Source organism: Sinocyclocheilus grahami, unplaced genomic scaffold (genome assembly GCF_001515645.1).
Source record: "Sinocyclocheilus grahami isolate Dianchi unplaced genomic scaffold, SAMN03320097.WGS_v1.1 scaffold192.1, whole genome shotgun sequence".
Lineage (NCBI taxonomy): Eukaryota > Metazoa > Chordata > Actinopteri > Cypriniformes > Cyprinidae > Sinocyclocheilus > Sinocyclocheilus grahami.
In genome coordinates, this window is record NW_015505371.1 from 1,093,842 (window position 1) to 1,165,930 (window position 72,089).

Below are 72,089 nucleotides of genomic sequence, written 5' to 3' on the forward strand. Positions count from 1 at the left end.
CAAATCCATATATAGTGAATGGCAGTTGAGTGCAGTATATCAGCAGAGTGTAAACGAAATTAAGCGAGGATCCGTTTGCTGTGCAGTCCGTGTGTACGGTTCGTATGCAGTGCAGAAGCAGAACGGGCTCATTGTGCTTTCACAGGGTTGAAACCTATGATCCGCGGCTATTTACCACCATTACTTTGATTTGAAATCCGAACGTTACTAAAAAATGTTTTTTTTTAAAGCAGATTGTTTTTACACAGTAGCTCATACAATCTTTCATAGACATACGTTTAAGCGCAATATAGCCTATTCAAATGACTTCTGTATATATGTATCATTAAGATACTCAAGCAAATGACAAAACGTAAACACAGTCTACATTTCTTACGTTAAATGGTAGTAGGCTATCACAAACATTTTAAAATAAAACTTACCATTGACAGAAACAGCCGTCTCGTGCCTTTTCTTTTGCATTACATCCTTATTACAATCCTGCTGGTCATAAATACGTTTTTCTAACTCCATGAGTGCCATCTATGTTGCCGTAGCGTAGCTATTTATTTAAAAGGGTATTTTTTCCTTGCTTTACTCCCATTGCTAAAAAGCTGTTAACTGCAAAAAAAAAAAAAAAAAAAAAGTCTTTAGGCTACTTATTTGCATTAATGGTGTAATTAATACATTTCCATGCTCATTTTACAATCCATGTTCATTTTTACCGTGAGCAATGTGCTGTCACTTCAGCGTGTGCAGCACAACAAAAATAGTCAAAACAAGAATAAAGTAATAAGTTTATATTCGTATGTATTTTTACATGTATTGTATTTATTTTTTAATATCAATGCTGTTTAAACCAATATATCACTATCCCCTGACCATTATAATGTGACAAATTCATTAAAGAATACCTTAATTAATTCTGACATAGCCTAATAATCCACCACGGCCCTTTTTTTTCCCTCTGTAAAATTAGGTGTCGGCAACAGCTATAACAACCTTGATCATTGATAGCTCATTTAAAGGTAATGTCACCACCAATAAATTGGACTAATTTGTACAGTCACGTTAAATGGAGTCGAGAGGGATATATAAATAATAATGGGAAATCCATCCTATTTTGGGTATTTATTTATTTTTTTAAAGTATCGGTTTAGGCACCGGTACCGTTTTAAAAGTATCGATTTGGCACCGGTATCGTAAAAAACCAAACGATACCCAACCCTACAAATCAACTACATCGGCAGAACTGCATGTGATCTGCATGCATCCCTTGCAGGTGGAGGAAGAAAATGTTTCAAGAAGGCAGGGAGGACTTTTATTTGATGTGCATCATGTATTCACATGCGTCTAGGTCAAGGCAGGCTGCATTTCCTGTTCAACTTGGATGAATTCTGCAGCTGAGCCTGCACAAGTGATGCTTTCAAAGGGCCAATTCGAGCTCTCTCAAACAGGAGTCGAACCTCTAATTGGTATGCTTGGCAGGTTTCATTTTAGCAGGCCTCTGTTCTGATTCACCACCGCTGTCCTCTCTCTCTCTCTCTCTCTCTCTCTCTCTCTCTCTCTCGCTCCGCCTCATTCTGCTGTTTGTCTCACTTCCTCTGCAGTAAGCTCTCTAGCTCTAGGGAAGAAAAGCAGCTTGGTGATTGATACAAATTTGGAGCTTTATTAATGACTGCTGGAATAATGGGTGGAATAGTAAAGTAGACGAGAGGCGGCACTCTGGCTTTCTGTGCTCGAATAAGGACACTCCTGTGCTCCTGCCGCCTCTTTATGATGAGCTAGAGAGAGAGAGAGAGAGAGAGAGCGAGAGGGAATAGTTCTGCCCAGACATCCTGACTTCCCACTGGGGAGTGATGATGTGCCCAGCTGGGTAATCTTTACTACAAATCCCAGAATGCTTTGAGCCAGCTGGAGTGGAAACGGTGAATGCCAAAACAGTCAGAGCTACACAGCTGAATATTCTAGCAGCGCTGCAGGGGCTCAAAGCAGCTTGTTGCTGGATCAACATGCCAGATGTAGGAGTGAGAAGCCCTCAAAGGCAAGAAAATTCTTGCTTTGTATTGTTGTGAATGTAATCCTCTCCTTCAACCCTTGGCACAAATGCTTTTACAGTATCCTGTAGTCATAGAGTCAGCAAATACTGTAATACTGTAGTGGAAGTAGATGCAGAGCAGACCTTTTCCCTAGGCTTTTCCCTTTTTTTTAATTGTTAGTGTATATGTTGGAACCAATTATTTTTACATTCCATGTTGTGCCTGTAGTAGCACATAAATCTCACTTTACCTTTAACAAGCAAACTTCAGGGAAATGCTCTGATCAAATGGCAGGTAATTCTCACGCTGTCTTGAAAGATGAGCAGCCTGTTGGCCTCTTCATCACTCCATCACTCTCTTCCTGTTTCTCACCAGTTTTTTCTTGGTTTTTTCTCTCCATCTCCCTTTGTCTCCCTGTCGCTCTCTCTTGTTTCTAACAGTCTGTGCCTGTCTATCTGCCCTTCTCTCTCAGTGGTGTATAGACAGACTGATGATTATTAAAGTATGGTGAAGATGGCCTGACTCAGACACTGTGTTCTGCTGTATCTTCATTTGAATCTCCCACAGGCACATCTCTGCAAGTTTGGCTTTATATTCCACTCTTATATTTTGAGTTACTGGCCTCAAACATTGAAATGGATGTATACCGAGAGCTCATTTAGCAAAATGCTCTCAGAGCTTTTTGAATTATACTTGCTTGAATATAGTTGCCTGTTCATCGTTCAGTAAATCAGCACTGTCACTCTTGTTTAATCTTCCTCAGTTATTTTAATTTAGGTATTTTGAAGAGTTGTTAGTAGATATTGTAATCTGAAGACTCATTAAATGACCATCTTGATTTAGGCCTAATTTCTAATTCTTACAGGCATAATTTTGTCATGAGTACTTCACATTTTCTAGGTTTTCGTACCCCATTTTTAATACATTATGGCTAACTAAGCACTATTTTAACTTGGCTGAATAACTGAGGTCTTAAATTGCGTGCACCAGAATTTTACATAAAATCGTAATTGGTGCATTTTGTGTCGCAGAATTATGCATATGACATCTGTGAGTGTCTTTCCAGTCCTAAGCAACTTAAGTGTGCATCTACAGTCTAGCTGTTGTTTAAAATAATGGAAATGTGACATTTTCCCAAATGCTTTATGGCATTTTGGGGGAGAGTTATTGAGATAAAGGCACTGTTGGGAAGCTGGCTTGGTGTAATTATGTGCAGGGACCCTCAAGTCCTGCTTTTTTAGAGCATTTCAATGCAAAGATGTGGGGCCAGACTCTTTGAACATTATCACTATGAAGAAACTATTGTTACCTTGGAGACTGGTGAAACATTGTGATGTATTGATAATGGATGGCCAAACTATGGGGAAAAAATAAGTACTGTGCTTTTTACTACACCAACAACTGGCAAATGGAGCTAGTGATGTATTCAGACGGTTGGCAGCACTGCAGTGCAGGCTTTTTATTTTACACGCATAGGAATGAGCAGGACCATTGACTAGTCAACTAATTGATTAGTGAGCATAACTAATTTTTTTTTTATTCTGTGTTGGAGCTGAGGTGCTTTAAAGGGAATGAAAGATGCAAATTCAACATATTCAGCATGCTGACAGTGTGCTGTGTGCTTTTGCATGCTAAAAAGTTTTGCGGTAACTGTCAACACGCTAAAACCCAAGAAGTTGTCTTCAGATTTACCCACTGCGACTGCATCCATCAAGTGAGCACTTTAGTAACAAGTCACATGACAAAATTTCAAGAAAATTGCTATTTCTTGTGCGATTAAAAAAAAAGCTTTAAGCTGTTTATTTATTAGAATGTGTGAGTTTTATTAAATGAGGGTTTATGTACATATGCGTACTTTATTATCTTTGAACCACAGAGTTGTATTACCATCTCTTTTGGCCCCTTAATTATATAGGGTGCCCTTAACAACTCTTTCTTTTGATGTTCAGGCTCTTTACCACTTAGCACTTTACCACCCTGATACATATCTGCATAAATAGCAAAATCGGTAAATGTTGCAGTTGAAAATTAGTAATAAGATAGCTGTTAATGCAAGATGAACTGTTGGGTGAGAAATTAGCAAATTGTGGCTCTTGAACTGTGGTTGGGTTTATACTTCAAAAATATTCCTTAAAGGGATAGTTTATCTGCTTACCCCCAGGGCATCCAAGATGTAGGTGACTTTGTTTCTTCAGTAGAACACAAATGAAGATTTTTTAAACCGTTGCAGTCTGTCAGTCATATAATGGAGGTGAATGGGAATCACGGCTTTGAGAGTCAAAAAAACATAACCAAACAAAACCAAATTAAACCCTGCGGCTCGTGACGATACATTGATGTGTAAAGACACGAAACGATCGGTCTGTGCAAGAAACTGAACCGCTGCTGTATCTTCATTTGAATCTCCCACAGGCACATCTCTGCAAGTTTGGCTTTATATTCCACTCTTATATTTTGAGTTACTGGCCTCAAACATTGAAATGGATGTATACCGAGAGCTCATTTAGCAAAATGCTCTCAGAGCTTTTTGAATTATACTTGCTTGAATATAGTTGCCTGTTCATCGTTCAGTAAATCAGCACTGTCACTCTTGTTTAATCTTCCTCAGTTATTTTAATTTAGGTATTTTGAAGAGTTGTTAGTAGATATTGTAATCTGAAGACTCATTAAATGACCATCTTGATTTAGGCCTAATTTCTAATTCTTACAGGCATAATTTTGTCATGAGTACTTTACATTTTCTAGGTTTTCGTACCCCATTTTTAATACATTATGGCTAAGCAAGCACTATTTTAACTTGGCTGAATAACAGGTCTTAAATTGCGTGCACCAGAATTTTACATAAAATCGTAATTGGTGCATTTTGTGTCGCAGAATTATGCATATGACATCTGTGAGTGTCTTTCCAGTCCTAAGCAACTTAAGTGTGCATCTACAGTCTAGCTGTTGTTTAAAATAATGGAAATGTGACATTTTCCCAAATGCTTTATGGCATTTTGGGGGAGAGTTATTGAGATAAAGGCACTGTTGGGAAGCTGGCTTGGTGTAATTATGTGCAGGGACCCTCAAGTCCTGCTTTTTTAGAGCATTTCAATGCAAAGATGTGGGGCCAGACTCTTTGAACATTATCACTATGAAGAAACTATTGTTACCTTGGAGACTGGTGAAACATTGTGATGTATTGATAATGGATGGCCAAACTATGGGGAAAAAATAAGTACTGTGCTTTTTACTACACCAACAACTGGCAAATGGAGCTAGTGATGTATTCAGACGGTTGGCAGCACTGCAGTGCAGGCTTTTTATTTTACACGCATAGGAATGAGCAGGACCATTGACTAGTCAACTAATTGATTAGTGAGCATAACTAATTTTTTTTTTATTCTGTGTTGGAGCTGAGGTGCTTTAAAGGGAATGAAAGATGCAAATTCAACATATTCAGCATGCTGACAGTGTGCTGTGTGCTTTTGCATGCTAAAAAGTTTTGCGGTAACTGTCAACACGCTAAAACCCAAGAAGTTGTCTTCAGATTTACCCACTGCGACTGCATCCATCAAGTGAGCACTTTAGTAACAAGTCACATGACAAAATTTCAAGAAAATTGCTATTTCTTGTGCGATTAAAAAAAAAGCTTTAAGCTGTTTATTTATTAGAATGTGTGAGTTTTATTAAATAAGGGTTTATGTACATATGCGTACTTTATTATCTTTGAACCACAGAGTTGTATTACCATCTCTTTTGGCCCCTTAATTATATTGGGTGCCCTTAACAACTCTTTCTTTTGATGTTCAGGCTCTTTACCACTTAGCACTTTACCACCCTGATACATATCTGCATAAATAGCAAAATCGGTAAATGTTGCAGTTGAAAATTAGTAATAAGATAGCTGTTAATGCAAGATGAACTGTTGGGTGAGAAATTAGCAAATTGTGGCTCTTGAACTGTGGTTGGGTTTATACTTCAAAAATATTCCTTAAAGGGATAGTTTATCTGCTTACCCCCAGGGCATCCAAGATGTAGGTGACTTTGTTTCTTCAGTAGAACACAAATGAAGATTTTTTAAACCGTTGCAGTCTGTCAGTCATATAATGGAGGTGAATGGGAATCACGGCTTTGAGAGTCAAAAAAACATAACCAAACAAAACCAAATTAAACCCTGCGGCTCGTGACGATACATTGATGTGTAAAGACACGAAACGATCGGTCTGTGCAAGAAACTGAACCGCTTCCTCAGTTATTTTAATTTAGGTATTTTGAAGAGTTGTTAGTAGATATTGTAATCTGAAGACTCATTAAATGACCATCTTGATTTAGGCCTAATTTCTAATTCTTACAGGCATAATTTTGTCATGAGTACTTCACATTTTCTAGGTTTTCGTACCCCATTTTTAATACATTATGGCTAACTAAGCACTATTTTAACTTGGCTGAATAACAGGTCTTAAATTGCGTGCACCAGAATTTTACATAAAATCGTAATTGGTGCATTTTGTGTCGCAGAATTATGCATATGACATCTGTGAGTGTCTTTCCAGTCCTAAGCAACTTAAGTGTGCATCTACAGTCTAGCTGTTGTTTAAAATAATGGAAATGTGACATTTTCCCAAATGCTTTATGGCATTTTGGGGGAGAGTTATTGAGATAAAGGCACTGTTGGGAAGCTGGCTTGGTGTAATTATGTGCAGGGACCCTCAAGTCCTGCTTTTTTAGAGCATTTCAATGCAAAGATGTGGGGCCAGACTCTTTGAACATTATCACTATGAAGAAACTATTGTTACCTTGGAGACTGGTGAAACATTGTGATGTATTGATAATGGATGGCCAAACTATGGGGAAAAAATAAGTACTGTGCTTTTTACTACACCAACAACTGGCAAATGGAGCTAGTGATGTATTCAGACGGTTGGCAGCACTGCAGTGCAGGCTTTTTATTTTACACGCATAGGAATGAGCAGGACCATTGACTAGTCAACTAATTGATTAGTGAGCATAACTAATTTTTTTTTTATTCTGTGTTGGAGCTGAGGTGCTTTAAAGGGAATGAAAGATGCAAATTCAACATATTCAGCATGCTGACAGTGTGCTGTGTGCTTTTGCATGCTAAAAAGTTTTGCGGTAACTGTCAACACGCTAAAACCCAAGAAGTTGTCTTCAGATTTACCCACTGCGACTGCATCCATCAAGTGAGCACTTTAGTAACAAGTCACATGACAAAATTTCAAGAAAATTGCTATTTCTTGTGCGATTTAAAAAAAAGTTTTAAGCTGTTTATTTATTAGAATGTGTGAGTTTTATTAAATAAGGGTTTATGTACATATGCGTACTTTATTATCTTTGAACCACAGAGTTGTATTACCATCTCTTTTGGCCCCTTAATTATATTGGGTGCCCTTAACAACTCTTTCTTTTGATGTTCAGGCTCTTTACCACTTAGCACTTTACCACCCTGATACATATCTGCATAAATAGCAAAATCGGTAAATGTTGCAGTTGAAAATTAGTAATAAGATAGCTGTTAATGCAAGATGAACTGTTGGGTGAGAAATTAGCAAATTGTGGCTCTTGAACTGTGGTTGGGTTTATACTTCAAAAATATTCCTTAAAGGGATAGTTTATCTGCTTACCCCCAGGGCATCCAAGATGTAGGTGACTTTGTTTCTTCAGTAGAACACAAATGAAGATTTTTAAAACCGTTGCAGTCTGTCAGTCATATAATGGAGGTGAATGGGAATCACGGCTTTGAGAGTCAAAAAAACATAACCAAACAAAACCAAATTAAACCCTGCGGCTCGTGACGATACATTGATGTGTAAAGACACGAAACGATCGGTCTGTGCAAGAAACTGAACCGGATTTATATCATTTTTTTTTATCTCTGATTCACCACAATGTCCGAACTGTCCTGAGCGCATTCTCAACAGCCGGCGCGTGACACACAGGATGGTTTTCTTCTGATTGATGCACAAGGATTTGTGTTTCTTTATTGTAAAATGAAAAGGACTGTTTGGCTGTGAGCCCTCGGTGGGCCTGATCACCTGCCACGATGGGGAATCAAGTGAATTTGACTAGCACATGCAGCTGGACAGGTGACTGTGGAGCGTTTGGGTATCTGCAGGCAACAGTCAAAGATCCTCAAAACAACCAGCGTGTTGAACATACATTTCACTTTAGATATCAGTCGAAGTATTTCTGTACAGATGCTTGTCTGTCTCACCATCCGTCTCGACGTGTTTTCATGTCAGGTTTACTAAATGGTGCATCTGTATCATTAGGCCCACACAGAGTCTAGACCTCAAAGCGCCACGAATTTCCACAACGAGTAAATCTAAACGCCCATCTTTAACACGCTTCTACATGTCCCTGCCCCTCGCATGTCCGTTTTTTTTTTTTATATTCTGGCTAATTTTGTTTTACCAATAACTCTTGTAGTAGCACTCTCAGCTCCATTTAACACATTTTAACATGTTTAAATTTTACTCAGATTTCCCCCCATAATCAATGTGGAAAAATTGTGTTTTACAGAAAGTAACTGCTGTGTTTCTCTCTCCCTGTAGTGTCCAGATTCAGCTTGCAAGCAGGATCTGTTGGCCTATCTGCAGCGTATCGCCCTGTACTGTCACCAGCTCAATATCTGCAGTAAAGTCAAAGCAGAGGTGCAGAATCTGGGTGGAGAGCTTGTGGTGTCTGGGGTAAGTCCTCATTTACTGAGAGGGAGAAAAGGATAGAAAGGCAGACTTGTGCCTATGTGGCAAAAGAAAAACTAATTATGTGAAACAAAATAAAATTACTGTTATTTTCAACCATCTGTACCTCCACGACGAGAACAAATCATGCTGCTAAGCTAATATATTTTCCTTTTTCTTTGTTTGTTTTACAGCTTAGTAGTACTTTCAGCTTGCCTATTTACAGCCCTTATTTTAAACTCATTTTAAACTTACTATTTGGTTAATTTTAATTTGTTATCCTAAATTACTTTGTTGCATATATATAAGGATTGTATTTAGAAAATCTTGGCAATTTATGTCCTTTAATGTACAACCAGCTATTTTGTTAAATGTTGGTAAATTAATTAGAATAGCTGGTTGTAAATTAAAGGACATACTTTCTGGGTTAAATACAGGGTCTTTGGAAACCTGAAAAAAATGTAACGTTGTTGAAATGAATAAAGGCTTTCAAAATTCTATAATGAATATAAATTTTAAATATAAAATATTTCCACTAGATATTGTGCTTTAAATGCTTGTGTAGAGTAAAACAAACCTGCAACTAGAAAATTGAAGACATTTGTATGGTATTAATTATGATCATTTAAATGTATTTATTCAAAAGATTAGTGCCTGACATACTGAAAGCTGAAATATGTCCCAGTAGTCTGTCAAATTCTAGAAAACACAATTCCATATCCAATAATAATGAACGACTGAAAGTGTCATGGGAATGCTGATCCATTGGTCAGAAAGTGTTGGAACTCCTCTAAAGGTCTTTTCAATTTCCTCTCAATTTGCAGGTGGACAGCGCTATGTCTCTGATTCAGGCAGCCAAGAATCTGATGAATTCTGTGGTGTCCACTGTGAAGGCCTCCTACGTGGCCTCCACCAAGTACCAGAAGTCTCAAGGAATGCAAAACCTCAACATGCCCGCCATCTCCTGGAAGATGAAAGCTCCCGAGAAAAAGCCGCTGGTCAAACGCGAGAAGCAAGATGACGGTCAGACCAACAAAGTGAAGCGGTCCTCTCAAAAGAAGCACATCAACCCTGTGCAGGCCCTGAGCGAGTTCAAAGCAATGGATAGTATTTAAGCGGCCTTTACCGCATTTCAGTAGATTATACTTCAGAAGTAGATTGAGCCTTGAAATCAGTCAGATTTAGCAAGTACACATTTTAAACGCGTTCCTGTACCTTAGTCCACAATGTGCTTTTTTTTTTTTCCATAAGCAGTGGCTATGAGTGCACTAAGGTCTATAAAGCAAATGTTATATTTTTACACTTGAATGCATTCATCTGCTCAATCTTTACACAAGATTTCTTCCTGAGGACAGGTAGGGGCATACGTTAAATTTCAGGCATTGCCTCAGTTTATATGTACGTTTCCCCCTTTTCTAGATGACTATTGTATATTTTTTAAAACATTTAAGTGTATTTTACAAGAAGACTTTTATATATTTCACACTAAGGGCTTTGATATTGCCCATTACCATGTGATTTTTGTTTTTCCTTCCATTCTTCATGCCTATGCAAACTCACTGTAACACTTGCAATACTTGTTATATAAAAGAAAAATAGGCTTTGATTTAGTGTCAGTCTCGAGACCAAAGTCTTTGTATTTTGCTGTGCCTAATAAACTTTTTGATAACTCTTTTGTTTTTTCCTTTGATTAACTGGAAAATAGACTAAGGTTGGTGAATATTGATGCTTTATATCTTTAAAATAAATTATCCTGCATGGAAAACAGTGAATTGATGTGAAACTCGAGAAACAAAGTCAAACTAGTTGCTTGTCGCAGTCACTAGAGTTGCCTAAAGAGAGAATCTCAATAATGCCCTCGGTAATCTCAAGGAGCAGCAGGGCAAAGCTAAATGCGATTGAGAGTGTGAGAGCGAGCTAGTTCAATCTTCAGCCCTGTATTTAAATTCAGAAGACTGGCCTTAGGCCTCTCTTCTCCTCCTCCTTCCCATCCTCCCACCCCTCCATGTCTCAGACACTGATTAAATAAATCAACACACCTCTTATTCGGAGGAGCGCTCACTGAAATTGGAGAACTCCGGCTAAATGGGTGTGGACGGACTGGGCCAGAAGTATGTGAGCCGCTGAGCACAATCTCCCCAAAGGCCACGAAGGAGCTTCCAAATCACAGCGATCGATATTCCTCATAAGGCAGCATTAGTTAATGAGTTTATTATTGGCTCATCTTTTGAATATATCTTTGGGTAGGAAAACATCTCTCAGTGCTGCTGTGTTCATGTTAATTAGGTTTCGCTTGCGATGCTTGATTCATTGCGAGAAGCGTATGACCTCAAATGGAGTTGCTCAAAGATTTGACTGGTCAACGGGAAAAAGCTTTTCACGTTAGTCAGAGCAGTGGGTGGTAAAGTGTTGCTTCTTCAGCTGCGTTCTAGCCATGCATACACATTTCTATTATGCATGCATGTGTGATGACTTCTTTGATGTAGCTGTTCAGCACTTCCAACCTGATCCTGGCGGAAGCACTTTTACCTGTTTCTGCATTTATAAACGGTGTGTTGGGTCACCGGAGGTTACGTGACAGATGGCTTGAGAGATATTTTTGATTCGATTTGTGTTTATTGCAACTTAATTGCATGTCAGAGGTTCCTGTGGATTTAGTATTGGTTTGGGATTTGTTTTAATTTTTTGGCCCCACTTTATATTAAGTGGCCCTAATACCCGTGTACTTGCATAGTAACTAGATGTGTACGTAGTATGTAACCACAGTGTAAGTACACATAGTACATAGTATCTAGAGCGTTACTATTTCTGTAACTACACACGTGTAACAACCCTCCGAATGGTTTGTGTAAGTACAAATGTGTAACAGGACATATATAACTACATTTTGTAACAATATCAAGTCACCTTTATTTATATAGCGCTTTTAACAAAACAGATTGTGTCAAAGCAACTGTACAGCATTAATTAGGAAAATATTGTCAATAATGCAAAATGATAATCGTAAACACTCAATTTTCAGTTAAAGGCAGTTCATCATTGAATTCAGTGATGTCATCATCCAGCTCAGTTCAGTTTAAATGGTGTCTGTGCAATCAAGTCGACGATATCGCTGGAAATTAAGTGTCCCCAACTAAGCAAGCCAGAGGCGAGGCAACAGCGGCAAGGAACCAAAACTCCATCGGTGACAGAATGGAGAAAAAAACCTTGGGAGAAACCAGGCTCGGTCGGGGGGCCAGTTCTCGGACCAAACAGAACCAGCAGTTAAATTCCAGGCTGCAGCAATGTCACATTGTGCAGAGGACTCAACTGGTTCCTGTGGTCTTGTCCCGGTGGCCGTCTAGGAGACTAGGTCCTCACTGGGGATCTGTCTTTGTGGCTCATCTAGTTGTCCTGATCTCCGCTGACATTCAGGGCTGTAGAAGTTCTCTCTAGGTGCTGGTCCACCATCTGAGCTGGATACGTACTGGATCCGGGAGACTGCAGTGACCATCTGATCTGGATACAGACTGGATCTGGTGGCTACGGTGACCTCGGAATAAGAAAGAAACAGACTAATATTAGCATAGATGCCATTCTTCTAACGATGTAGCAAGTACATCGGGTGTTATGGGAAGTGTTCTCGGTTCCGGTTGAACTAATTAATGCAGCCTAAAAATCCTTTAACTGATTTGAATATTAGAAGCGTATTAGTGTGTTATGTGTAAGCCAAGTTAAAGAGATGGGTCTTTAATCTGACAGAGTGTGTCTGCCTCCTGTCCTGTATGTATAAGAGTAATCGGAACAATTTGATCCAGGGGGTGGAGATGGGTAGGTTTAGGGGTGGAAATGGGATCCAGGGGGTGGAAATGGGTAGGTTTAGGGATATATAAAGTGGGAGGAGTTGGTGGAGTTGGTGCACCTCTATAATACCAGTGTACTTACATGGTAACTCCTCAGGAACTGTCCACGTAATATAAAGTGTAACATTCTGGACACCAACCACAATTTATATGTAAAGCCTAACTGGCCGCTTCTGTGTAACATCCGAGTAATTACATGGAAAGTGTAACACTTTCTTCACAAAAAAGTGTTGTTAGTCCTGTTACACATTTGTACTTTTATTACCAAAAAGTCTTGTTACCAATGTCCTGTTACACATTTGTATTTACACATACCATGCAGTCGGTTGTTACATATGTGTAGTTACATAAAGATTACAGCTGTAGATACTATGTACCAATGTGTACTTACACTGAGGGTACATACTATGTACACATCTAGTTACTATGTAAGTACACAGGTATTAGGGCCACTTAATATAAAGTGGGACCATAAAAAAATAAAATGAAAACACCTACACGCATTGTCATTTCTAACCGAATAGGAGTTTGTTGTAGAGGTGTGAGAAAATGCGAGGTCAGTTTGACATCAAGAGGGAAATTGGATTTCCAAAAGCACAAAAGAACCCTCCACACAGTCACGTTTGCTCAATACCAAAATGCATGACGGCACACATAAAAATATACAACTTTTGGCTACAAGCAACTTTTTAAATTTGCAACAGACCATGTTTTAAGAGCTTAAAAGCCTGTCATGAAATATTCAGAGAAATTGAATTTATTGATTTGAAACCATTTATTGTTTTTTTGTTGAGTATCATGCTTTTATGACTCATGTAGTGTGATATAAGGAGAATATGGGACTCATACTCCTAGAAAAAAAGTTATTCAGAGGTCCAAAACGGAGTAAAAATATGTAATTTAGTGCAGTTTCAGTAAGTGTATATTTTGAAATATTACTAACTAAAGAAAATGTATTCATGTCAGGTCTATGACCTAAAGATGGACGTTTTTCAAATTACAAGAAAAGGTATTTTGCTTGCTGAAAAAGTTAATTAAAAAAAACAATCAGATGAAAGAAAGCATGTAGTAGTTTTTATGCTGATAATTTAGAGGCCTCAGAAAGTAGCCCATCAAATATGATACAGGCTATATTGGGTTAGGGCACAACAGTTAAACTTTACAGCAAGGATCAGGTTGTTAAAAGCATTAGGAATCATGAACTAACAAAAACAATACTTGCAGCATTTATTAATCTAGGCTAATATACTGTATTATTGCAAGTTAATTAAATGTTTACGCATGGAACGTGAGTTAATGGTGAGCAATAGCATTTATATTTTTTTTTACCTAGATTAATTCTGAAAAAACTATTGTTTATTGTTAGTGATGCCTAATGCATTCATTAATGTGATGAATTTAACCTTATTATAAAGTGTTGCTGGAACACTTTCTATAAAGCTGCTTTGAAATGATTTGCAAATTAAATCAATCGATTCCATATATAAATGTTTAGATAAGTATTTAATAAAACTATAAATATAAATGACACCATCAGTGGATTTGCAGCATTGACATGGAGCAGATCTAGTGTGTATGTGTCTTTAGGCAAACTGATTTCCCCCTGTGAAATATTTAAATGAGCTTGCTTCTAAAATGTGGTGAAAGGGCTTCATATTTCTAATATAACTGGAGCTTACGCTTTTACAGGATGTTAAATCTTTGATTAATGACATCTGTTATCACACCTGAAGGTGGTCTATATCAAAAGCCTCCATGACTTTAAGGACGCCCATTTGCATTATCTTGCCATTGTTTAAAATATGCTGTTAGACATCCAGCTAGTCACAGGTTATCAAACACTATTCGAATAAACGTCTGAAGAATATGACATGACTCTGATACCCGCAAGTGAAAAAAATACTTATTTTCTCCAAGCGGTTATTCAAATCAAACTGCTCCCTGTTGTCAATGGCCATTAAGCATTGCTATGCACCATATTTTACGTGGAATATCTTCTGTCATGCAACATACATGTTCAAAATGATCTTGTTTTGTTTTTAGCCAACAAATCCACTTTACACTCACACAGCTCATCTATAATAATATGTTTCTGATATTTCATTCTAGTGAGGAAAAGTATTGAGTGTCAAAGCCACGTAATGCACCTTTTCCTCAACACAGAGATTTTCAGATATGGAGTGATGTCCTCTGGCCCCCCGTTTCTCTCTCACATTACTCATACTGTCTGTGGTTGACCTTTCCCTCTAGACATTACAGTTCTCCAAATAGGAAATGTACTACAGTGAGGGAGGCAGAGTGGACGAGCTCTGTACAAGTTCACCGCTGAGACAAAGTGCATTTACACAGGGTTTTGCTGCTAAAGCAGAGCACGAAACCTTGAGTTGAAGACGTCTATTAGGGGAAGCTCAACTGTGTGAATTGATTACAAGTAGGATTGTATAATTTGTCGTTTGTTGCAAGATGGATCTGCTAATTGCTCAAGAAGCACAAAATAAACTTAAGGAAGCTGATTTCCATTGTTCAGTTTTCTCACGGGTTCTTAACACATTCCTTTTCTTTCTCCACATTTTAGCAGCCTACATGCTCGCATTCTGTCAGGCTTCAGCCGACGCCGTCAGCTTTTATTTGGAGTATTTGATTCGAGATGCATTATAATTGCTGCATCTGTCAAGGATGTGCAGTGCGTTTGACCTGACCTCCTGATTTGCCTCCAGTCCTTCAAACAATCAAGTCTCCTCCTTTTGTTGGAAGGTCATCTGGATGTTTCATGCATGCTGTTTGATGCTGAAAAACCTCTCCAGTTTTAACAGGAGTGCATCATTTGGAAATCTAGCTAAGGTCAACTTTACCTGCTGCTGGGCGGTGGAAGGTTTTTTTTGACAGGCGAGTTTTTTTTTGGCATGAGAGCTTATTTTTAACTCTCTTTGGACTACCTTTCTCCACCAGACGATGGACAATGCCAAACAGTCAGACTGCTTAGGAAAAAATAAATACAAAATTCAGGTTTAAACTTGATGTGCAACAGTATCACCTCACCTCGAATTCTTGTGTTTTCTCTCCCAGGATCCATCAGCTAACCCGATCGCATCTGAAATTGGCATGACGTGATTGGTTGAAATGTGATCAATCAAACAACATGTTTTTTGACAGTTCAATCAATTGCGAAAGTATTCTCACGGCTTCCTGTTATGCTACAACAAATGATTCTGAGGCTTGACGTGTATGAAAAGAAATGTCTTCGAGGTATTACCCTTCAGCCGTGAGAAGACAGGCAGCAAATTTAAAACCAGTCGCTCACACCTGAATCTCCAGGCATTAAATTGACTTAAATGAACGGCTGAGCGATTTCGTTAGATAGTTGTGCTTGGTAACATCTATCTCTTAAACAACAATACTGTCTTTCATTGTTGCACACAAGCATGTAAACACTACACGGAAAGGCTCCACTCTTGAACATTAGACAATGCTAAGAGGGCAAGGCGACTTTAATTGGCACCATTTAGCCCAAGAGCACAAAAGAGAAACATTCCTTTTAATGCAATTACAATTAACTTTCAAGCTTCAAAAAGTACCATACAAAGTGGTCCATTGCATGTCTGAAGTCAAGCAATAACTTTGTGCAAAGACTTGTGAGACGAGAGTTGTTAACCACAGTGATTGAATGATGTTGTGAGTTGAACTTTAAGTGGATGAGACCAATTCATATAGAAATCATTCAGACCAGTCTTGTGAACTGAATCAACTAATTCATTGAAAATATCAGACTTTAACAGTGCATTCACAAATTGGATGTTGCTACTTCTCTGTTTAGACACTTTTTTAAAAACATACTTAACAGGCCCAGTCCTCATTCTCAAATGGAAAAATACTAAAGAAATGTATAGGTCCCTCTTTTTAATGCACTAACAATGAATTTTCAAGTTTCAAAAGCACCCATACAAGTGGTCCATACTGTATGACTTGTGCATTTCTCAAGTCAAAGGTTTACTTTGAGTGAAGACTTGTGGGACTTGAGAATTGTTAACCACGGTGATTAAATGACCGACTCTGTCTGAGTTAAATAAGAATTGGAGACCAATTCATGAATTAATCACTAAAATCAGTTTTGTGAAATGATTCATTAAAAATATTAGATGCAAATAATGATTTGTTCTCAAATTAGATGTTGTCACTTGTCACATAAACTTGGGTTGTCAAGATTTAAAGTATTGTCTATTCCTTACACAGAGCTTTAGTATGTATTTGGATTGTAGAACATAGAACACAGATCATTTGGACTATTTATATCTTTTTTATTGTTTTGAAGCTTAAAGGAACACTCCACTATTTTTGAAAATAGGCTCATTTTCCAACTCCCCTAGAGTTAAACAGTTGAGTTTTACCGTTTTCTAATCCATTCAGCCGATCTCCGGGTCTGGCGGAAGCACTTTTAGCTTAGCTTAGCTTAGCATAGATCATTGAATCTGATTAGACCGTTAGCATCTCACTCAAAAATGACCAAAGAGTTTCTATATTTTTCCTATTTAAAACTTGACTATTCTGTAGTTACATCGTGTACTAAGACCGACGGACTTATTACGCCTGAAAATAGTCCCAGCTAGGTATCTTCCAATAAGCCTATTTTCAGGCGCTGCGTAATATCATTGCGCCTGCTGCACCCATGGTATGGCAGCAAAGTTCCTTGATTATTACACTGGAATGAGAGTATAGTTCCTAGCCATATCGGCCTAGAAAATCGCAACTTTTCATTTTCCGTCGGTCTTAGTACACGATGTAACTACAGAATAGTCAAGTTTTAAATAGGAAAAATATAGAAACTCTTTGGTCATTTTTGAGTGAGATGCTAACGGTCTAATCAGATTCAATGATCTATGCTAAGCTAACCTAAAAGTGCTACCGCCAGACCTGGAGATCGGCTGAATGGATTAGAAAATGGTAAAACTCAACTGTTTAACTCTAGGGGAGAAGGAAAATGAGCCTATTTTCAAAAATAGTGGAGTGTTCCTTTAACAGACCAAGTCCTCATTCACTTTCATTACACTGAAAAGAGTGACCAGAATATACATTAAAATTCACACTTTTGTTCCACAAAATAAAGTTGTACAGATTTGGAATGACATAAGGGTACATAATGACAGAATTTTCATTTTTGTGTCATTTAACTTCCAAATCAAATGACTTGTAAATTCCCGTTTCTGAAACGGAAGGTTTAACTGGAGTTCTGCCAAAGGTTGTGCTGAGCCAAACCCATTTACTTAAACATCAACACATTTCTTTTTGTGAAGATCTCTTCCTGTTCATGCTCATATTCCTGTAATACGAACGCTGGGAGCAGTGTGGCATTAAATTAAGGGAGTCAGCATCCATAGCATTAGCAATCAAAATGTTCTTACTCATATACTTAAGGGAAAAACTAACATTTTGCTGTGTCTAAGCAAGCTGAGCTTGTGTTGTTTTTTTTATATCCAATCTCTTTTCCTAATATTGATTTAGCTGAAAAACACTATGTAATCTATACTGTATCAGATGTATCTTAAACTAACAGCCTAGCTCTTTCCTGCTAGAGCGACACATGAGTAACGCTCTACTTAAGGGAAAAACTAACATTTTGCTGTGTCTAAGCAAGCTGAGCTTGTGTTGTTTTTTTTTATATCCAATCTCTTTTCCTAATATTGATTTAGCTGAAAAACACTATGTAATCTATACTGTATCAGATGTATCTTAAACTAACAGCCTAGCTCTTTCCTGCTAGAGCGACACATGAGTAACGCTCTCTCAGTGCTTTGCTAGGATTTGAAATGGTAGATTTTTAAAAAGTTTTCAATTGTGTTGAGGAGAGGGGAGCTAAAATGTTTCTTTGTGATCAGATTTAGTAATTTCACATGGAGGACGATAAAATAGGTTCTTAGAGAAAGAGAAATGAAATCTCTTAAACTTGCATTTAAAGAGTCTTGTCAAGAGACCAGAATATTATATATTTAGGGGCAGGTTTTTAGATTTAGAGCAGCAAGAAGCCACTCTGAACACCTTAGCAACCACATAGCAATGCCATGGCAACCACCCAGAACACCTTAGCATGTTGGCAGTAAGTTTTGCACAGGCAGGCACCACTCACATTTCCATCTGAGAACCTGTGCTGCAATCTAATGTCTCAACCCTTTCAGCCACACAGACCAAAAAATATTCCAGGCAGAAGTCAGACTCAGAAAATGTGGTCGAGATTTCTTCAATCAGCGTTATAGGAATGGGCAGCGTTTCAACTGGAGTCCATCTGCATGTCCATTGATTTTCAGTACGGAACGGAAGCTGTGAGCAATCTTGTGTGGAAATACACAGTGCAGATTAATTCACAAGACGAAGACAACATCCTAGAACAGAACAGAGTTCATAGAGGCACCAAACAGAAACCAAAAAAAAAATATCTGTCTTGTATTCTCTGTCTTGCCTTTCAATACAATCATGCTAATGTGTTGACTATGTTTATACAGTATATACTGTACTGTTGTTTTGTTACCAACATGGATGACAATAATGTATACAGTAGCCTAATAAACAAATGAACTGTCCTGCATATGATGATTTTTCATTTGTACACAATTTCTTCGCAATGAAATACTAATACAAAATAGAAACAGGTTTCTAAGAGATTACTGATCTTGACCGACTTCCACGTTGACTCTCACCACCTGTGTGTTGTATGGAGAGCTGAGCACTTATTGCTAACACAATCACATTTTATCCCTTCTGAAAAAAACAAACAAACATCTGTTGCTGGCTGTGTTCAGATTGCCACATGCTAGGTGATTTAAATGTCTGTGGGGTAATGGGGGGCATGGAGAGGTGTTTCCTGAAAACCAGTCAAAACAGATATCTCTACACTGTCTGACTGCTCGCTGATGTTTTAGCAGCTGGGAGGAGAGACCTGCATCTTTGGGAGTTGATGTTAATTTATGTGAAGCCCTGAAGAAGGGTCGTTATTTAGGCTTACCTGTGAATTGTGCTTCCCACGTCAGGTTTATAGTGGCATGGCAATCAGCATAATTTTAATAGATTTGTTCCTTTTGTCTTAGATTTTAGAATGTGTTTGTCATTTAGAATTAAGGGAGGTTTTGAAATCAATTGTGTGAGATGACACTATTGGGAAAAGATTTCATTATGCATGTGCATAACAGATTGGCATTTTCTAAAGGAAATATAAATGGTGCAAGGCAGCAAAAGAATACTGATGGAGTTGTTAAAGGGGTCATATGATGTTGCTAAAAAGAACATTATTTGGTGTATTTGGTGTAATGAAATGTGTTTATGCGGTTTAAGGTAAAAAAAAACATTAATTTCCACATACTGTACTTTATTGTTTCTCCTCTATGCCCCGCCTCTGAAACGCGTCGATTTTTACAAAGCTCATCGGTCTGAAAAAGCGAGGTGTGCTCTGATTGGCCAGCTATCCAGTGCATTGTGATTGGCCGAATTCCTCAAGCGTGTGACGGAAATGTTACGCCCCTTACCATATTGTGATGCCCGAGGCAACCACATGGGACGACTCCGGGCTGGACTCCACATCGTCCACAGTGAAAGCCGATCTGGCGATCCACAGCGCGAAGTTGAAGTATTTCCTCAGCGACCAGCACAGATCAGCTCCAGGCATGACGAAGCGGATATCGTCCTCTTTTGGAAGACCAAACAAAGTAGTTTCGCTTTCACAACGAAACACACAGCGCCTTCACGACATGGCGGCGGCGGCAACAACAATACTACAGCGAGAATAAAAGTTACGCCTTCTTTCTTTGCGTGAACATTTGGGCGGCGTTATGCAACGCTTCCCACATCATGATGTAGACATGTGGGGGCGTGTTAGAATGAGCCGTTTTAGGTAGGCATGGCTGACTCTTAACTTTTATAAAGAATATCTCTTTGGATTTGAGACTTTAGTCTTTGCAACTTTACAGATCTTCTTTATGCACCAAGAGCTTGTAACACTCCAAAGAGAAAAGAAAAATTGAAATCGCATCATATGACCGCTTTAAAGATAAAAATTGTGAACTTGTGAAAAAAGAGATAGAAGAGATAGAGACTGATGGTCATTTGCAATATAGATGGATATCTACAGATATTTATGAATATTATATATATATGATATGTGTGTGTGTGTGTGTGTGTGTGTGTGTGTGCAGTATATTAGGGTTTATTCACTTCAAAATAATAGCAAACTGTCACTTTAAATTACATGATCAGGAGGAAGTGACATCATGTTAGTTTTTAGTGGAGCCATGTTTAAAAGCTGGTAAGTCCTACTTTAACATTCATAAGCTGTTGTTTACTGTGCTTGATACGATTTGCTGAGCATAGCATGTTTACTGTCATCACTGAAAACAGTGTTGTTTTCAACACTTTTTGGACTGCTAATGATTTCATGCTAATGGTAGGAGGCCATGATTTTGATGACAGGAAAAGCGGCAGCCATTTTGGTTCAAAAAATTGTTGTGTTGTGTCACAAAATCAGGGCTGGGTAATGTAATGTAATGTATGCATGTAACACGCATAAACATGTTGAAGTGTTAACCAACTACTTTAGGCCACCAACTACATGCTTTTAATTCATTACATAATGTATTTTCACAGTACAAGTGCTTATCACTTAATTTGTTTAGATCAGTGGTTCTCAATTTCAGTCCTGGGGTACCACTGCTCTGCATATTTGGTATGTCGTCCTTATTTAACGCACTAGATTCCGATCATCAGCTCATTAGGAGGGGGATTCATGAACTGAACCAAGGGCATCAGATATGAGAGACATAGAAAAAGTGCTGAGCAGTGGGACTGGAATTGAGAACCACTGGCTTAGATTAAATATGGTGGATGTGTTTAGAAATAAAGGCTGTTTAAAAACAACCGCTCTTTAAGCTGACTGGCAAAATGCATTTGTAAAGATAACATGCGTTTAGAATACCTAAACTATATAAAAAGTATGTTTAGAACTTCAAAATTCTGACTACACATGCTGGTGGAGTCAGGGCCTAGCGTTTAGCACAGTCTGACACCGAGTCGTGATGCTCATGCTGATTCAAGTGATCTGTCTACAAACATCTTTCAGTGTTTGTGTAAAATGTGTGTACAGTCACAGCTAGTGGACTATGATTTTGCTTGATATGAATTTCCTATTCCTGCAGAAATATGGATTTTGTGGGTTATTTTATGAAAAGGTAAATACGAACGTTTGCGAAGTCTCTCATGTTATTCTTTGTGGACATAAGAGGACATTTTGAAAGCAGCCCACATCTGACTCATGCACGCTATCTTTATGGACGGTGAAGCTGTTCTAACACTCCAGCGAACAATATTTTTCATGCTTGTTTTGTGAATGTCTCTCTAACATGCACACACATCCTGACTGCCTGACAAAAATGTTTTTAAAGTCAGTGTAACGCAATATCAAATGTCTTCGGAGTTGGTCACACCACAGAAAAAAAAATTATTAACCACCCAGCCAAATTTGAATGATAAAAAAAAAAAAACGGCAAGTAAATAAAAATAACTTATCAAAAAAAATCTGAACACAAAAATGGTGAAAATTTGTTTAACTGTCTAACTCCACAATTCAGTACTACATAGTTCAAAGTCTTTGTAACGTGTTTCCAGTTATACATTTCTAACATTTATAATGTGTTTAGAAAGAATTCTCTGAACTGCCTTTACACTGACTTTAAAAACCCCCACTGGCTGAAGGTTTTTGAGAGTTATTTATCACACAACTAGTATGTACATATATGTGAGCTCGGAACAAGATATATACTTTTTGTTTATGTTCTCTGAAATAATATCATCGAAGGTCGTGCTAAGATGATTCTAAATTGAATTGGTGGTGAATTGATGCTGAAGCCTAAAGGGATGAATTTGTTTTGAAGCTCTTATGGGGAAAAAGCCCATAAAGCCTAAATCATAATGGAATCATGAGTGAGGCTTAGACATTTATTATTATTATTTGCCAGAGATCCGATGCCTCTCTAGCTGTCACTGTAAAGCTGCTGCCAATGCATTTGATTTCGCATGTGGCCCTGTATGTGCTCTCTTGTCCGAGTCGATTTGTGTGATGTAATTACAGTAAAATGCTTTGTGCTGACTCTTTAATTGCTTTGCTGGAGTGATTGGTGGTGATCAAGCTCTTCATCATGGCATGCTGGTGTCTTCATTCAATGCTGTGTGATTATTGTGGCAAAAAAAAAAGACGTGTTTAATAAGCTATATATAGGTCCATCAGAACAAATGCTTTAGTTCTTCTTCACCTCACGTCTACTTGATTCCAGTCGCACATTATACATATTTGATCATTCTGTCATTGTTCAAGTGCACTTAAAGGTGAATATAGACCTCCAATGCCATTTGAACGACTGAAAATAAACATGTGCGTCTGCTCCATACACTGTTGTGAAATACTTTGTATGTCATGCTGCCTGTCAGACGACCTCACGCACACTGTAGGTTTACTTGCTCTCTTTTTAAATGGCTGTCATAGCTAGATGGGTTCAAGTGTAATTTATATTTTTTTCCAAGGCATTAGTCGCCATCATATTTACAGATCTAGATCACCCACTGGGTTCTTTTAATCGCTTTCCATTAAATTATGTTCTTGAAAGAGGTTGATGTGGTCTGACTGAAAATGTACTGCTAAATGGTGATTCACTAAATGGTAGTACATTACGGTTTCCACAAAAAAATTAAGCAAACATTTGGGTACGTTTTTTTTTTCTCCTTAAAAAAGATCTTTTGTTTGACAAGGATGCATTAAATTGATCAAAAGTAACAGTAAAGACATTCAAAAGGTTACAAAAGATTTATATTCCAGATAAACACTGTTCTTTTGAACTTTATATTCATCAAAGAATCTGGGGAAAAAACTGTTAAAAAATTAAGCAGCAAAAGCTGTTTTCAACATTGATAATAATAAGAGCCATTATTAATAACTGAGAACTAATTATCAGCTAATTGTTTATAACTGAGCATTAGATCAGCTTTGCCATTAAAGGAGAAGTTACATTTAAAATAAAAAATAATTTTTACTGTATTTTTGATTCAGTAAATGCAGCCTGCAAACTATTCACCGGTAATATATAATAATTGTGCATATATACACTGCTGCTCAAAAGTTTGGGATCAGTAGGAATTTTATTGTTTTTTAAAGAAGATTCTTCTGCTCATCAAGGCTGCATTTATTTGATCAAAAATACAGAAAAAAACAGTAATATTGTGAAATATTATTGCAATTTAAAATAACGGTTTTCTATCTTAATATATTTAAAAATATTATTTATTCCTGTGATTTTAAAGCTGAATTTTCAGCATCATTACTCTAGTCTTCAGTGTCACACATGATCCTTCAGAAATCATTCTAACATGCTCATTCATAATCAATGATGGAAACAGTTGTGCTGCTTAATATTTTTTGGAACCTGTGACACTTTTGTCAAGATTTTTTGACAAATAAAAAGTTTTAAAGAACAGCATTTATTTAAAATATAAATCTTTTGTAACCATACACACTACTGTTAAAAATGTTGGGGTCAGTAAATGTTTTTCTTTTTGAAATGTAATACTTTTATTCAGCAAGGATGTGCTAAATTGATAGAAAAGGGATAGTAAAGACTTCTATTGTTACAAAAGATTTCTATTTTAAATAAATGCTGTTCTTTTTAACTTTTCTTTTCAAAATCTTGCTGATCCCAAACTTTTGAGCAGCAGTGTATGTATATATGCCCGGGACTCGAACTCGTGACACCCGAAGTGCAATGTTGCTGTATGTCGGCGCGCTGCCCACGAGGCCATCGACGTCGACCTCATTCTTCTTTTTGTTTTGCACTTTGCAAGCTAACCACTCAGAATGCTAGCTTAGCATGCTGCTAGCCAATTAGCCTGTTTAATATGTCTATATTTTATTCATATTAGCCTATACATTTTTGTTTGATCAGGCATTGCAACATCATTTTGTACGGGGGAAAAAAAGAATTTAGGTGCTTTAGAAATATTTAAGATGCACATTTTTGGCTTTAATCCTTCAGGACCTTTTACTTCTATAATCAATGCTTTACTATAACCAACATTTTAAATGGTTTATTTATTTTTAAACCCAAAGGAAGCATTGAAATGAGCATATTCTTAAAGGAAACAACATTATGCCACAAATGCTCCATAACACTCCATACTGAAGTGTGTTTGTCGAAGGTTAATGCACATTTTCAGACCTCCATCTCTCTCCATCTTCATTTCTCCCTTTCCCACAGCAACATCAATGGCAAATACGCTAAAATCACGTAATGTACTCGCCTGCCAGCACTTTACATATGAGCTTGAAATGTTTCCATTGAGGGAACGTTTATTTTTATTGGTGTTCTTTATGGGAAAGGCCGGTGATGATTTTCAAATGCACTCATGTGATTTGTTGCCAGAGGTTTAGATTAGAGCATGTGCCACTGGGCATGTGTGTGTCTGTGTGTGTATAGAGAGATTTAGTGATGGAGAGCAGCTTTCGGTGAGCACCTCTTGCCATGGCCTGTAGGTAAGGGCAGAGGCGTCATGCCCATTCATGATCTCAACAGACATTCTTTTATAATATTTGTTGTTATATTGTTTATAATAAATACACTGAGGAATATTAAGAAGGTTGATGTCTGACTTTAATTAAATAAATGAAAGGGAGGGTAGTCAATGAAGTTCCGGGTCGCTAAAGACGTTTAAAGGGGTCATATGATGTTGCTAAAAAGAACATTATTTTGTGTATTTGGTGTAATGAAATGTGTTTGTGGTTTAAGGTAAAAAATAAACATTATTTTCCACATACTGTACTTTATTGTTTGTCCTCTATGCCCCGCCTTTCTGAAACGCGTCGATTTTTACAAAGCTCATTTTTACAAAGTCTGAAAAGTGAGGTGTGCTCTGATTGGCCAGCTATCCAGTGCGTTGTGTTAATCTCAACAAATTAGAATACTTCATAAGACCAATAAAAAAAAACATTTTAGTGAATTGTTGGCCTTCTGGAAAGTTTGTTCATTTACTGTACATGTACTCAATACTTGGTAGGGGCTCCTTTTGCTTTAATTACTGCCTCAATTCGGCGTGGCATGGAGGTGATCAGTTTGTGGCACTGCTGAGGTGGTATGGAAGCCCAAGTTTCTTTGACAGTGGCCTTCAGCTCATCTGCATTATTTGGTCTCTTGTTTCTCATTTTCCTCTTGACAATACCCCATAGATTCTCTATGGGGTTCAGGTCTGGTGAGTTTGCTGGCCAGTCAAGCACACAGCATGGAGTGGTCAGAGGATGGCAACGTCAAAATTGAAGGCTGCATTTCCCTTTCCTGCATGCTAATTGAGAGAGCTGTGTCCATTCGAAGGCATCCATATCAACACATTTTAAAGGCTTCTTTTGAAAGTAGCTACAGTATCTGGAATGAACTCCAAATCTATCCTTCATTAGCATGCCGTTTTTCTGAGTAAACTGCAGGTCTCTTGTGATCTGTATATGAGGGCATTAAACATGAATCAAAGCCTGAGAGTTGCAGCCTAATAAAAAGTCCATAAAGATTAGGTGCATTAGCATAGTAATATTCATCACAAACTTCCCATTCTCACTCAAGCAGGGAAACTATCCTGTGGTTCTATGGCACTCGCGTGTGGGTACCGTTGAAAATGTTTACGCAGGATTTTTTCCATCCCAACCACAAAAGAGAGCTCTCTTTGAGGCCCTTAAAAAAGGCTATCTAGCTGTGCTGATAAATTAACCGCCTCTGTGTCGTTACTCATCGGGCTTGTATTAAAAAGACTGGAGTTGTCCAATTCAGTTTTCAGGCAGGGTTTTTGTTGTAGTTGTGTGTATTTCAATTTTATAATGAGCTGAAAACCTGGAAGGTAGCACTGAATTAACACAATGAGGAGCAAGTGCCCATCAGAGTTATATGTGTCTCTCTCTGTGTGTTTGTGAGTGATAGAGAAATAAAAAGAAAACGTACCCACGTCCCACACTGTTGTAGCCAGTACACATTTTATATGGCAGTGAAAGTGCAGGATCAGTGTAATCAGTTTGTCAGGCTGCATATCAGAGCTGTAACAAACTAAAAGTAGCAGCAGCACTGACTTAGCTGCATTTTTCAGCAGCGTGACAGTAGCTCAATTGTTTTAAAAGTGAAGTAGGTTTTCCAGTAACAAGCACCGGGATGTGTAACTTGAGGGGTTATTTGGATTTTCGGAGGGCGCACACACTTGTTATTTTACCCTAACTAAATGTAACTGCTAAAATGAGTGGTTGTATTCTGTCGTCGCTGTCTGAAGGAATGAGTGATTCATGGATTTATTAGACATGAATTTGCTTAACTATGGAGGCCTGTAATTGTGACTTTAAATCTGACACGTTTATTTGTCACAATTATCCTTTCATATCTCACAACAATGACTTTAATATGAATCGTTGTCTCAGTTCTACTGTATACAGTCTGTACAGGTTTACATTCTCATTTTTAGTCCTACTTACCTAATTTTATTTTATTAATACTTTTTTCCATTATTATTTCGGTAACACTACAATAAGGTTTTATTTGTTAACGTTAGTTAACTACATTAGTTCTTCTACACTCTTCTACTTCTACAATTATTAATCGTAGTTAATGTTAATCTCAATTACTAATACATTTTAAGATCAAAAGTTGTATCTTTTAACATTGGGTATACAGTAATGCACTGTCTAACGAACATCAACATTATTAACTAACATGAACTAACAATGAGCATACAATTTTACATCATTTATTAACCTTTGATAATGTTAGTTAATGCATTAACTAATGTTAACAAATAAGACCTTTATTGTAAAGTGTTACCATTATTTCTCATGTTTGTTTTATCTTACCATTGCATCTACTATTTATATATTTAATGCACAGTCTAAGTAGCTGATAACAGGGTTTACATTTGTTACGACCAGTGTTGGGGGGAACGCATAACAAATAACGCGAGTTACGTAATCAGATTACTTTTTTCAAGTAACTAGTAAAGTAACGCATTACTTTTTAATTTAAAAGAAAATATCTGAGTTACTTTTTCAAATAAGTAACGTCAGTTACTTTTTTTCTCTCCATTTATTGATTGAAAGCTCCTGTCCCCTTGTTGAGAGAAATCGGGAGTAAGATGTTTCTTTAGTTCTAGAATAAATGTGAACATGCATTAATTCATCTCACTCACTCACTAACTCACTCACAAAAAAAAAAAAACTGATTTAGTTTTCCTCAAAATTAATAAAAACATCTGAGTTACTTTTTCAAATAAGTAACGTCAGTTACTTTTTTTCTCTCCATTTATTGATTGAAAGCTCCTGTCCCCTTGTTGAGAGAAATCGGGAGTAAGATGTTTCTTTAGTTCTAGAATAAATGTGAACATGCATTAATTCATCTCACTCACTCACTAACTCACTCACAAAAAAAAAAAAACTGATTTAGTTTTCCTCAAAATTAATAAAAGCAGTTAAAATGCACCTCAGAATATGACTCAAAGCTGCAACAATTAAATATGTTAAATAATACAAATATCCTTTATGTATTTAATCCCATTTTATTAACCAATTTGCTGCTGACCTTCGGTGATCCAATTCAACCATACGAATAAGCAAAGATTACACAAGATAAACGAACATTTCTTCTTCTTTTTTTATTGCTGAAGAGTGTTGAACTTTCTTCTTCTGTGTATACTGTACAGACGTGAATTTACATTTCTTTCAGCCTGAGGCTTTTGGTGTGAAAGGGCTTTTACATTTGCCAAAGATAGAACTTTTTATATTAAAAGCCAAAAAGCAAGCCCAGCCCAGATTTAAAAAGTAATGCAAAAGTAACGTAATGCATTACTTTCAATAAAAAGTAACTAAGTAACGTAATTAGTTACTTTTTTAGGAAGTAATGCACTATTGTAATGCATTACTTTTAAAAGTAACTTTCCCCAACACTGGTTACGACCCCAAAGTTGAAAACTATATACAAATATATACAAGGGATGGGCACAAAAACAACATACAAAAGACCAATGAGAAGACACAAGCTGAGTAACTGGGAGAGAATTGAAGAAGGGACGCGGGAGGCATCCACATCAAAGAAATCAACAAAAGCAAAAACCAAGCTACCTGGTGACCCAATCACTAACCTAACTGGTAACCCACTGCAAGTTTTATTATATAAAAATTATATTATAAAAAATCTTGAATATTAAATCAATGCTGTATGACTTTTTGAAATTGTGACGTGTGTTTCTGACAAATATGGCTTGATATAGCCTATCTTAATTGCAGTTTTCTCCTAAATCTTACCTCTATAATGAAGCATTAGGGCATCGGATTGATTGAATCAGTTTGTTTGTTCATCATTTTAAGATTCAATTATTTATTTGAGTCCTGCATTGAGATGTTATTTTGTACTAGATACTGTAACTGCACTGCTCTGTTTGCAAAAACAATGTCATTAAAATGTGTATATATATATGTATATATATATATATATATATAGTAAAATATGATTATAATATATTGCCTCCTTGAACGTTGTCTTCTACTTGTTAGTATAGCTTCGTTACAGTGGCTACTTTTTTAAACAAATAGCTTGACTGTAGTTGAACTATTTTAATTGCTAAGTAGCTTGAATCTGGGGAAGCTACAGTTTCAAAGTAGCTGCTGCATATGGGTTCAATCTATATTGAGGGTTCATGGTAAGTATGACTGGGCAGAATCAATGCATTGGCACATACAAGCGAATTAAGAGTGCTGGGCTGAAATCTGCTAAGCACATCAAGCCTTCATTAAAATGAGCTGTTACCACACTTAATTAAAAGTGACGTTTGGTAATTTTGGAACATGATGGGTGCCATGAACCTAGCTCTTGTTTAATGACAGTCCGGTGGATTATGATTCTTGACTAACCCCTACCTCTTTCTTTGAACGGCAGCACAACGGCATGCTGGGAAAAGCCTTTCAGTCGACCAGGCTGAAACGGCGGGAAAAAAAGTTGCCGGAATTTCAGTTGTATTGATTTTGTCTGCACCATAATAATGTCTTCCTGGGGCCATTAAATCATTCTGATTGTTAGACTGTATATTTTATGAAGGGCACAAAGCCCCATCAGACCATAGAAAGGAGTGTGTGCACATCTGAGTAGTTCAAGATATCCGCTATTTCTTCAGTTGTAGATCTTTGAATATGAAGGGGAAGTTTCACTGTAAAATACTAATTCAGGAGGTGATGCTGAAGTGATTTTCGGTTAAATCTCTTCATGATTAGCCCACCTAAGTAGTTGGAAAAAGTAGCTTATATTATTCAGAGCACTATCTACACTCAAAGGCTCGTGAGCACAAATGTTTTTAATATACTGTATAAATCCGACGAGATTTGTAAACAAAATTAATATGCGTCATGCGAGTTGGAGGGTACGTAAGTGAGCGATGAGTAAACACTGTGCTCAACGTCCAGAAAATACCAAAGTGCAAAGTTTAATGAAGTAGAAGATCATTTTTGATTTGAATTTCTTGTTGCTAAACTGTGTTTATGTGTGGATGGGAGAGGAAATGCTGATGCACATATTGTATTGCTAAATCTAATTGCAAATGATTGAATTTTAATGCTCATAATGAGACAAATAGAAGTGAATTATTTGACGACATATCCCACTAGCTTTGTTTCTCTTTGCTCTTCATAATCAGTTAGTGAACTTGTGTTCCCTTACATTCATGTGGCATTTGTTTTTCACAATGTGATCTTCAGACGTTTATTGGGGATTTTTAATGTTCAATTTCATAACGTCATAGTAGCTGACTGTTCTTGTCAAGAAAACCTTTTTAGGTAGTTGTAAGCAATTACATTCTCTCTTCAGGGCATCTATGAACAAATGGCTTTTCGTTTTATCCCATTCCTTTAATCTTTCCACTCTCATTGGCAGAAATGGACTGCTGGGCCAGTAGTTACTCAAACTCAAGCAATCATTCATTCCTTTGCCAGTCAACCTCTCTGACAGCAGTAAATAACTTAAGATAAGAACATGCCCGACCCGTATCAGTGCTGCTCTTGGAAAAAAAAACGGTCTTTTCAGTTCTGGGAGGTCTGAATTACTCAGTCATTTTTTATGTGTTTTAATGTGAAAGCGTACAATAACTCATGCTGCCTACAGAGTTAACAATTATCATTATAAGACATTGTTATTTACCATGATGTATGCACAGGCCAGGGTGTGTAACAAAGAGTTGTAATGGAGTGAAATACATGACCACTGCCTTTTTGAGGTGACAGAGCAGTTGTAAGTCTTGCTGTCAGAATGTAGAATTTAGAGATGCACCAATATTAACCTTCCATTCTAATTTGTTTAAATAAATTATAATACAAATAAATAAATAAAATCAGTAATTTTACATTAGTGGATGTAGGCATCAATACATTAATGTACAGTATGAACATTTTGTAAAAATTACATTTTAACAGTATTATTAGTTTTTTTATTATTTAAGGTTAACCTTAAGTCAGAGCTGGAGGGCAAAGTTACTTCACAGTAAATGTGAAAATAAAGATATGAGCGTGAACAATTAAATACTATAGATACATTTGAAAATGAAATGTTTTGTAGTACTCCTCATTTACATTTTCCTTCATGCATTTGGCAGACACTTTTATTCAAAGCAGTTCCAGTGTGCACATTTGATCAGTTCATGCATTTCCTGGGAATCGAACCCATAATCTTGGCATTGCTAGCACCACTATTTGAGTTTAGATAAAAGCGTTTGCTAATATCAGCCAATATCAATACATTGTGCATTCCTAATAGAAGCTTAATTATTTTGAACAGTAAATTTGATTACATTTTTTCACAAATATTAAACATATGTTTATGTTTTCAATTAGTGTTACAGTTGGGGAGGTGGTAATGGCAGCACTCTTTATACTTGACTTTATACATTTTGGAGAGAAGATTTCAAAGCAACATATTTGAAAATTATATCAAAGTTTGAGATATGCCATGCAAAAATCAGACATCAAAACAAAATGTATTAATAACTCCGTGCAGCATGTAATACAGGTTGGTACCAGCTAGTTGCCTTATACCGATTTCCTCTCCATTTGTATTCTTGAACTGCTTGAATATTACACAGGTTAACTGGTTCTACAACAGGCTAACATCTTCAGGCAATATACTAAAGATCCATTAGTAGGCAGTACTGTATATGTCGACTGAATTTGTGTGATACTACAATGCACTGCATGTGTTACATCATGTTTTTCAATTTGCAGATGTATGCATTACTACAGTATGGATTATGGAATTATACACATGGGACAAAATAGATGGGAACGTGAAGAATATCGACAATACTTATTGGTTTTCTGAGACTAATTGGTTCCCATGGTGGAAGACTAATTTTTCCTGGGAGCCTCCAGTCTTTCTGGTAATTTTGTATTATATTAATTTTAATATAATTAATATTGTGAAACATGAACATACTCTGCCTCTCTTTATGGTGAGACATCACGTGTGTAGTCACTTGCTGTAATATTAGATAATTATATACTGAAGATTTGATATTGAATAAAGGTTTGTGTTGAGAATTTAATATTTGTCTTATTTTTATTAATTTCAAATCACTTATAGTGCATATTTACACTTATTTATGCATATTGGCGTTTTGCTGGCCAGTGTGACAGGATGTAAATTTGCTTTTTTTTTCATTCTTTGAGTTTATTTTAATTCCACCTTGTTACATTCAAATTTCAGTTGAAATTCTCCATCTTGCTTGATACCTCAATTCAAATGAAGGAATCTAAGAATGTAGAAAACATTTTCAATTCACTTTTGAATGGTGCACTACCCTGGAGTGAACATTGTTTTAAACATATTTGTAAATAGACTATTCATTAATGTATATTACTATTCAAAAAATGTCATGAATGCATTTGAAATGAGTCTCTTATACTCACCCATACAGTACAACAAAACTGTACATTTATACGTTATACTGTGAAAATATTAATACAATTTAAAATAGCGGTTTTCTATTTGAATGTATTTTAAAATGTAATTTATTTGGCAAAGCAGGCTTCACTGTCACATGGTCCTTCAGAAATCTGTGAAGGCTGTCATCTCAATATGATTGGTGCACATGAAACATTTCTTAGTATTATAAATGTTAAAAACAATTGTGCTGCTTAATATTTTAGTGGAAACAGGATTATTTATGTTTTTATAGAAAATCTTTTGTAACATCATAAATGTCTTTCCGTCACTTTTTGATCAATGTAATGGTTCCTTGCTGAATGAAATATTCATTACAAAAAACCTTTGAACGGTAGTGTAGATGTAAAAACTTTGCACCTTAATTTTTGTTGATGAAAATGATGATCAATTTTCACTTCTTGTCACTTAAAAAACCCTCCGCAGCTGAATAAAGAGACACTGAGAGCAGAGTATTTGATATATTCTGAGGTCAGAGTCTTAACAGTGAGCTCCGGTGGCCAAACTCTGCCAGCACTTTCATCTCTCCTCACACACCGAGTGCTCGACCCTCCCTGCTCTTAATTGGTGTTTTGCTCTTTGCCTCAGGCCAACAAATTAACTGACCTGCAAAAAATTGTGGCCACTGGTCTCTAGTTTTTCCAAAAGCAGAAAGTTTTGGGGACCAGACATCACGTTTATATGTGCAGACAGGAGAAACCCTTGGCCTATTTTCATTTTTCACCCCCGTCAACTCTTATAGTACTCTTGGCCAGCCTTGACGGTTGAACATAAGGTTTGCTGGGTATTTATTTAGTGCTCGTTTGTGATTGCCTTCAGATATTTAGTTTAGAGGACACTGCAATATCTTTTTAAACAGGATTTCAAAACTCGCATCCAGACAGAAGAAAGCAATTTTATGATCTCACTCCAAATATGAAGAACATTTGCCTTACAGCTGCTTTCATCTCCATCTCAATGCCACGGAAGAGCTGTTGGTTCAGCAATAGCCACGTGGCTCAGTGTTTGCTGAGATTTGCTTTTTCTCCATCTCCCTGCAATGACTTGACATTGATACATTGGTGCTTGCCAGAGGCAGAACCCACCAGACGAATATGGAAGAATGTGTGAATGTTGACAGATGAATATTAAATGGTCTTTTAGTGTGTGTAGCACTTAAGTAAACAAACATGTACATCAGGTTACTCTAATAGAAGTGATAAGAACTGTAATTAAACAATGTTTCCATATTTGGAAACTCTGATTCCTGTGTGTGTGTGTGTGTGTGTGTGCTTGTGTATGATACTGTATACTAAGGCTGCATTTATTTGATTAAAATATAGTAGAAAGTAATATTGTGAAATATTATCATTTAAATGTTTTCTTTTTTTAAAATATATTTTAAAATGTAATTTATTCCTGTGATATTAAAGCTGAATTTTCAGTAGTTATTACTCCAGTCATATTTTTGTGGAAACCATGATTGTTTTTTTTTTCAGGATTCATAGATCAATGAACATCATTTATTTGAAATAGTAACATAAAACAGTTACTTTTGATCAATTTGATGTGTCCTTGCTGAAAAAAGTCTTTCTTTCTTTCTTTCTTTCTTTCTTTTACCTCATTAATAGGGCTTTACCAAGACAAGAAAGTGGCACTAACTAAACACAAATACACCGTTTACAGGGACTCTATAGGTGAAATGGTTTTTATACTGCAAAAAAAAAAAAACTTTAGTATGTTTATTTTAAAACCATTTGGAATTGTCCTCATAATCCATGTTCATGTTGTAATACCCATGTCATTATACTCATTTGTGTCCTCATATCCCATATAAACCTTTATACACACACACACACACACACACACACACTCACACTTTATTCTTTTATAAATCTTTTTTTAACATAAAACAGTTACTTTTGATCAATTTGATGTGTCCTTGCTGAAAAAAGTCTTTCTTTCTTTCTTTCTTTCTTTCTTTTACCTCATTAATAGGGCTTTACCAAGACAAGAAAGTGGCACTAACTAAACACAAATACACCATTTACAGGGACTCTATAGGTGAAATGGTTTTTATACTGCAAAAAAAAAAAACTTTAGTATGTTTATTTTAAAACCATTTGGAATTGTCCTCATAATCCATGTTCATGTTGTAATACCCATGTCATTATACTCATTTGTGTCCTCATATCCCATATAAACCTTTATACACACACACACACACACACACACACACACACACACACACACACACACACACACACACACACACACTCTTTATTTAATGACAAATACAGATCAAAACAACAGCCAACCTCAATGACAAATACAGAGTTCAAAGCCTTGTTTGCAATCACAATGTCAGGAGTGTTTGCAATGTTTTGAAAATAGTCACTGTCAAATGTGTTGTCATAAAACCAGTTCAATTCAACAGTAGTATGCTGGTTACTGTCTTTATGTATTGTTTTCAAGTCCTTTACAATCAAATCAACCAGGCGATCGTGTCTGGACACGTACAGTCCTTTGTAACAACAACATCCATTTAAGATGTGGGCAACCGTTTAATTTTCCTCTTGATTTTGATGTAACAGACATTAGGAGTTGTAATTTGACGGGTACCATATTGACAGATTGTACATAGTTGGAAGACATTGTAGTCATGCTTTAATCATAAAAATTAGAATATCCTCTGAGATTGAAAAGTTTGTCAAAACAGAGTGGGATACTGAGTGGTCAGCCGATTGGAGAAGTGCTCATTTTCCCTGTAGTTTCAAGCCCATCCAGTGCTGGGCATTTTGAGTTTTTCTGAAGTGAAGAAGTGAGACTCTTACATTATTGGTCGATAATTGACGAGGTGTACTTTCGGTGTTGAGAACCGCTAGAGCAGAGATATGCGGGTCTGTTATTATGTTAATAACACACACACACACACATACACACAACCGTTCAGAAGTTTTGGATCAGTAAGATTGTTAATGGTTTTAGATAAATTGTATAATAAATTATAATAATGTATATTAAAATAGAAACCATTCTTTTAAATTGTAATAATATTTCACAATATGACTGTTTTTACTGTATTTTTGATCAAATAAATGCAGCCTTGATGCGCAGAAGAGACTTCTTTCAAAAACATTACAAAATCTTACTGATTCCAAACCTTTAATATTTACCTTTATTCATAGGGACAGTACTGTGCAGACAGAAAATGGCAGTAAGTCCAGGTTACACTCTACCAGTTGCACTACAGATGCACTTCTTAAACTAGGGTCTGTTTCAGCCAGGGGGCCTGTATAAAATTTCACAATTGAGAACAAAAATCTCACTAGACAACCATGGAAAGCAATATGGCTTGGGTTACGGAAATATATTTCTCATTCTTTTTCTCCATAGACATTTAAAATTCCTTAAAGCGATAGTTCACCCCACCCCACCCCAAAAAAACAAAACTTTCTGTGATAATTTACTCCCCCTCATGTCATTCCAAACCTGCATAACTGACTTTCTTCTGCAGAACATATTTGAGAATTGTTTCAGTATTTGAGATGAATCACATTAACATTTGATTAGAAACAATACTCATTTGAAATATGAGAAAAGACAAAAACACAACCTAAATCAAATCAAATCAAATCACAATGGAAGTTTATATCACTTGTCATGGTTTTGCAAACGTTTGTTCTCAATCAAGAAATAATTCCATTAATTTGAGGATCCTTAGAATAAAAACTTTTGTTAAGCATATAGGGTCAAAAATATAATAATTGATTAATAATTAATCAGCAATAAATGCTTTAAGGGGTCCAAAACAGTTCAGATAGCCTGTGCTACTGTACAGAGATTATATATGACTAGTGAAACTCCAAGCAAGAAAGAATCCATGCAATATGTTTTATGGGTTACGGAAATATATTTCTCATTCTTTTTCTCCATAGACATTTAAAATTCCTTAAAGCGATAGTTCACCCCACCCCACCCCAAAAAAACAAAACTTTCTGTCATAATTTACTCCCCCTCATGTCATTCCAAACCTGCATAACTGACTTTCTTCTGCAGAACATATTTGAGAATTGTTTCAGTATTTGAGATGAATCACATTAACATTTGATTAGAAACAATACTCATTTGAAATATGAGAAAAGACAAAAACACAGCCTAAATCAAATCAAATCAAATCAAATCACAATGGAAGTTTATATCACTTGTCATGGTTTTGCAAACGTTTGTTCTCAATCAAGAAATAATTCCATTAATTTGAGGATCCTTAGAATAAAAACTTTTGTTAAGCATATAGGGTCAAAAATATAATAATTGATTAATAATTAATCAGCAATAAATGCTTTAAGGGGTCCAAAACAGTTCAGATAGCCTGTGCTACTGTACAGAGATTATATATGACTAGTGAAACTCCAAGCAAGAAAGAATCCATGCAATATGTTTTATGTATTTATTTATTTTCCCCCCACAAAGCACTCTTCTTATTGTAGGATCAAATGAATTGGCATCTGTAAACAAAAACACACGTCAGATCACTCGTATCCAGTGACTACCAAGAGAAAAAAATAGAATGGGAAAGAATGATTGTTTGTTTCCTCCACAAATAACATCAACTGTAAGACAAAGACCATAATCTCCTTTAAATACTCATATGCAGAGAGCAATCCAAAGTACTCTTATGCCTAAAAATACAAATGCGCAAATCTTATCCTAAACAGATCCTCTAACCCCACAGACTGTCTGACTTCCACTATGCATTTCCAAAAGCCACAACAGAAGCCGAAAACCGTGAAAGCTACCTATTCTGGTCTTGAAACAGGGATATATTTGAAATGCAGTCCTGCTGACTAGACTGAAAATGCAGCTGCACAAACAATGCATTATTTCTAATTTTCCCTTTTCTCTGGTTACTCACTGGCTCCCGCTGGACACTGATAGTGCTTAGTCACACCCTCATGTAGCCACGCTAATTAGCCTCACCATAGCAACTGTATCTTAGTGATAACAAACCTCTTATTGAGACCTCCCACAAATGTACAGTTCTCGTGCTTCTTAGCTCCCTTCTTTCATCCCAACATTGTAGGAGTCAATATCTGCTGTTCATGGAAAAACCAGCATCCCTCTGGGTGATGTGGGAGAAAAAAAATTTGTGTTGACCTATCCTGTTGCTTAACGAAGAGTGTGCTTGTATAACATGAAGACTCTTGGAATGGTTTTAAAAATATTATTTTATGTATGCAATATGCATGTTTACAAATTAACCACTGTAACACACAGTGTTTTTGTTTAATTCTGATTTTAGGTATTCAGAAGCATGCAGCTCTATAATCCTTCCTCCGATTATGCATAATTCCCAACTGAACTATTTAGGCTTATTTCTTCCGAAATGTGTTGCATTGAAATTCTAGCAAAATCTCTGAAGTGCACAATGCAAAAGAGGCTTGAATTAAGTTATTACTTTGTCCACATCGTGAGTAGTTTGTGTGATGGCCGTACCCTTGACTGCTCTGCATCAAACAGTCCAAACACAGAAAACTCAATGCTTGTTCCCAATTTACTGCAGCCTAAGGGATAATTTAGGCAGTGCAAATGGAGAGTTTTAAACCATTTAAAAAAATTATGTCACTTTAACTTTGCTCACTAGAGACAACACTAAAGTGGCTCTTAAACTGTCAAACATCCCATGATGCTCTGTTTTTCACATGATAAGTAACTGTACTTTGAACGTTACAAATGTTTATGTTTTCTGTGGAGCTGAAAATCTGGAACAAATAGTGTCTCCTAATGTCATTAATTAATTTTAATTTTAATGTGAAGAATGTTTATTAATGAGTTTCTTTCGGCTTCTGAATGGTATACTTTACAGCTTACTGAACACTGCATAGTATACAGTGGATACGGAAAGTATTCAGACCCCCTTAAATTTTTCACTCTTTGTTATATTGCAGCCATTTGCTAAAATCATTTAAGTTAATTTTTTTTTCCTCATTAATGTACACACAGCACCCCATATTGACAGAAAAACACAGAATTGTTGACATTTTTGCAGATTTATTAAAAAAGAAAAACTGAAATATCACATGGTCCTAAATATTCAGACCCTTTGCTTGCAAGTTACAGTGTAACTCACAATTTTAGTTTATATTCAGAATTTGGAATTGCGTGGAAAAAAGTCTGAATTACGAGATACAGTATAAACTCACACGCTTCCATGGGTCTAGGCATTTCATGAATACAGTTTTTTTTTATATTGTTTTGTAGATTTTTTCTTTTATTTTCCCTTTCATTTCACTGTTTTTTTTTTGCATTGTCTGTTTTAATACCTTAAGCTTTGGCTATATTGTAAATGCTAACAAAGCATTTGCCTCTGACTCCACTGCAGAAATAAGATGTAGCATGTGGTATGTTAGTATGCTATTCCGAACATAGCCTTTGTTGCAGGTTATTATTCTGGAAAGACCAGGGGTGTCAGGGTTTGGCTGCTTATCATCAAGGAGGCCTGTAATGCCCGGAGAAAACCATCCATATTCCCATTCAACTGCCACAGCCTATAAGATCATACCTATAAGAATGAAATATGTGCAATTAAAAATGTTGCTTGAAAAATAATTTATTTTGTAATAATACAGGGCTACTTTCGAATGGTCGTCAATGGAGAAACAGGATTTTTTTTTATTTGCAGAATGGTGCAGTTATAGAATCTACCAGCACAGGGCCTGATTGCTTATGCTAGCCAGCCCAAACTTGACCTTCTAGTAGTTGCCAATCCTGTCTCATACACCAATGAGAGAGATTTTCTAATTATTGCAATCAGCAACTGGCAGCTGCATTGATGTGGAGGCAAGGCTTTAAAAAGCCACTTGGAGATTCAGATTAGGGAGTGGGAATACCACATGAAGGCTGGTGGATTGAGTAGCTGGTGTTCTGATTGTTGCATTTCCCTCGTCCTTGATTTTTCTTTATCATATTTTATAATTGCTATTCTTCCTCTTTGCTCGCATACTGCTGCTGCATATGATGTGTTTGTTTTGAACTTTATGTAGCTCTGTAGTAGTGGGTGTTGTGCCACTGTGACAGCTTAAAGACAAAGCTTGACTTATTTTAATGAGCATTTATTTTCTCAGCACCACAGCACCTGTGCAGGTCATAATAAATGGCCATTTGACGGTAAAACATGTTGAACTTTAGTAACACAAAGACTTGGGACAGAAAAAACAAGCTTATTTTCAGGAAAGATTTATATTTTCCAATCTCAGACATTAGCCACATCACATCAGACCAATATACCTTCATAATGGACACGCTGCTTTTATCGAATTCTTATTTAATGTGTCAGACAGGTCCATTTATTACTTCCTGTAGTCATTTTTTTTAGAGGATTTGCAGTGGCTCTTTGTCCTATTTTACATGGACACCAATTTTGAGTTTTGATTTTGAGAGATGTGCTAAGATGAGCTTTTATCGCTTCTCTGAGGTTATTAAATCTAGCAAACACTGTAGTCAGAATATTCGACCATAACCCCCTGAAGCCAAAATCACATTTGGGCATTACACATTCTTCATCTATTGTTGTCTAAATTTAATAGATTGGAAAAGCTGTCACAATCTGTGGCTCCATTAGTGGCGTAATCAACATTTCAGAGCCATAAAACACAGTTTAAGGATGTGTGAATGACAGCTAACACACTATTCGTACTATTGTAGATGTTTAAAATGTCTATGTTTTTCCTGTCACCAGTGAAAATTGATTGGTTCTGTTTTTGTCCAACCAGGTGTGAAATTACTGTTGTATTTGGCAGTGGTGTATGTGGGTTAATTTACACTCTGTAGCTTTCAGACTCCCATAGGTCCTCTCTTACATGTGTTCAGCTGTGGAATAGGCTGACGGTGGTAGAGTTGCAACTTTAATAGCCTTATTGAAAGCGAGGGATGTTGTCTGCGGCGGGCCGAGGGTGCATAGTTGCGAAAGGAATGGAAAGCTTTTGGTGATGAATGTGTGTGAACAGCTCGGACATGCTGGCTCTGACATGAAAAAGCTAAAAATGCCATATCGAACCATTTCTTACAGTGTGAGAGTAATCTTTTCCTTAAAGCTAGCTAGTCATTTAACATCCCGCCACAGTGCACCTCTTCTGGGAAGTAATCTCTCTCGGCTGCTTTCCATACCCGAGACATTTTCAAGTGTTTTTTTGCGAAGCCTTCGGTATTGGCTTTGTGATGCGCCCGTTGAGTTCTGGATCCCTTTTCATCTGTAAATCATTTAGTCATCTGCAGGTTGCAGACTTTTTCAACACACCAGGCTAGCATGCAAGGGAAGTAATCAACACTAACAGGCATGTTGCCATGTGGCTGTCTGTGATAATTGTTTTATGAAATGTGACTCTCCCCTTCTTTCTGTCAGTCTCCTAAATGCCATCAGAAGAACGAGAATTGGAGGCTGCCTGGGTACCTGGAGCTTTACCAAACACTTTGACCACCCTCTGCAGTCATAAAGAAAGGGAGATAGGGATGCTAAGTCCCAGAATCTGTCTTTCTTAAGGGATAAATATTTAGATGGTTAGCATGGACCCTTGACTGTGCTGGTAGATCATCTGGAACCAACAAGTCTTTCTCCATTGACAGTCATTCAAAATTAACCATGTATATTATTATTATGTATTAATATTGCGACTAAATACTACAGCATTTTCTACATGTTTTTTTTTAAATAAATTATTTATTTTATTCTGCAAGGAGTCAAGGACACACTAAATTGATCAAAAGTGACAGTAAAGAAATTTACTTTACATAAGATTGTCAAATTAATGCGTTTTTTAAACTTTCTTTTCATCAAAAAGTCCTAAAGAAATATCACAGTGTCCACAAAAATATTAAGCAGCATAGCAGTTTTCAACATTGATAATAATAACACATTTTTCTTGAGCATCATCATACATTATATTTTAAAATAATGTTTCACAATATTATGGATTTTACTGTATTTTTTATCAAATAACTACAGTCTTGGTTACAGTGTATATGTTGTTGTGTATATGTAATACAGTAAAATATATCATATCATATCATACTGGTCTACAGGTTTGTCTTCAAATTATATTTGAATTAGTTTTCACAGTTTCGATATAGCTTTTATTATAGTTTAAGTATTTTAGGGCTGCCAAAGACTTGTATCATTTAAAGTTTAAGAGAATTAAATTTCTCAGCACATTTTAGTGTTATTGCGAGTGACATTTTCATGCTTAATGCAGACTAGTCGTGATAGTTTTATAATACACCATATATCAGAAATCACAAAAAAATTTATTTGTGGCCATGAATCTGAATGCTAACAGATAGCTTTCTCAGCGTATTAGACCCACTTGGTCTTTCCAGTCAAACACTCACACAAACACATGCAGGGCACGTCCTGCACAGTGCTGTTCTGCAATAAATCAAAATCTGCAGCAGGTTCAAAGCCACATCCACCCATAGCCTCAAATACTAGAGAGGATAAAGGATAAAGGAGGTCCTGTTTCAGATCAGTAGCGTGGTATTTGTTTTCTTCCTGAATGTTGCCTTTGTGGTGCTTCTATTATGAATGCTTGACTGCACAAAATATTCAGCATACTGTAAATGCCTCCAATATCAGTCTGTGTGGATTGCGTATTGAGATTTCCATTCGGTTGCGTGTTCCTACTGGCGGTATCCCCGGGGAGAGTAAGTCGATTGCAGGGGGTCCCCAGGGCATGAGCTCCAAGCCTCCGGCGCAAGAACAGATTAAGTCCAAGATGGAATTTCTGATTTGTTTACTCTGTCTTTTTTTTTTCTGTTCCGCAAGTGCAAAAGTCCTTACTGTTGTTCCTGTCCTCAGCATTGCTCCAGGCTATTTAATGCTGCAAAGTGCATTTCAGAACTTTTTATTGGGCATCATTTTTGTTTGTTTCATTTTTAGCAATGAAAGACATTGTTGGCAAGTGTTGCTGATAAACATAGAAGCATCTGCTCTTTTAATAAATAACTGAAAGCACTTTCACAGATGAACTAAAAGAAACTATCTTTTTCATAGATTAAAAAACATGTTAAGCTATTTATGTTTAACTAATATTTTAATCTGCAGAGTAAACCAACTAAAATTCCAGTAAACAACTCATAGTAGTATTTTCTCTGTTCCATACTCTAGCCAACTGAGCTGCCAACCTAGGTTGTGCTTTGAGGCATCATAAGCGCATTCCCGACACCAGGTAAGGAACTTTAATGACCTTATATTGGCCAAATTCAAAGGCAGCACCACATTCATACTTAATTGAGAAGGTAGTCCCATAATACGTTTATCTAAGATGGAGAATGATACTGTATGTTGTTCTATTAATATTTCATACAGTATGGTTAAGCATTAATTGAAAAAAGTGTTTTATCCAATAGGCCTATTTGTGTGTGTTAACTAGTTTTATGCTGAAATATTGTTTTGTTAGCTTAGCGATGAGCTAACGCCACAGCAGCCATACAGAAAATCATAATGTTAATGTTTATAGTAATAGCTTAATAAATTCATACCTTATAGTCACATTTAACAGATTAGAGCTGGGTGACAATGGTTTACATTTAGAGATGATACAAGCAATAGAGATATGCAATATAGTATATACCTATGCAAATATTCTGTATGTATGCAGATAAACTTGGACATACGTACTGTATATATCCAATATTATCTGCTGGTCAAGCTGTTCAGATTTGCTATATAGTATGTATACTGCTTTACTTGAATGTACTGTATGCAGGTAAATATGGATATATTTGTGTGTAGAGTGGTCCAAATCAGTCATTTATGAGGTTCTGTTTCAATTAGTATGTAGCAGACAACAAGGCAGTGCACCAGTTTTTAAAATGGAGCCACTGTTGATTTGTAAGCTTTAAAACCAGCCACACTAGTGCTTTACTTTGCATTATGGGAAGTCTTAAGGGCATCAGTTTGTGTGTGAGACAGACAGAGTGAGAGGATAGTATATGAATATGTAATAAAATATAAAAGTACCTGCCGGGTAAGATGTGCTTAACGCTGTAAAGTCCTTTAAAATGAATGGAACTGCCAAACGCAAGTTCTGACTGCATTTATTTGTGTGCCCTCAACTAGGAGAGACAATGCGTAAATGGTAATGTTCCTCCAGCACAGACGCCAGACCGAGAGGTAGACTTGCTTAATAGGGATACGTGCAGCCATGCCGTAATTGGTCCTTTTCAAGCTGACAGGCAATGGCTATCGTGAGGGCTTAGAGCAGCGACATGTAATCATCTGCAGGATAAAAACGTTCAGATTAAAGCACTCTGTAATTCTGTATCGGGCCAGTGTTACAATGTGATAAAGAGGGTTTTGGCAGCAAATGGTTTATTACATAAGTTGTGGTAAATGAGCACTCAACTCAAGCATTCGATTATTTTCACGGCTCAAATTGACAGCCAGCAGGTGACAACCAATATGAAAGTAATCCTCTGTGTCATGACGTTTCAGATTGTTAGATGGGCCAGCTTTAATGCTCAAGAGGGTTTGGCGACATTCTAGTCCTATGGTGCTGACAAAATTAAGGGATCGTTTGTTTGATACATTTAATCTCTGTATTGCATGTATTGAGCAATTTCTTGTAGAGCGGGACGAGAGGTAGGTGACCATGGAAACATGGAGGTTCTATGCCAGAATTACAATTCCGTGAGAGTGTGTGTCAAGTGCATGTGTAGTACTGCTAAAAAAAAGGCTGCCAGTATGTTTTTTTAAATGAAAATGGGCATGCATTTTAGTCATTATACAATGATATCCTAATTTTAGTGTTCGTGTACTCATAAAAGAACTAGGGAGGCAGTTTCTGTCTAAAAAAAATGAATGGAGCATGTTTTATTTCCTCAATATAGTTGGCGTCCTTGCACTGAATGCATGTGGTCAGCTGAATTGCAAATGAGTTTGAATAAAATCACAGAGGAGGTGAAGGTCTGAGGCTATATAACCAAAATGAGTCATAAAGGCAGAAGTATCCCGGCAGCTTAGATGTTGATATGGTCAGAACCCACAGGTTAATAGGATGGGACTGTGCACTAGATTAGGACCATTTACCTTTTAACTGCGGTTGTCTCTGCGCCTCTTCCTGAAATAAATCACATCAGTTGAAATTCATCATTGTAGGTGGAAACCATGACTAAGGGAGAGAAAAAGGGGAAAAAACAAGCAAGTGCAGACCCCTGCAAAATGCAATTTTATGAGCGCTCTGCCACATTCTATTGCTTTGTCACATTGCAACTAAAGTGATTCGGCTGAATCAGGATGCAATCACCACAGCAGGTAGACAGCGGAGGCCTCACCGGCCTGGCCTGCCACGGAAAACCCAAGTGAACCAATGGCCAAGCGTCATCACATATAGAATTGGCACAGAGACCTCGGGTTTCTCGCTACACATTCATCATCATGAAACCGCTCTGGTTCGGTGCTCCAGGGTCGCATCTGCCTTTTCTAGTACCCAGCGCATGCTGTGACATATTGACTGTGACATTGTAACCTTTTGTGCAGAAATTTCCAGATAAACTTTTTGAGGAGAGGAAGGTCTTGAGGGGTGGATGGGAAAAGGTAATCTGCTTAGACGACGGATGGAAAACAGGAAGCGTCAGCTTTAATTCTTCTTCATTCTGGGTGGAGGTGTTTGTGGTGCTGAAAACACTATTACACACGACATTCCCACTGAAGCAGAGTACACTTGCCAGTCCTGTTTGATGAATTCAATTCTCTTGTTCACACACATCTGTTATGAACAAGAGCAACAACTGTATTGTATAACCAAAGACTCTCTTAAATTTTCAGAACTTAAGAGTGAGTTTGATTAGCCTCTGCTGTGTGAATGGAGCCAAATGAGACAACAAGTTGTCTGTCAAGTAATACTGTGTGATTATTGAGTACTGCGTTTTTTTCATGTTATTTTATTTTATACATTTTTTTTAAATAATGCTATTAAAGCTGCTTTTGATTAATAAAGATTCACACTAGACATCTAGGTCAAGTCATGTCAAGTCATACAGTGCGATCTTAAAGAACATTTAACAGATTAACTCATCTCGATTGGACTGGTTAGTTGCCGGGTCTGCGTATCAAAATTAGCGGAATAGCAAAACTAGCACAAAGGTATCCCAATGACCATATCCCATCTATCAAAATTTAAAAAATGCCTCATATATTATACCTAAAATATATATTTTATGGTCACTGTTATGCAAATTTGAAACCACTATTTCGTGGTGATCATAGACACAGCTCAAAGGCTCCTGAATGCATGAACTAGCTTTTCTGCATCAGAAACAGGTAACATGTTTCGTAACTTGGCAATGTTTCTAAGATGGAAGAATGCTGTTTTTGTAACATGGGAAATATAATTTTCAAAAGACAAGTTGCGATCTAATATAACACCCAGATTTTTGACTGTAGAGGAAGTAACAGTACATCCGTCTAGGTGCAAATTGTAATCCAAGAGATTCTGTGTACTGTCTTTTGGTCCAATAAATAATATCTCTGTCTTATCTAAATTTAATAGGAGAAAATTATTGGTCATCCAATCTTTTACATTTAATAAATATAATTGATGCAATATGTCAAACCTTTTTACCCGTGGGGGGGGGGAAAATCAACCCATGGCAACAGTTTAGAAATAGCCCAATTCTGCGGGAAAAACATGGACTATGCAACCCTGGTGCCAAATATGATAAGTAGTAGTAAATATGGTGGTCAGTCCCAAAAGAAAACGTTGAACTTTTAACACTTTTCAGTCTCTTCCTCATTTGCCCACCATTAAATGCAGTATTTTGATTATAAATTAACTCCTTTTGATTCTATCTTTTACAAAGTTTCACCTACTGACGACCTCTGAGTAATAACAGCTGAAGGTTATAATTCCTTCATTGCATATTGCACTGTTGAAAAACAATTACAGATACTGTAACATTGAACTTATGACCAGGCTTCAGTTGTGGATTCATGCTGATAACTCATGAAATGACATCTCCAACTTGTTCTGTCACATGCATTTAATTTACTGGAAAATATTTAACTTTAGATTAAAAGTTCAGGTGAGTTTAGGCTCCAAAAAGACTGTTTCGCCAAGGCCCTTGCATGGGGGCAAATACAGCAAAAGAGGATTGTGCATGGGAGCAGTGGCGTATCATACATCTTAGAGGCCCCCATGCAAAGAACAAGATGAGGCCCTTTCCACCAGCAGTGATATCATGTATACAAAACTTATTGTGCACCTGCTGCAATTATACTACTGAGTCCGTCTCTCCCATTTACATAATGATTTATCAGTAATGAATGTGGTGAATTATCATTGCATTGATGCATTTCATGTACAAACCCAATTCCAAAAAAGTTGGGACACTGTACAAATTGTGAGTAAAAAAGGAATGGAATAATTTACAAATCTCATAAACTTATAATTTATTCACAATAGAATATAGATAACATATCAAATGTTGAAAGTGAGACGTTTTGAAATGTCATGCCAAATATTGGCTCATTTTGGATTTCATGAGAGCTACACATTCCAAAAAAGTTGGGACAGGTAGCAATAAGAGGCCGGAAAAGTTAAATGTACATATAAGGAACAGCTGGAGGACCAATTTGCAACTTATTAGGTCAATTGGCAACATGATTGGGTATAAAAAGAGCCTCTCAGAGTGGCAGTGTCTCTCAGAAGTCAAGATGGGCAGAGGATCACCAATTCCCCCAATGCTGCGGCGAAAAATAGTGGAGCAATATCAGAAAGGAGTTTCTCAGAGAAAAAATTGCAAAGAGTTTGAAGGTCTATGAGTGCTCTGGAGTAATCGTAAAGCCCTATGTGCATCGTAAGAAGACAGAGTTATGCGGTAACCTGCAGGACAATCGGCAGATTACACCTTTAACTTTATTCAAGTGCAATGTGATTATAATATAAGGATATGATTGTACTTTATTGTACACTTTATTACTCGTTTTTGTTGTTGTTGTTTTTTTAAATGAATTTATAAATGAAATAATTAAAAAGGGCAGAAAAAATAGAAATACACATATATACACAAATGACTGAACAAAAAAAAAAAGAATAAAATAATGTAGGAAATATGCTTCAAAGACTGGGGGGAAAAAATCTGCACGTGAAACAATAATGAACGATCATAAATGACTCGTAGAACACGCTCTTAAGCTCTAAGATCAGTCGTTATCGAGAAACGCAGCCCAGCACGTTTCAGTTCAAACACTGTCTTACATAAGACTCGCTAACTGTTGTAGCGACTCAGCTCATGAGGAAATATGAATAATTAACCATAACTAGTTATAATTAATTATTCATATTTTAGATCCGCTGTAGATATTTAGCTGACCTCTCAGGGTCAACTGTCTTGTCAATTCTAAGAACCTTCCCCTGGGACATGCAGGGATTTTCCCTGCTTTGCATTCTTTTGGCCAATAAACCCAGTGATATCAGCGTTGGTTGCCATGCAACCAGGGGCCTGTTCGGCTTCCTGGGGTGTTACGCATTTCGGGGGGAAGGGTTCATGGGTCCTCATATGGCTTGTTAACTGAGGGGGGTTACAGAGTATTTGTTAAATATAAAAACAAAATATATATTGTGTGTTTGATTGGTCCAGACGCTACACTGTTTTAGAAAAATTATACAAGCAAAATTCATGTCTTTCAGTAAGAAAATTAACAGGAGAAAAACAAATTAAAGGAATAACTACATGCAACAGAAAAATTGAGAAAAATTTACTTTCTATACATATACCAACTTTTGCAATTAACTTATTTATTATTTTTATTAACTGACTACCACAAACAAGCAAAAACTCTACCGAATCCTTTGCGCTCTCCAAGCGTTTTGGTGCGCAGAGTCTTTGACTACAGCTTTAATGTCGATGTTGCGAGCGCAGGCATTCTCAATACTTAGAAGAGCTAAAATGGACAGTCTTCTTTCTTGTAACATTGTGCTCCGGAGAAATGTCTTGATCACTTTCAATTTCGAGAACGAACTATTAAAATCTGGTGACAAGTCGTGTGAACCGCTAAGCGTTAGCCATTGAAACTAGGTCTCAGAGGTCATCAGAGAAGTGCAGCAGTGGACCATGGCACAAAAAACATATACATACATTTCACTTAAATCAGTAAATAAAATCAACTAATGAATTATTATATCATGGGCACAATTTACTTAAAAGGAGGGAATGAGTTAGTAAATTGTGCGCACAATTGAGTAAAATGAGGGAACGAATTATAGGCCTATTGTGCGCACACTTTACATTTTTTTTTCCTGCATGTCATGTGTGTGGCTCCATACATAAGCCGCTTTAAGCATAAAAATATCCACTTCGATTACGTTGCGGCTGACGTCTTAGAAGTATAGTGTTTATCACAAGTGAAATGTGAGAAAAATGTTGTTTTAGAACTGTAATGACATTATCATTTATTTATTCATTATTAATTTGTAATTATAGGGAATTGATGATTATTACATTAAACTGTTTTAGAACATTAAGCTCGCTCCACTGCACTACCTTTGCGCTCACGTCTCGCATCTTTTGCAGTGTCTCGAAGCAATGCCTTTTAGAATGTCCTGCGACGGGGCCCGCCAAAAGGCCGGAGCCCCCACGCACCACGGGGGCTGCGGGGGTGTCCCGTACGCCACAGCATGGGAGTTAGTTACTTAAAGATCAAGACCCCCACAGGCACAGAGGTCCCACAGGGATTTCTGTTCTTTTGGACAGGTTATTAACTCCTAGTGCAGATTTGTTCCATTATACAGAGGAACACTGTGTACTCAATAGTGTTATTCCGTGGAGATCGCAGACAGCCAATGGGTGGCCTACATGTTCCTGGACGGCAGTGAATGAGAGTGAGTTTGCTGTGGGCACAGAAAGCCAATTCACACCAGTGGAGTCTAAATGCCTCATCACACTCTTTAATTACACTTTGTGCCATTAGTCTGTTTTTCTATCAAAGAATTAGCCTATAAGAGAAACACTCAGCACTGTGTAAACACTGAATGATAATGAAGAACAGCTTATAATGATGTCGGTCGTGCTTCTTTGGTTTTAACGTCCACATTGCGTACTCAATCTTCCATGGTGCGTTCCTTGTGACTAAGACACTGCGCATCTTTGAAGTCATGTACTTTTGTTAATATGTTTTAATAGTAGGCTGTCTGCCTTAACCCTTTCAGACCCAGTCAGAATCATCTGTTCATTTGCTCTAGTTTCAAATAGGATTCTTTCCATCCTCTGAAAATGTTGACGATGATTGTTTAGGGTTGGAAACAAGAAGTTGACAGGTGATGGGATAGCTGTAGTTTCTCTCAGAAAAAAGGTGCAAAAGCAGTCACTGTGGCGGTACCCTTTCAAAATGTACTAATATGTACACTTTAAGGGTAATGAAAAGTGTACCTTTTGATAAGGTACCAATTACCAGTGACAGCTTTTATACCTTTTTTTCTGAGAGTACATAACAGTTATTGTTGGATCTTCTAAAGAATGGTTTACTGGCTTAGGTTGATTTTTGTACCGATTCATGTGAGCGCGTATTTAGAGGAAAAGTAGCATTGTTTTTTAAATATATTTTTAACATATATTATTTACTTTTTAATAATTTACAATAATCTAATAAAATGACCCTTTTGTTAATTAATGCAATCTGATTGTCTTGAAACAAGCCCAAGACTTTTAGAGCTCTTTGATGTGCACCAATCACTTGAAGAAAAATCTGTAAGATTTCTCTTTTTATACATATTTTTGAAAGAAGTCTCTTTTATGTTTACTAAGCCTGCCTTTACTTAATTAAAAATACAGTAAAAACAGTACTAATGTGCAGTGGCGGCTCCTCAGGTGAGGCACAGCTTCCCAAAAATTTTCAGGTGAAAATGCGAGGAGGACAATTTAATATTAATAAAATTCACAATTCATTTCAGTTCATGTCTCAGAATGTGTATTTTTTGTTTGTAATTTCACTGCTGTAATACCATAACATGTTACTTAAGTTGGAAAGCACCGCTTTTCTATCGCGAATGTGCCGAATCTGCTGATGTAATTACAACCACTAGGTGATAGAGAAGGGGAGGGGGAGGCCGGGGGAGAGCTGGGGCAAGTTCAAGCTCAAACTAGTGTGCACCGTTTTGCTACAGTTTCCGGTTTGAACGACATGTTTCCGGTTTGAACGTCATGTTTCCTGGAAATGGCGTGCAACGGGGTTTGAGATGCATTTTCTCTTGTTTGGTGGGTGTGTCAAACATGTCAGCCCATTCAGCAGCAACATGTATGTAAACCACGCGGTATTAAAGGGACAGCTAGCACAATGTAATTAACATCCAAATAAATTCACAAGAGCAAGTATATTGTTTGCACATATTTAAGGCAAGGGCAGTGACTGTACCATCCAGCATATTTTGCAGTATTAAACACGTATTTATACCGATTTCATCAGGCTCCGAAAATTCTTCAAGAAGAACACAAAGAATGTCCTTCTCAGCTGCCATAATTGCAACTCTTGCGTCATCAGAACAGGGTGTTCAACGCATCACCGGTTCCGTTTAAAAAACGTTTTGCACCGTTTTTGTCGGCGCTGAACACAGCCCTGAGCTCTCGTGCCTCCGTTGGTAAAAAAAAAATTAGCCAATCACCATGGAGTGTTCAATTTCAGCACTGAGGAGTGTTGAGAAAAGAAACCTCACAGGGGAGACTAGCCTCCTTTCTGATATCAACCAATCATCATAGAGATTTAAATTACGTGCTATTAGTTTGAACGTCTCCCGCTGCGCTGATAATATACCAATTGTACTTATGATGAGTAGCGATATTGAATATTTGATCGCCAACAGATTTACCAAGCTGTCATTCAAACAGTATATATACAAATTTAAAATAAAGGGAGAACATGCCTAATCTGGATATAGGCTACAGCAGTCCGCTTAATTAAATGGCGCAACAGGCAGCTCTCTTTTAACACAGACTTTTAAGAAGGGATGGATGTTTGCTTCAAGTGATAGGCCAGGTAAGTGAAATGATATTATCTTGCTGTATGTATGCCGTTTTCTTTACGTGTTCTGACTAAAAGCAACCAAAAAGCCATTTTAAAGTGGTTAAGCTATTAATAATAATAATAATAATAATTGTAGCATTTGGACCAATCAGACACACATACCTTTTTTCTATTTAAGTGTATTTTTAAAATGTGTCCTTGGTGAAAGTATCAATTTCTTTCTGACCCCAAACACTTCAATGGCAGTGTGCAAATAAGTGACATCTCATCTTTGGGTTCCTGAGGGGAGATGGTAGAAATGTCCTTGCTAAATGTCTTCGACTATTGCTGACTGTATTGTTCACTGTAACCAATTCAATCTTGAGTTCAATTTGACCTTGTGCAGCTCAGGTCATTATCATTGTGCTTGGATTAGAGGGGTTTCAAAGTGTCAGTGTGTTTCATCTCTCTCGATCTCTAGTGCATAAAAAAAGTGACACGCATTACACTCTCAACGATTCGCTGTGAAAAACAGTGAGTCCTCAAGGCCCAATTAACTGAAATTCAGAGGAAAAGACCGATTTTAATGATTATGACTTATTTCAGGTTTCTAAAGGCAGAGCTTCCTTAGTAATTCCCCCTTGCATAACTTTGATGTGCAGTGCTGTAAATTAAATTCCCACAGGCATGTAATCTAAACTGTTGAAAGGTTTTTGTGTTCATGTAGGAACAGGGAATTGAAATGAATGCATTGAAAATACTTTGGCGTACTCAATGTTGAATAATTGTTTGGACTTGTGCGTGTCTTTACTTTGATTGTCCGAGCAGAATAACAATTAGATGTTGTTTTTTCCACTGTGAAACTGCAGAGCAATGAGCAAGGCAACAAGCTTGACGTGTTTTCCGCAGAGAATCTGGCATTTCATGTATTCATCTCTTAACATTGCTATATCCTCTTGAGACCAGAGAACAGCATCCAAGCGGTTCAATGTCGTGTTTCACACCTAGTGACCTCAATTTGCAATTAAAACCATGTCCTTGAGCTTCTCTAAAATATATACATATGTAATTGAAGCAATTCTATAGAGAAACACTGTGTGAATATTTTGATGCTATCAGGTCAACCAAGATGTCAGAAATTATTTTATTCTGTGACGTCATTTGAATTCAGTCTTTCTTTTTTCTCCATTCAGTCTTATGTGTATGTTCTCAAATTCTGTTATTATTATTCTATTCTACTTGTCCACTAATAGTGTTTTTGCTTTGACGCTTTGATTAATCATATAGTTCTTCTCAGTCTGTAGCTGTCATCTGCTGCCATCTAATTCAGGGCTGTAACTGTAATTTTTATCTATAGAAAAGCAAAGTTTGTCAAAGGCTTGACAAAGGCTTGTTTAAAAAAAATGTAAAAGTATTGAGTATATATAGATAATCTGTGGTCATGAATGAATGAACGAATGAATGAACAAACAAATAAATAGATGGATATTCTTTTTTGAAAGAAATCAATATTTCACCAAGAATGCGTTGAGTTGATCAAAATTGACTGTACATGTTTCTTATACATTGTTACAAAACATTTCTATTTCAAACAAATGCTGTTCTTTTGAGCTTTCTATTTATAAAAGAATCTTGGAAAAAAAGAATCACAGTTTCTACAAAAATGATGCAGCATGGTTGTTCCTTGAGCAGTAAAGCAGCATATTAGAATGATTTCTGAAGGATCATGTGACACTGAAGACTGCTGAAAATTCAGCTTTGCCATCACAGGAATACATTATTTAAAAATATATCAAAATAGAAAATATTTCAAAATATTACTGTTTTTACTATATTTTTATCAATTAAATGCAGCCTCGGTGAGCATAAGAGACTCAAAAACATTAAAAAAAGACTCCAAACATTTAACAGACATGCTGACTATTAATCAAATTCCAGTTCAGCTTCCTGTGGTATGTGGCCAATTCAAATTGCAATTCATGAATTTAACCAGTCTTTTTATGCATGTGTTTCTAGTCATGTGTTCTTGTTTTCCTGAAGGAACTGACTTCCCAAAGACATTTCATGCTGAGGCTACCGCAAACAACATGCGACAAGACAGACTAGCACATAGCACAACTGTGAAAAATGTAATGAAGCCCTCTGGTCCACTTGTCCTTGTGAGCCTGACGTCAATCAAGTGTAAACATCTTGTGTGTTTTACCTGCAGTTGTCTCTGCGGCCCTCCATCACGTCCAGACGCTGTGTGTGTGTGTGTGGTGCCAGTGGTAATTGGAATGCAGCATGTGACTCTGGGCTACAGAGAGAGCTGTCTGATGAGCCCGTTTGTCTCAGAGCGCCATAGCAGCTCCGCTCCTCCCCCCTGCCACTAATTGCAGTGTTCGTCTGCGTGCATTATCTGCAAATGGAGAGCCGGGACGCCACACTTCACTTTCTCTGTCGCATTGATCCTGTAGTAAGAGACAGCTTCTTTCACACTGACTGTTTGATCAATCTCATATTGTGCTTGTATGGTACATTCAGACACCGAGAACAATAGGAGGAAGATCAAGAGAGACAAGACAGTAATATAATACCTTTTTTAATAAAGGCATAATTTAAATTTGAAACTGCTTGCACCCGTATTGATGCCATGATCTTAGATGGTATAAAAATGACACCATATAGGTGACTGATAGTGAAATGTAAAGAGGTAGTCCCGCCCAGGAGAGTGTGTAATACTTGGAGAGAGCTATGCGTTAGCATTCCCCTCTCTCAGTTTACAAACTGCATGCTGCCATCTTTGCTAACGGGCAGTCAGTTCAGCAGGCCAATCATCTGAGCTGTAAATGGCATCACCAAGGGTTCAGGGTCAGGCTGCTTAGCATGGACCCGTTAGCCCTTGCTGGTAGATAACTCTACTAATGATGCCAAGAACATAGATGATCTCAGACCCATCTCTATCAAACCCTCATGAGATGTGGAAAAACAGCAGACAGGGAAAAATAGAAGTCGGTTTTAATATTTATGAAGTATTTATTAATATGTATTGATGTATATTATTAAAATATTTTATGAGAATTCACAGCTAGTTTTGAACGATTGTCAGTGGAGACAGATGCTCTTTGCTGCCAGGAGATGTAATTTTTACTAACCATGCTAACCAGCCAACCTAAGCTAGTCCCAAGCTAATGCTGTTGGCTGAGCCCAAGGTTTTTATGTAGTATCAACCAAATATACAGTGCACACTACTATTCACAAGTTGGAGGTCAGGTAGATTTATTTTTAAAGGAATTAATACTTTTATTCAGCAAGGAGGCATTAAATTGATCAAAAGTGGTGACATTTATAATGTCCCAAAAGATTTCTGTTTTAAATAAATGCTGTTCCAACTTCTTTTGAACTTTCTATTGATGAATTGACAAAATGTATTGTCCTAGAATAAACAATAAGTTGTCACAATTGGTGACTCATTCTTTAAAAACAAAAGGGGAGTGTTCTTTTTTCTAGAGAAAACATCACAATGAAGTGACATTAAGCCCTTTATTAAGTATACTATTTAGGAGAGGTGTGGGTTATTTTTATAATATGCATGATGTTGACACCTTCTCTGTAGCTAATGAATTTCAAACACAATTTTCTAAGTAGAACACGATTCTTTTGACTGCTTGTAGCATTCCATTAAGGCCCCTCCTTTTTTAAAAACGGTCATAAACAGGCTTTGGTCATTATTTTGCAATGTCACACAAATGGTTTTGCATCACACCAATGGAAAATAATAACAGAAAGAGTCTATTTAATAAAAAAAATTATATCCAAAAAGCATGACACAAGGAGAGCTGCAAAACATTTCAATAAATATTCACTCTCTACAGCTTCTCTACGCTGACATCTGATTGGCCACCCCAAAATTGAATATGCTACTATTTCATTTTCTTTGTTTAGTCACACTGAAAGAAGCATTTATTTTAGCCTCGACCTCAAGGACGCGACACATCTGGTGTGCCGTATCGCGCTTCATCTCGTCTGGTGTACCTTCCAGCCTCTGCTAACTCTCACGTACGCTCTCTCACGACACGTTCATTTTCTTACGGAGTGAAAAACATCGCAGAGTAAAGAGGACACAGATAACGCGCTGACAGACAAGGCAGACCAGGTTACTTTTGATAATAGGAAACAAAGTCTCAGCATTCAAATTCTGTTTGTTTTATTAAGAATTTAAAATGATAAATACAGTTTTGGAGCTCTTTAGCGGCATGACGATTCACGTGCGCTCCCGCTTTACCTCAGTTCAAGCGAAGCAGGAGTGCATTCTAATTAGCATGAAATAAACATGAATGAACATCCAAGTGAATGCTGAAAGATACACTACAACTTACTGAATGTATAGTGTCTCGTGTAATCACTCAATGAGTGTTTCAACCACGGAAAGACAGCAGCTTAAAAACATTGTCACATAACCTCAGAAAATTAATTGTGTCCATAAACTAGTGAGAAAAATGTACACTAGAGAGGAGAATTAAAAAAAAATTTAAATTATTATAATAAATACAAATGTATAGATATACGTTTTAATAAAAATTATACAAATCAGTTGTTACAATAGACAATAGAGTTCCCTGTAGGCTATAGTTTAGTTTAGAAAAATTGAGAACTTAATTTTCCAGGCTGAACTCAAAAGTTGGCAGCCCTGTCTGAAATAAGTTGAAGTTTTAGGTTTCCTGAACAACATTAAAAAAATGTCACTGTGTAAATTAATGTTAGATCTTTTGCTCCAACCGCTGGTTAATCAGATGATAGAAATAAGAGAAATAAGTTACGGTATGGGAATGTACAGCTGATGTAGGGTAATGTGAAGTAATCAGCAATCGTAGGATTTATCCATGCTTTTTATGCCAGGTTGGATAATTAGCCTTCACCCCCTGGCCACCCCATGTATAAAACTCTAGCTCCGCCACTGTCTCTATGCCTCTCACCTGCCAACATGAGTTATGAACATGGGCAATTTATTATTTGAAACCTGGAAATTTTATTTGATTGCAGCAGGTAATGTAAGCTGTGTGAACTATAATCAATCATGGTTTGGAATAATGCCTAATGATGTGTTTTTATTGTTCTAAGTCCATTACAAATCTCCTTTGTTTGTGTTTGTGTATGTGTGTGATTTTAATTTATACAACACACACATAATTGAAATTACTTGAGCATTGTAAAGCAGCATAGTAAAATGTTATTTCACTATGGCCAGACTATATTAGAGACCCGATCTTCATATCTTAAAATTGATTTCTCCTGCACCATGCTCTGAGGAACATGCATTTATTGGGTGCTGAAATAATGCTATATGCAGTGCCACATGTTTTAAAGCAGTGGATTTATATAAAACACCAGAGACCCTGTGAGAAAATATAGCACAATGAAAATCTATTACTGCTGAGGAAAATGTGTTTCCATTTCATCTTCCTTTTTTTCTTTTGTAAAAGTTTCTCAGAAGTCTTCTGAAGGACATGTTTAATTATTTACATTTCTCTATATCCTGTCAGTAATTTTTCAGTTGCAATCAACACTCGCTAAAAAAAAATAATAATAAAATAATAGTAATAATGAATAAATAAACCACAAGAGAAAGAAATTAAGCCATGTTTGTTTGCAGATTTACATGTTAAGACAAAAAAAATTAAGTTTGACCCTCTATGATGCCTGTCGGGAACTGGGACTTATTGTTTCTGAAATTTTTTTTTTAAATCTGATTTCTGATTAGCAGCTTGAGTATGTTTACATGCACAAGATTATGCTTAAACCTGACAACGCATAAGGTCATTTCTTTATCTTAAAGGGATTGTTTACTTAAAAATGAAAATTCGGTTATTTACTCATCCTCATTTGTATGACTTGCTTTCGTCTGTGAAACACAAAAAGAAGATATTGTTGTTGTTTTTTTCCCAATGTGGTCCAACCTTATTTAGACCCATGTTGTTCTTCAAAATATCATCTTTTGTGTCCCATAGGGGAAAAAGTACATACAGGTTTAGCATGACTTGAGGGTGACTGTACACCCATTTAAAAGAAGGCTGTATGTCCATCCATTCCCAGGTGCATGTGCTGTGCAGAACTGAATCTGTCCTTGCACTGAGGTTATACCAAACCCATTTCTTTCTATTTTACTGGAGTGAATGAAAGTGAACAGGGCTTCCAACACATCCCAGTGGAAATGCTTGGCTCAGACGTGAAATTTCAAAGTAAGTTACTTAAAGTTCAGTGACTGGCGCTGTTCAAAAAGATGCTTTTAAATGCCTATAGCATATCCCGATCAGATGTCTTTTCAACCGTTTTAAAGCAACAAGCAGACTGGCTCAAATTCTCTCACTGCTGAGCAGATGCTTTTAAAACATTTTAAAGGCTACTGTTTCCATCTAATGATTGTCTGCTATGACTGGTGCAGCAACACTGTTGGGTTAAAAGGTCAAAGAACCTGAATCTAGGACAGTTTGCTTCTTGAAATAAGACAGAATATAGTTCTTCTATGTGAATTACCCCTTATCGTCCTTCCTGCCTGTCCCCAGGCTCTTTGGACAGAGCTTTAAGAGCCGAGGATCCATTCAGATAGGGGATGTGCAAGTTTGTTAACCCAGGGAAGTGACCCCTATTTCAGTGACTAGATGTTGGTGTTGCTGGATGCTCCAGAGATTGTTTCCCTGCCCCAGCAAAACTTTGCTATCCCTGTCGTAGCTGCCCTTGGACTGTTTTCCCTTCAAAAACATAAGCATTTCCTTATCTAAATGTACCCCTCTCGTTATTAAAAAATGATGGTTGTGATCATTTAGAATTTTTGGCAATGGTATGAAGCGGTTTATGAATCAATCATCAGACGTTCACATATCACTGCTCTGTTTTATGAATCAAAGAGCAGAGTGTGTGCATTCAAGTGCTCATTAGTCTCATAAAAGAAGCTTTATGAAGCCAAGGTCATAAAGAGCAAAAGAAGAAATATTTAATTCCAGCAAAATGGTTTTGTGTTTTCACTGACGTTTCTCTTGTAGTACAGCACAAGTACTTGCACAAAGTCCACTGATAAAGCCTTGAACCAAATTCCCTTGATTTTTACTCAGCTTCTGTTGTAAATCATCTGACTTTTGCATGTGGAAGCTGCATGAAAAAGTGTTTTAGATTTAGAGTCTTAGGTGTTTATAATTTGTGCTTGCATACATTTTGAAGGTGGAATTCAATAAGTAGTGATCATGACGATAGAAACATTTAAAATTGTCAAAATATGAAAATTCAGAGAGGGTAGTAGATATCTCTAGATGTCTCTTCCTATCAGGAACATTATTGTAGTGTGAAGCAGGTGGAATGTCTGCTACTTTTATTCAGGAAACTCAATTACCCATAATAGGTGAAATTACTGCATTATTGCATATATGGCTTATGATATCAGTTGCTTGCTGTAGTTTTTACACTGCAAAATAATAATTTTCTAAGTCTATCTATCTCTCTATCCACACACACACACACACACACACGCACGCACACGCACGGACGCACACTAACCACTTGACAATGGGGTAAGAAAAAAAACTTATTGTATACTGATATATTTGAAATATATCCGTCTTTAAATAAACCTTGAACTGAAACAAAATACTATGATAATGATATTTTTGCATTGTTTTCTTAGTTTTTTTTAATTTATTTTTTTTTACTGCCAAGTCCTTGAAAACTGTTATGCAACACATTTCCAAAAATGAGTGAGTCATGGTAATCTCATGGTCAAGTCTCACTTTTTTTTTTAGCTATACATCAGTAAAATTACTTTTATTCATGAACTCCGCTTATTCAAAATCCTTTTAGACAAACGGTGGTAAGAATTATTCACAAAGGCCAGATAATTTGCTAATGTCCTCCACCATTTCAGTGCTTCAGCACAAGAACACAAATGTTGCTGGTTCTTCTAAAAATGAAGAACAATACATTTGATCTCATTTTAGTCTTTTAAGATCTATGCATTTTCCAGTTGGTGCTAGCATTCCCTTATACCTCAAGTGCAACTGTAATGCCATATGTGAAAACAAGACTGCTAATCATCTGCAGACAAGAACCACTGACCTGCAATTGACTAATTAGCACAACTGGATGGATATCTGTACAAATAACAGTCAATTGGACATATAGTTCATTTTCACACTTTTTATAGACATAGTGAAATTGGTTGCAAGACATAACATTTAGTGTAAAGCATATTGGCAGTTGGCTATGATTAACAAATCCTTTCCAAACAGATTGTGATGAATCTGTCAGATCTGAACTCAAGTAGGTGTTTTGTAGTTTTCCAAAGTAATTTTCCCTCATTATAGTTTTACACATACATGAAAATTTTTTGAAATGATGTGCACTCACATAAGTCCTATCAGTAGCCTACTTAAAGCTCTTTATTTTACATGCCACCACATGTTGACATGGTCTGACCAGCTAAATACTTCTTACTTTTTATAGTAAGCCCTTGTTTCGGGTATGTCCAGTAAATAATGGCTGACCATGAATATGTTTTGATCTTGCATCAGACTGCATCCATTCCAGCACAAAATAACAAAAAATTACTGACTGCACCATTAATAGATAATTACTGTTCAGGGTCTTTGCTTAAAAACAAAGTGAGGCTTTCCGTTTTGCAAAAACTTGATTGGATTTGCATGCATGCCAGGACTCTGTGTCTAAAAAAAACACCTAATACCTATAAATGAATCAAAAAGAGAATATCAAGATATATATATCTTGAAAAAAAAAAATATATATATATATCCCCACATAAACAGCTTTTATGTTATATGCTACTGAATTCAGCCTCAAAACCAAAAATCTCAATGACAGTGACACTGTAATCTTGATCGTAACATTCTCTTATGATGGAGAAGATCAATCCCAGTGGGGATTTGAGAGCTTTCCACTGCCTTTCCATGTGTGTCACAACAGAAATCATTGTAGTTTTTTTTCTTTCTTTCTTTTGGCTCCTTTCATGAGTTCATTCTTTATGCCATTCATTCCAGGCAGCAACATCATGCTTTAGTGAGGCCACTCTGCTACTTTATGGGCTGAAGATGATAGATTGGACTCAGCATTTGTTCATAATAGAACAGGGCATTGACTGGGCTCTTGGCCATTGTGTCCCACAAGCATTGGGTCTATTTTAAGCATCTTGTTTGTGTACAAACAATCGATATACATCAAGAGTTGATTCACATGCATTACAAATCTTCCAAATGTTCTAACACCTCACTGAGATCACTCCACAATGCATTGCAGGTGGTTAAACGCTCTAAAGATTTCCGCATATACATTTACAATTTTTGGATTTCCATCCTGTTTCGCTTCCTCTCTCCTCCACCGAAACGTAACAGAAGTTTTGTCTCGCTCACAGAACACACAATACCTGGCATTTTTCATAAGCTGAGAGAGGTTGACAGTCCTAACATTAGTGATTGACAGCCAAAAATACCGCATGAAACTTGCTCTTCTGTCATATGTACGTCAGTGACGTGACAGATGGTTTAGTTGGTACAGCGCACATCAAGCAAACTGGCTTATAGAATTTGGTTGTGAGTCCTGAAACTTTAAAAGGAGTCAGCTCAGGTATTGAATTAAGTTGTCAATCTCTTTCATAACTGTGTGTGAACTGTATTTACAGTTATAGAACTGTGTTGTGATTCACCTCAGCTGGTTGGTTTGGTTCATGAATTAAAACTCTTTATTCCGGATATTTTTTATTTATTTATTTAGAGAGAATAAATAGAACAATACTCTTAAGGATTCAAAAATGAGGGTGTGTGTTATTTTTGTATATAACTGAGATACTATTATAGTTTTTATTGAGGTTTTTATTTTTATATTTTCCATTTCATTTTAATTTTACTTTAAAGTACAAAGATTTTTTGATTACATCAACTTCAACCATTTGGCAGCTAACTGTAATATTCAAACATTTTTGTTTTATTTCAGTAAAAGTTTTTTTGTATTTCAAGTAATTACTTTTTTATGTTTTAGTATTATAAATAATAATAAACCTGGTGGGTGTGTTCTCTATAATAGTGCTCTTAGCTGTAGATGTCAGAAGAAAAACAAACAGTTTATTCAAGTTCTTTAGCACTCCCATAACTCTCTCTGTAATTGAAAAGAAGTCGTTAGTTAATGCAGATCTCCAGAAACAAATTAATCCTTGACTGCTTAAGAGATGATTCATCTTCCATCTTGGAGAATTTAATCTAGTCTCTGAATCACAATACACTGAATCTGTGTGTGTTCATGTGTATGTAGGTGCTGTCTCCAAGCATATCTGATATTGATGCAACAGACAATATGTATAATGTCAAATTTTACGCTGGCTTAATAACAGTATTTGATCCATGATTAGTAGTGTCATCCCTCTTTATGTGTCCCTTGGTATTTAACACCCAGCGAATCAGTGGAAATGAAAAAGCTGTGGAGCAAAGAGCTTGGAAGCAAATGTGTGTATTTTATCTCAACCTCCGATTATGTCACATAGATTTACTGATGCGCTGAATGGGGACACAAAATGAGGACAGGGTTACGCTGTTGATATACAGGTCTGATTTTTTAAAAATGGCCGACTGAGTCATCAGTCAGATGGTTTTCTCAGAAGCAGTAAATCACGCACACTTATTTTATTCATGTTCATATGAATATTATCCCCACTGTGCAATTCTCTACTGCCACCTCACAGAGCACAATAATTATACACATCTTGAATGACTACAGTTAGTCATTTTTAATTTTTTGTGTTGCCAGTGTCTTTTAAGCCAGCCTTACAGTTTACCGTAAATATCTCCAGGATATAAATGATTTTGCTGTTTGTTTGATTCTTGACTACTGAGCTTAAAAAAAAAATGTCAAAGTTAAGAGGTTTTCACATATGTTTGGCTGCAACCAAATGCTTCAATTTTTCTCATAAAAATGTGTTTGTCCTTCATCCTATCACTCATTATGAGTTAACTCTGTCAGATATTAAAATAATGTATCAAATATGAATAATGACAAATAATCTGGATTTTGAAATGTATTTTAATTAATGAATGATTTAAGACAACCAGATGGGTTTAAACTGATTTCCTTTTTTGGCTGCTATTAAAAAAGCTTATGTAAAATGAAGAAAAATTGTGTACACTTTCTCTGCAGTGTGTGATGGAGCTAATCGTGATCATGTCACTGAAAATATAAGCACAATTGCTACAATTTAAGATAGTTTTAGGGGTCAATTAGTGAGAAAGTAATAATTGTGATTGAAAAAATGAGAAAATCAAATGAAATTGCACATTTGGTATATTCTAGTCATCATCTGTAATTTCAAAGTGAAATTTTTTTTTTTTTGTAATGTCAATAGATTCAGTAGATTCCAACGGCAGGTGAAATTGTGGGAGTGTTTTGATTCCTCATGTCTCATTCAGTGCTCTGTTCCCACATCTTAAAGTGTAATCAGCAGATCTGGGTGTCATGCGCCATAATAGAAAATGCATTTAAAATAGGTCTACTGGAGCTCATTTTATGAATCATTAATAATGAATTGGTGCAATCTATCCTAATGATGACAGCCCCTGCTTCTATCTGCCTTTGGGAGAATTTGTCTTCAATGGATCCGGCACTTTTCTTTACATTCGTGGCCATAGGGCTTCCTGGGGATATTGTTAACTCGCAGGGTTTCAGTATTTTACATGTAGCACATAATGTACCTGCAGCTGTCAACTCTTTCTGCACTAGACTTTTCAGATAGTACATATATTGTTTCTTTTTGCACTCTAAGTTAAACAGTCAAACACTGGTATGCATAACTGCACAAACATTAGCTTCTCTCTATAGTGATATTTACTGGAGAGGGATTCGCAGCGTTTGTGTATACAAGCACAAACTTGAAACTGAATTTGTTTTGATGCAGCAGTAAGAGAATATAAGGCAAGTGTTAAATTCATGTGCATTTTCTATGGTAACACTTCGTTTTGATAGTCCAGTTTAGACATTCTACTCATAGTCAATATAGCCAGTCATTAGAGTAGGCTATTAGAAGACTGTCTACTTAATATCTGCTAACACTTTATTTTGATGGTCTCCAACAGACATTCTACAAAGTATAAGTAACTTATAAGTACATGTTAACTCATGTTAACTATCTACTAAAACTCTAATGAGAGCTAGTTGACATGTAATAGAATTAGCGAGCTGAATTTTCATCAGCCATTACGCCAGTTTTCAGTGTCACGTGATCCTTCAGAAGTCATACTAATATGCTGATTTATTATCAGTGATGGAAACAGTTGTGCTGCTTAATATTTTTTTTTTTAGAAACCGATACTTTTTTCAGGATTCTTTAATAAATAAAAGGTTAAAAAGAACAGCATTTATTCAAAAATAAATATTTTATAACAATATAAGTCTTTACTTTTACTTTACTTTTTTTTTAATCAGTTTAACATCCTCTGCTGAATAAAAGATAAATAAATTAAATGTAATAAATACATATTTTCAGCATCATTACACCAGTCTTCAGTGAAACATGATCCTTCAGAAATCGTTCTAATGTGCTGATTTGCTGTTCAAGAAACATTATCGTAATGTTGAAAACAGTTGTGAATAGAAAGTTGAAAAGAACAGCATTTATCTAAAATAAAAAGCTTTTGTAACACACATACTACCGTTCAAAAGGAGTCAGTAAGATTTATGTAATTTATGTATACACACATATGTATTCATACATGTATTCTTGTGTTATTGATTCACTTCAATTCAGTTATTATTTCATTATTAATTATCATTATTTAGTTGTCATTCAGACAGCTAAATATGCAATATGCTTTAGTGAAAGCAATTTGAAGAAGGCAAAATTCACTGTCTGCCTACAGTTAAGTGTCTGGGCTGCTAACAGCAAAGTCACAGGTTTAATCCCAAGAAAGGGTGACCAGGAACTAAAGTGATAATGAAAGCTCATCCCGTTTCTATCATTTTCCCTGTGAGCAATATACTTCTAGATCCTCTATGGGAATTTTGTGGATATGTACTGTATGTTATATCACTACAGATTAGCATACACTATACCCATTTAACCACCTACTAGCTAACATCTAAGACTGTAACCTCTACATTTCTGTCCAGGGAGTTTATTAACAGCTTGGCCTCAAAAATGGCCACATTTTGCAGACACACAGCATTGTAGAAGTGAGGTGTATGAATTTCATCTGGTGAATTGAAAAGGTATCATTAAAAGTGAACTTGCTGTTTGCCTCAGAGGTGAACTAGGGATAAAAGTACCAGACAGCTCGGTTCTTCTTAGATTAACCCTTATTATGGCCCATTTAATAAAGTCTCTTCCTTTTCATTAATTCTCAAATGGCCAGTTTCAATAGTCAACAGCAAATACATTCTATCTGTGTTAACAAAAAAAGTTAAAGTTGATACTGTGCAATGCGCAATATTTTCAGAATGCTGAATGAATTAATATATAAATGTAGAATATGTTAACTTTCCACTCCGTCTTGGCCCTGATCACTTAATATGCAGCAGTATTATTGAACTGACTGAATGTGACATCACTGTTTTCTACAGGGCAACTTTACAGCTGAATTGAACTACAATCAAAATTGATGATTGTTAGGGGCCGAGATGTTTCTGTATTTGTCCACTAAGTGGAGCTCTTCCGTGGTTTGGCCAAAGCCACTAGAAGGCAAGCCTGCAACCATTAGCCGAAAAAGCATAACGGCTAAAGCTAATGCTTCCGGTCTGGCAGTACGTGGGAAAGGAGACCAGAGGCCGTTTTGTTTGTATGGATGTCAGTGGAGGAGAGGCTTCACTACGATGAATAAACAGCTTTTTAGAGGAAATGGCTTATCATTTATTGAATCGACAGCCTATCTGCTAATCTACAACAGGTTTTACGCTAAACAATACTTTTAGATTAAACAATTTTTAGAGTTTACCACGAAAAAAATGCTGTTTTATAAGAGAAGTCACTGACTTTTTGCGACAGGTGAGATACAGCTTACAACACTTCCCATTCATTACTATGCTATCCGTAAACTGCGACTGAGTGTCGCACAACTCTGACTGTATTTCAATGACGGCAAGGCTGAAATGTGATTGGTTATTACAGCACACGTGATCTAAGTTAGCCGTTACGCTTTCTCCAATAGTAAGTAATACAGACCCTCTCATCAGGGGCGTGTCTAGAGCATTTGGGGGGGGCCAGTCGGGGGCACTAGCTCAAGCTTTGTTTTTCGGCCACGCACACGTTGCAAAGTTTCGGGAATGACGTCAGTATATTTATGCGGGATTCACTCTCGAAGTAGCAGTGATTGACATAGTGATAACCATAGCAACAGACGGGACAAAATATGTGAAACTAGAGCCAGGTGGTTGTAGCAGATCTATATTGAACAGAACTGAATCAACAATGAACTGACCTCAGCTGAACAATTTAGAGCTACTTTACAGCAGAATTGATCCCTGTTTTGCATTTTCAAATCATTATTTTCCTTTTTAGCCCTGTAAAGCTGCTTTGAAAACACTTGTATTGTATAAAGAGGTATATAGTGCAAGCGAAGTCGACTTGAATTGACTTGATAATGTAAATCTGAGTGCATAAACCTTGAGTGAATGCATGACTTCAGCGAACTGCGTTGATGTCGTCATAAACGCTGTCCGCTGATGTTCTAGTACACATGCATCAGACAATGCAAAATAGAGTCCTGCAGGGATGACATATTTTTGTAAGCCAAAACTCAGAAATTAGTATTTTAGCATTTCTGCTTCCATCGTTCTGAAGTCAGTGGGGTTGATTAAATATCTGAAATAAGGACTGTGGTTAGCATAAGCTCTATATTCTACAACATAAAATACATCAGCAATACCACCTTTTTTTAAAGCTTTCACATTTGCTTTCAAGTGGCTAAATGGGACTACAGAGCTTGTCGAGGACATTGAACGTCATCACACCAACAGCAAACTTTCAGAGAAAATGTGTTTTAAATAAAGACTGAAAGAGTTGTTGAAGCTTAATGATGGTGAGATTGAAGTCATGCAACCAGGTCATTTATAGCCTCCATTAAGCTTTTTACTTTTGCCAATTGAATTTAGGCTTTAAAAATAATAAATGTTGTTCATTTGTGAAGATTATCATGAGGAACAAAATGTGTAAGAATCATAAAATTATTTTGGTCACAGAGCTTATTTTCTCCAATATTCCAAAAGCCAATAGAAAAATCCTATTGGGATTTTGTCGAGGGAATCAGGGATGCTAACTTCCAGGTTGTCCTTAAAAAAAAAAAGGTCATCGCTGTAGCAATCTATTGTGTTATGCACACTGTTCGTGAGATGAAGCGGAATGCTGTACTAGCACAGTATAGCCTCCTTTTGGGTATTACTTTTTGAAATGAAAGAAAATTTATAATTCTGCAACTAGTACCTACATAAATGAAATGCAATTACTTAATTTGTATTTCCTTGGCCACAATAAATCGGATTTGTTGCAGAAGTTTAATTACAGTATATTTTACACATCAGGAAAAGTTCACCTAAAAGTTACCTTTTAATACAGTTTACGCTTGATCTCCTCTGTAATTCCAGCTTCATAAATCCAGCTCTGAGCATTATTTGGTGTACTACAGACTCATGGTCTGGAATAGTTAGTTATTGCAGTGTTACATAAGGTTTAATTGAAGTCAACCAACAAATCATCCTGATTTTCTTTAAAACTATCGCACCCAAAAGGCTCGCTGCAGCCAAATACGCAAAATGCTGCTTAAAAGCTTTGGTGAGTAAGATCACGCCAAACCCCTTAATAACCACAGATTCGGCATTAATCCAAGACTTATAATCAAGAAACTAGACATGCAAATGAAATCAGGGCATTTTCTCTTTAAGCACACTCGAAACTATATAAGATTCCACACCAGTCTCTTTTTAATGGGCACACTGATGAATACAGGGGGGGAGAAATACCAGACAAATAGCCAACAGGAGAGGGGGGGAAAAAGCCTAGACGGATGGACAGACAAGAACATAGACTGACAGAGCTCCATCAGTGAGATAAATTACCCAAGTTAGCCAAACTGCAGCTGGTTTCTGCTTGTAAGAGTCATGCCACTTTGACAACACACTCTAAATTTTACATTAATCCATTTTCAATCCACTTTATTTGACAGCTAGCTCAATGTTTTCTGAAAGTGTGAAAAATAGTGGAAGAGAATAAAATCACATTTGCTCCAGGTTTGAAACTGTAGAAACCACAGTGGTCATGGTTCTGGTATTGCATCAGAATTCAGATTTGACTTCAACTGTACATCAGTTGGTGGTCCAACATATTTTTGCACATTCCTATATATTATATATTATTATTCTTACAGATCTTATATTATTAGTATTATCAAAACTTTTGTCGACAAAGTAAACCGATCAAAAAGTCAATCAAATGTCTATTTATTTTACATGACAAACTCTATTAATTATTGTTGCAATGATCCTGTTGTCTGGATTATGTTTTAATGTGTAGTTTAGTGCTTTTGTCAGTTCATGGTTTTCTTTTTTTCTTTTATGTGTGAGTTCATTAGGATACAGTACCCTTGATTTATACAATATGACTTATGAATTTGTACAAATTAGTGTGGCGTTTGAATGCATGCATTGCTTTTAACATCAACATACTATATGGCAACACATTTAAAAAGCCAATTTATTTTGCAATCCTAACAATTATATGGTTGATTGCATTTTATTATTTTGCCTTTGTAAAACATTAAATTATTTAATTATTTCCTTCATTTCCGTTTTCTTTCTTTAATTGTTCATTGAAAATATCCATATTTTTTTTTTCGAAATACAGTTAAGTTTTACTTTGAGGGAAATTTGTCTTTATTGAATCACAATACTTCATTTTACACAAATAATTTACTGCCCAATTAAGTTATTTACTTTTAAGAGATCAATAACTTTTAATTGAGCACAAAATTCAGCAGCTAATGCACTTTAATTACCCTCTAGTTTGTGATTTACACACATTTATAGTCTTTAAGAGAGTCATCTGGTGATATCAATGTCAAAGTAGTAAATATTGTGGTTTCCTGCCTCTCTTTCACGGAGAAACATCATGTTGTCTCCATGGCTTCATATAGTTTTTAATTTAAAGTATTGTTTTTGATGACATATTGACCATTTCACTTTTCCCTCAAGATTAGTGAAGCATGTTACATTTTATGGGCAACATAAGCATTCTTAATGAAGGGGAAAAACACTGTGTATATGTTCTGTTGTGTATTTATTTTAAAAGGTCCTTCAGAACAATAAGGGTAATAAAAAAAGATTATCATCTTTCTACACAAGTGCTTGTTTTGAAGTTAATGCTTTTCTTGGACAAACAAGAAAATGGGCATCTGTATGGGCACCAGAGCCTATGTTCTTCATGTGAACTGACTATATTAAATTATCACTGAAAACAAGGTTACATTTTATTTAGACAGCCGACTTTAGACATTCTACTAACTAGACTTTAGGGTTAGAAGAATAAGTTGTCATATAATCAAAGTTACTTGCAGTCAGTAGAATGTCTGTTGGAGGACCATAAAAATAAAATGTAAGCAGATATTAAACAGACAGTCTACTAATACTCTAATGACTGGTAGTTGAAATCTAGTTGTAAAATTACTTATAGTTAGTAGAATGTCTACAGTGGACTATTGAAATCAAGTGTTACCAAAAATAATCTATACTGACATTAACTAAAGCCTGTGTATGTGCCTGAAGAATTGATGGGATATATGAAATGATTCAGCTGCTATTTAGAGTTTAGGGGGCGAGATGTTTTATTAACAATCATCATTCAACTTCAATAAAACGAAATGTTGGTTCAGTAAAGAATTCCTATTTTTGAGATTGTGTTCCATCCACACTTTATTTATTTATTTAGAGCTGGTGTACAATTTATTGAGGTCTTATAGTTTGGGAGTGATTAATTCTAAGGTGCAAAGGACACAAATCTTAAATGTCATGAAAAAAACATCTACACCACGTATAGCATCACATCTTGAATATGAAGCATCATCTTCTTAATTATGCAAACACCTGTGGCTAGTTTGCTAATGAAAACCAGCTGTCCTTTGTAAGTTGTAGGGTAAAACGTTGACTCATTTAAGAAGGCAGTATTGAATTTACCAAGATATGATCTGATTTTGCAAACACATCTAGCAAACATGCTCTTATCCAAACACAAATAAATTAATCATGGCTCCCCAGACTGGTGTGTGCTCTGCCACAAACATCTGTTGCATAAATTATCACACTGCTACGGAGTCCTGCCTTTCTTCAAATAAACAGGAAGACTTCTGCCTTCTAGTTTGAAAAATAAAATAAAATAAATAAATGTTGAGTAATGAAAAATAAAAGCAATTTTGCTGACATGCTATGCACAGGAATGGATATGAATGCTGATTTCTTCTCATTTTGATCTGTATGTAGTAGAGTCTCTGTGGACAGTGCTGGTCTCCATGGCTATCCAACTGGACTGACCGCAAGTCTGAGGCAGTAATAATGAGGGAATATGTTCAATTGCAAGTATAAAATCAATGTGCTCCAGATTCTTTTAATCTAAACCTTCTTTGTCCTTTTTTTTCATTGTGAGGACTTTGATGAAAGATTTTAATGGAGTTTGATAAGACTATGTAATATTCATTAGGGCTCCATGAGGGACAAATAGAGTTCTGAGCAACCATAAAGTAATATGTCCTTTCAAGCATGGCAGCCGAACAAGCCATGTCTAAATGTGAGCAAATTTTTTTATTGTTGTCCTTTTCATTAGTTAGGGAAATCTCTTTTGAAAGTGGAAATAGTAGGCTAATTGTTCGAAATTGGTTGTTTGTGACATTAATACACGAATGTCAACAGACCGTGAAGAGGCACCTATGGTTCCTTCAACATGTTTTCAAACATAACGTTACAAGCTGGATTTGAGTAATCACAGAAGCTGTGAGATGTTTTACTTTTCACTCCTAAAAACATGGAGATCATAACGCAAGATTAAAAGCATCACTGTTCTCTCAAGTGTGTCTTGGGGGTTTTTAACTTTGTACTCCTTTCTAAAGCAAGTGATTTAACATTTCAAAGAGTAAAAAAATCTGAACATATTCTCCATATTCTCAGGATATGACCTTACACAACTCCCTGGAATACTTGATTCTGATTGGTAAATTGTAGTATTCTATCAGATATTTTTGTATAAATGACCGTTGTCCTGGCAACGAATTTCCTGCACTGTTCTCTAGTATGTACTCTCTCTTGTAACACTCTCCTCTCAGATAAACTTAAATCAATATTTCATGTCCATGTGGCTGCGTTATACTCTTTGTGGGATAACGTCAGCCCCATTATCCCAAAATAAACCCTTTGCTTCAGGGTTTTGATCACCTCTTTTGTCATAATGACCCACTGAATACACTTATGCCTTTCAAGTCTATTGAAGATCTGAAAAAAAGCGAGGCTATAGATATCATATTTTTCACCTGCTTCATGTGCTTCAAGAGGAGCATAATACATGCATACCTTAAAAATCCTAAATTTCAATTTGTGACATTATCTTAACTATAAAAGACATTTTGTCCTTAGAGGTTCAAAATTTTAAAAACAGAAGTCAATATGACAAAAATGGGCTCTATGTAGTTTCTTAATGCACGTTCCTTGTCTTACTGGGACATTTTGTCTGTGCATTCCAAAGAAAACATGTTTGCTTTCATAATCTTTCATCAACATGTAATAACATTTCCCATCTCTGAAACCACTTTACTTTTTGTCTGACATCAGCAGTCTCTCTTATTCTTATTTTTCTCCAAAACCACCTGGCTTCAAGAATATCTAAATCATCTCACCTTTTTGCCCACCCACAGAATGAACCCAGTTTTTAAAAAATATATAATTTCAGTTTTTAATTTCATTTTAAGTTAAGTAAAATTTTGTTATGAACTTTTGTTGTCATTTTTAATGATTACTTTTTAATTTTCATATTCAGCTTTATTTTTATTTCAGTTTTAGTCATTCTAGTACTTTAAACAAACTTTTATAAAAAATGGGAAATGTTGCCTTGGCAACAGTTAACGTTTTTCATCTAGTATTTAAATATTTAATTCAACTTAATTTCAGTTACTGTACACAATTTTGAATAGTTTTCAGTTCTAGTTAAAAATAACAACCCCACCTTTCAGTGATTCTATTCTGGTATGTGATGGGTTCTTTTCACAATCCAATCATTTCAAGCCAGTGTTTGCTGATTTAGTATATTGTGGATGTAAAATGCAGCAGTTTTGTAAAGTTTCTATTAACCTAAAAGGTTTTATAAAAACGAATGGAAATATGGGGTCATAGTGGATGTGATATCCCTTATCCTGGGACGTCCACCCTCTCGTTCTGTCAGGAGGCCTCTCCTCCTCTCTGCCGGCTCAGAGTGCAGAAGTAGGTCAGTGACTGTCCCATCCTCCAGCATGGGGGCGGCAAGCTTATTTGCTCAAGGCTCGGTAATGGTGCTGGCAAAGACGGCATTCAAAAACATCCATTCCATGATA

General features: G+C 36.4%; 1 protein-coding gene and 1 long non-coding RNA gene across 2 annotated transcripts in view; both read left to right on the forward strand.

The window, feature by feature from the left end:
• Positions 1-10,373, forward strand: part of LOC107594905 (catenin alpha-1-like) — a 140,156-nt gene extending 129,783 nt beyond the window's left edge. The window contains exons 13-14 of the mRNA XM_016285119.1: positions 8,573-8,707; positions 9,526-10,373. Of these exons, the coding sequence (XP_016140605.1) occupies positions 8,573-8,707; positions 9,526-9,816 (426 nt within the window). The 3' untranslated portion in view covers positions 9,817-10,373. The remainder of the gene's footprint in view (positions 1-8,572; positions 8,708-9,525) is intronic.
• Positions 10,374-20,773: 10,400 nt separating this feature from the next.
• LOC107594911 (uncharacterized) lies at positions 20,774-53,700 on the forward strand. The gene is made up of 3 exons (XR_001610213.1): positions 20,774-20,827; positions 42,691-42,751; positions 53,560-53,700. It is a non-coding gene; the product is annotated as an uncharacterized lncRNA (long non-coding RNA).
• Positions 53,701-72,089: the final 18,389 nt, after the last annotated feature.